Raw genomic sequence first — 72,089 nt, 5'->3', positions numbered from 1 at the left:
ATTTTAGCTCTTCTATGATTTTTTTGGTGGCTTTCATGATATCCAAATGCAGTTTTGATTTTCTATGTCACATATTCTAACATAAAGCTAATATTCCTTGAGTTTTGGGGCACCTAATACCCTATTTTTCATAGTAGACAACGATGGTTGATTTTTTCAATTATAGAAGAAAACGAAACATTCTAGTACATCAAGTATATCTTTTTCAATATTGTTAGTTTCTTGTGACAACTACATGCATTTTGTAGGTAGTAACCATATCTAGTCATAAGGATCAAATTTGGCTAGATATTGAATAGTTTCTATGGGATTCTACAACTCATAATGTTGAACCCAGTTTTTTCATGTTTGTTGTATTTAGCACTTCATCTTTGTCCCCAAGATTTCCCTTGGTAAGAGATGTATTATTCTTTTGACATGCTCCATGGCTCCTTATGAACCTAAAGGACAATAGGGAACTAAGAAAACATGCATATATTATTTGTATTGAGCGTGGCTATAGAAACTTTGATGATAGGTTTGCAGAATGGTAAAAATTCAACTTTTTTGTACCTATTTCTTTTGGCAAAACAAAAAATAGTGAGTGAGAAGCAATCATATGTTCTAATCACCAACCCATTGAAGTTAACTAGGGAATTTATCTCAAGTCCTACAAAAAGCCCTAATCTTATTTTTATGCAACAAAACGTAAGAAATGACTGTTTTGATGAAAATGTACTGTTCCATCAACTTTGGAGGCTTGGTGTGACCAAAAGATGATAAATTTTATACGTTTCTTATTTTTTCCATGTGTACTAGGCCTTGAACTATAACCTCACGAAAGGATTTTACAAAATGAGTGGATCTACTATGGTTTTGGAGGTTTGTTTTAAAACCCTGAAAGGACACTTTTATGTCCTATTAGGTTACCAACCTAGTGTTAAAGCTTTTATAGACAACTTTGGTGTCTACAGCAGCAGGGTTGAACACCATGACAAGCTGCAGATGGTATTGGATCGATATGATGAATGTGGAGGACAACTAAATCCAAAGAAATGTCATCTAGCACAGCCAAGGATGAAGTTATTGGGCCATATGGTGTCAGAAAATGGCATTGAGGTTGATCCAGACAAGGTTAAGTCTATTATTCTTCTTGCATCACCTAAGAGTACAAAGCAATTGTCAACCTTTATACACAAAGTGAAGTACATGGCGCAGTTTATTCCATTTTTTTTACATCTCCTTTATCCATTATAACAAGTGGCAAAGCATGATCCATTGCAATGGGATGACAAGTGTGAAAAAGTGTTTCAAGAGGTGAAAGAGATGTTAGGGGGGTTGTCAGCCATGCAGGCTCCTGTTTGGAAGCGAGTGTTTTATGTAAATCCATCAGTAGGGGATGATGCCATTGGAGCCATGCTATTGCAAAAGGGGAAGGGCAACCATTATATGAGGCCAGTGTATTGTGCAAGTCGAGTGAAGTTGGTAGCAGAGAGAAAATTATCGGAAGTAGAGCTAGTGATGGCCAGTGTAATATTTGCCTGTCGTCGACAGTTTCTTCATTACTTGCTACCACGACCTTTTGTTTTCTCAACAAGTTAAGCTTTTTTGCCACAATTAATAAATGGCACTAACATGTCAAATGTGGTCAAGAAATGGGTAATTGAGCTGCAAGAGTTTGAGTTCTCTTTTTTAGTGGAAGACAGTACAAGAGCTACCCTAGCTGATTTGTTGACTTACAAGGAGAATCCCCTTCTTGTTAAGGAAGAGGTGGTGAGAAGGTTAGTTGAAGAAGTGCCACAGGTCAGCAATGCACATGTGTTGTTCTTTGATGGCTCATACAGAAAGAGCCATGATGCAGCTTGAGGGGGTATAGCACTTTATGATCCAAAGGGGAAGCTAGTATGCATAGTAACAATGAGGTTGAATATGCTACATTGGAAGCCGGATTGCACATTTGTTTGAAGCATGGGATTAGAAGGTTGAGCATAAAGGGTGATGCCTTACTAGTTGTGAAGCAAGTGTTGGGTGTGTGGAAGAGCAAGAACACCCCATTGAAGGAAATGTGTTTCAGATTAAAGGCCTGCTAAAAACGTTTGAAGCATGGAGCATGAAACACATTGAACATGCTCTAAATGGAGAGGCACATGAAGCAGCTCAAAGCATGATTGGGGAGCTATTTGTGTTGAGGACCAATTTACCTCTTTATCATGGCCGGGAAAGTTTGGCTCAAGAAGAGGAGTTTTTGCTCATTCCGAAGGATATTCAGAAGTCTAAGAAGTATGGTTTTGTGCATAGAGCATCCAAGTAAAAATTGATTTGAGATGTCTTATCTATGAAAGGGGATGATCTCATGTTGATAAGTGTACCTTGGTGGGAGGAGATTTGTAAAGTCTTGGAAGAGAATCATGAAGGCACATGTGGTGGACATTTTGCTCTAAAGATGACCTTGCATAAGATCTTGCAAGAGGGGTATGTATGGCTTAGTTTGCACAAGGATGTTCACCATTGGTGTAGGTCTTGCAATAGGTGTCAAGCATTTGGGAAGAGAGTGTTGAAGCAAGAGCTACAAAAATCCATTATGACATTTGATATGTTTGAAAAGTGGGGGATTGATGCAATAGGCACGTTATGTATCACAAGCAGGGGCAAAAGCTATATTTTGACTAGAGTGGACTATCTCTCTAGATGGGCCAAGGCTATAGCAGTAAAACAAAGGATGTGGAAAAATTTGTGTACGATGAATTTGCAAGTTTGGGGTGCCACTAGAGCTACTTTCGGATAAGGGGCCAGGATTTAGACCTAAACTGTTAGATTTTTTATGTGGCACAAAGATGAAGATTAGGCACCAACGTACCACTCCTTATTATTCACAATAATGTAATGGATTAAATGAAAGATTCAATGGTGAGTTGGTACAAATTCTTTTGAAAGTGATAGAGCACTAAGGAAAGAATTGGGATTTGGAATTGCCTAGTGCATTATGGGCTTACCGTACTTCGGTAAAGACAGGTATAGGGTTTACTCCATTTCATTTGGTATATGGAAAGGAAGCACTATTGCCTATGGAAGTAGAGTTTCTTGCGGTCAAGATGTTAGAAAAGTTACTTGGGCAGTCCAGTGATCCATTCAAAGAGAGGCTCTTACAATTACAAGAGGTTCAACTGGATAGGATGAGCGCATTGGAACATTATGGATAGATGCAAGATAAGGCTTTGAAAAAGATAAATGAAACGGTCAAACATAAGGGTATCAAGAAACATTACTTGGTTTTGCACTACAACAGTAAGCTAGACAAGACATTCCAATATAAGTTTCAAATTAAGTGGGAAGGCCCTTTCAAGGTAGTTTAGTGTTTTTAGAATAGTACATATCAACTGGCTAACCTGGATGGGATTCTATATAGTCAAGGGTAAATGGATTGTGTCTTAAATTATATCATGCTAGATTAATTATGGTCAAGCAAGATGAGTTGTCTATAGATCCAGTAATGTCTGTGAGGGATGAGGAGACCTCTGATGTGGCGAGTCTCATAACTCTTTTTGCTGCTGCTGCTGCTAATCATGAATGATCTAGCAGGCTAGCGGATGGGCAAATTATGTCAAGAGTTTTTTGGAAGAAGATTGTGCATATGTACAGGCACATGCATGGTGCATCAAATAAATAATTTCCCATTTTCCAGAGCCAGGTGGTTACGTGGGGCCCACATGTATACAAGTAGGATAGCGTGTACATAGTACATCGATTTTCATCTAGTCTCAACGTGTTTTTCTACAATAATGAGGATTTGGTGGAGCGTAAAACTTGTCAAGGAAGCTATGAGGAGGCCGACACCATGAGGTAAGAAGGTGTGTCAGATGGCATCCAGTGGCGTCAGGAGGTCGAATGGGGTCAATACTTGCACGTGGTAAGCGAGGACACAACGGGAGTGTTTTCTTGTGATCAATTATGCAAAAAGTTCATTATGAGGACTATATTTGGGGGCCACTTCACATGAATTTGGGATGCATTATTGGAAAAAGTTGAGTGACAGGTGTGCGGATGGATGTAGAAGGGTAACAAAAACGCATTGCGGAGTCATTTTTTGGCCTTTTCGGGGTCCGTTTGAGGTCAATCAAAAGTCCAAGGGTGCCCAAGGGATAGAGTGAAGTGTGAAAACTGAAAAAAATGAGGGAAACAAAAAAAAAAGTGAAAAGAGGAGAAGGAACAACCGCAACTCAATTTTTGTTGATTTCTGAGCCTGTTTTAGCCATAAAGTGGTCATCCGAGGTCGAATTTGAGCACTTTGATATTGTAGACTGGTTTTTGGCCGTTTTGGACGCAATGGAACTGTTCATTTTGCCAAATTCCTCACTTTTTTCTAGCTTTCTTGGTTGTGTAAGTTTCTCCTGTGAGCGAAGCCTCTACTCAAATTTGTATTTGTATCTGTCATATTTTATCCATATTGTGTGAGCTATTTTCCCCATTGGTGTTAGCCCAAGCTCAATTGTATATAAACATAAGAATTATTTCTCTTTTGAGCAGAGTTTTTTTTTTCATGTCTCTGTGTTGAGTGGGAAAATGGATAGTCTCTCTTCTCTCACTCCATTTGTGTGTTCCTTGTCTCGGCCAGGTGGGTTGTGTAAGCCGAGTGGTTACCCATAGTGTGTGTGTGTATTATCCCAAGAGTGTGTGTCGAGTGATTATAGAGGCATTGTGTGTGTTTCCATCCCGCTCATAGCGGCTAGTGAATAAATCCTTTGCAAAGGCTCTATCAGCTAAATAGAGAAAGTCCGTGGGTATCCGCAAGTCATGAAAAATTGGAAAAGTTATTTTTGTTGAGTTATAGGGTTGTCTTCATTAGGCCTTGTTTGAATTGTTTTCGTATTTTTTGAAGGGCTGTATAAAAGAACATGAGTCTGGAATTAATTAAGGAACATTGTTTGTATGTGTAAAATAGTGTGGTAGTAATTAGCAAACAAGTTAAAAATTGCGAGTGTGCGATGGAAAGTGGGGGCTGGCTCACGTTGCCAGTTAGGGATGGGTGGTCTCGATTAGTCAAGAAACTCTCCAATACCTTATATTAAGAGAATCGAAATTAGAGACTCATTGTGCCAAGAGTCAAGATGCTCTAAATATACATGCCCTTGAAAGCTATGGATCAGATTAGTTGGGTACTTTTCACAACATTACTAGTTAGTTTAGACTATGTCTCATATCATATTTTGGGTTTATGAATGGAGGCCATGCCTCTTAAACATGAGGAAAAATGCGTTTTTTATGGGCTCTAAATATGTGAATTGGATTTCAACTTTATCTTATAGAAAATAGTTTCCATTTGAATCCTTGATTTATCGACCTGGCATGCGGCGTATGACCCTTACAACCACAATCACTATGGATAGAGGACTTCCTCTCTTCCGCTGCTCGTATCTCTACTTCATGGAAATAGAGTGGGGTGTTGTCAACGAAACTTGAGAATAAAGAAAGGCCATCTATCAAGTTATCCCAATCTTCCGAGGTTGGGGAGCTCACAAAGATTCATTATTTTCACTCACATCTTCTAGTGCCAAAGATTGCTCATTAGTCATATCAAACACTCTCTTTTCACCCTTCTTGCCATACACACAAATTGTGCCCTTGCCCCAATCTTGCACAACACCAACAACTCTCAACCAAGGTTGTCCCAAAATGGGAGGAAAAACTACCAAGCTAGATGGCATAACATGAAAGTTTACTATAACCTTCACACTGAATACTTCAACTTCCAAATTCTTAATCAACTCCAAACACTTCACTTTGGCATGATTTGCTAGTCGAATTCTGAATCTTGAGCTTACGCATGTAATGAGACCTAGTCTCTCGACACATGACTGTGTGATCATAGAAACTTGAGCACCTCCATCAATGTAGGCCTTTCCCATGCCCACACCATTGTGCCAAGTGTTCACTACAGGACAAATGTCGGGTAACTCTCCCACAGTGCGTATCAAGCAACCATGCTAGCCTTGGGACAAGTGTTCCCCTTTCCTATTTGAGAGAGAGGACTTGATAAATGCATAATCAATTAAACAAATTAGCTAAATTATCATTGGACCCCTTGAGAGGCCAACCAATAGGCTTTAGGCATACCATGAGGACAACATGAAGAGGAACTTAACAAGTGTCCTAGTTACTTCTTTAGACAATTCTTGACTTGTGTGAGGGTGTGCATATTCTCTCTCTAGCTCATACAATGAGGACTCATCGTCCCCCCCCCCTCGGAGTAGGGATCATGTTGACTTTTGGGAACACCTTGGACCCTTCAAGCTTGGGGAAGGTTCTCACTTCAATCTCAATTCTATGAAGCCTCGAGAAGGTTCTCACATCAAGCTCAGCCCTAGCACCTCAAGCACCTTAGTCATCAAGCACGACAAGCACCTCAACAACCTTAGTCAGCAAGCAGAACAAGCACCTCAATCACATTAGTCAAAAAGCACGACAAGCACCTAAATCTTGGGCCGGGTTCCCACCTTAAGCACAACCCTAGCTTTCCTAAGGTCAAAGGACTTTTTAGCATTGACCTTTGGAGGTCTTTAATAAAGCTAACCCTAAGGTGTTTAAGATCTATTAGGTGTCCCCCTTTCCCCTTTGAGAGAGAGGAATTGATAAATACATAATCAATTAAATAAATTAGCTAAATTATCATTGGACCCCTTGAGAGGCCAACTAATATGCTTTAGGCACAACATGAAGAGTAACTTGACAAGTGTCCGTTGACAAGTGTTTGAGTTACTTTATTAGACAATGCTTGACTTGTGTGAGGGTGTGTCTGTTCTCTCTCTAGATTTTACAATGAGGGCTCTCCCCCCCTTGAGTAGGGATCACTTTGACTTTAAGGAACACCTTGAACCCTTCAATCTTGGGGAAGGTTCTCACTTAAAGATCAAATCTATCAAGCCCGGAGAAGGTTTCCACATCAAGCTTAGCCCTAGCACCTCAAGAACGACAAACACCTCAATCACATTAGTCATAAAGCACGACAAGCACCTCAAGCACCTTAGTCAGCAAGCACGACAAGCACCTTAATCACCTAGGTCAGCAAGCATGACAAGCACCTCAATCTTGGGCCGGATTCCCACCTCAAGCACAATCCTATCTTGCCTAAGGTCAAAGGAATTTTTAACACTAACCTTTGGAGGAATTTAATGAAGCTAACCCTAAGGTCTTTAAGCTCCATTAGGTAGCATTTCAGTAGCATTGCTCTTTGACATACCATCTCTCATTTGGACCCCTTTAACTTGTCCCCATGTTGAGATAGATCCATAAGCACATGTCTATATTCTAACCCTTGTTTCTGTTTATTCTTCCACATTAATTGATCAATTTAATATGATAAAATCATTTGGATCGGTTAAATATTAGATTTAATGAAATTACCTCTTTCTTGAAATCATAGTCGTCCTCGACTATGAGGTAGAAGAGAGAAAGCCTTAGTCATTAGTCGATGTTTCTTAGTGTGGGTAGAGGATCCCTTTTCACCCTACAACATCATTCCAAGATGGATGACTAATCCATTTGGTGCTTGGGAGATGTAGCTGCCGCAAGCTCGTCTGCTCTGTAGTCCATTTCGTTCTCCCAAAGTAGAGTGACAAATTCTACTTGGTGTTTGAGAGACTTCATCATCAAAAACATGATTCTAAGCATGCATACTATTAAAATTTGTGCACAATAAAAAGAGAATTAGTCTTATAAGACAAAAACATTGGTCATTTAAAAGAAACATGTACATTTTCCTACTCTAATGTAGTATTGAAAGCATTGACAAGGTTCATACTATCCTTAAGCTACATTCCTTGTATCCATTTAGCATCTTCAAAAGGATAAATTTTGAGCTTAATAAGATAATTTCGGATAATATTACCATGTTGTAGTACCTCATCTTCATGCTAAAGGATAGATTCGGTTTGTAGCACCTCTATTTGGTCTTCAATTTTTGGAGGGTCTTCAATAATTGGTTCACTTGGTGGCTCTCCTTTGTAGGCCTTAAGTAGGCTCACATGAAAAGCCTTATGTATGAGCCAATGGTTGGGTAGATTGAGCTGATAAGCCATCTCATTGATTGGCTTCAAGATTTGAAAAGGACCATAGTATCTTTTTGCTAGTTAAGCATAATACTTTTGATGGCCCATAGGATGTTTTCATGTTGTTTTCCTAAATAGAGCCTTGGAAACTTAAGTACAAACCAATCATTTTATTTCAACGTTAAGTCCCTTCTATGCTTGGTAGCATCAGTTTTTTTCACCTTTGTTGAGAGATGGATATAGTCTCCTTAATCTTTTGAAGAGATTCGTGTAGGTCACAACTATACTCATCATCAACAAAGATCTTCCCATGTACTTTAAGTAGCAAGGTACTTTTAGGTCTTCCCTCTATGATTTCAAAAAGTGATTTTCTCGTAGAAGTAGACAGTATTATTGCAAACATACTCTAAAAGGGGTAATTACTTCTCCCATTGTGAGTGTTGATCTACTTCTATAACATAAGTCTTTAGTAGATCGAGTATCGTAAGATTGGCTATCTCACTTTGTCCATCCATTTGTGGGTGATAGGCAGAAGAGAAATTAAATATTGTACCTAGATTTTCAAAGAGACCTTTCCAAAAATTACTGGTCATTTGAGGATCTCTATCTGACACGATGGATGTTGGTAATCCATGGTGTTTGAAAATATAAGATATGAAGAGAGTTTCCATTTGGTGTGTATTAATAGTCTTTTTGATAGGAATAAAGTGTGCTTGCTTGCTAACCTACCGACTATTGTCCATATTCTTGTATTCCCATGGATAGATTTGGGTAATCCAAAGCTAAAATGCATGGATATACTCTCCCATGGTGAATTAGAGATTGACAATGGATGGAGTAATCCAGATTGCTTCCCTCTATCATACTTAGTCTGTTGGCATACCACACATTTTGAAACATACTCTTGTATGTCCACTTTCATGGTAGGCCAATAGAAGTACGTCTCTACTCCTTGAAGACTAGTTTGAATGCATGTATGCCCCGCATAGGGAGGAGCATGGGATTCATACATGACTTTCTCACGAAAGGAGTGGGTAACACATAGTCTATTTCCATGAAGAAGATAACCATCCTAAAAGGTGAATGTCCCTTCTTTCTTCCCCAATGCAAGGGCTGAAATAATGTTTTTAAAGTTAGGGTCAGTAGCATACTCATATATCATAGAAGATAGATCATTGTGAGTTTCTATAGACAGTACATTAACTCTTGGTCATCATGAAAGTGCATCGGCCACTTGATTGTGCTTACCAACAATGTGAGCAATATGAAAATAAAAGTATGAAAGAAAATTTTCCCATCTCATTTGTTTGTTGGAAAGCTTGGTTTGTGTCATGAAGTACTTGAGACTTTGGTGGTCCATTCACAAAATAAATGGAGTCCCCAAAAGATGCACTGCTTTCATGTGTCTAGGACATGTTGAAGAGCTATAATTTATTTTATGTATATTCCCAAGACCCGTTCATCGGCACTAAGTCTTCGGATCTCATATTCTATGGTATGCCATTCTTGGAGCAAAACTGCTAGGAAATTACCACAAGCATCACATTGGACCTCAAATGGATTTGAGAGATCCGGAAGCATAAGGACTAGTTGGGAGGTAAACTTCTCTTTGAGCTTGTCAAAATAATTTTTCTCTTTAAAGGTCCATGAGTACTTAACATTCTTCTTTGTTAAGTCATGCAATGGTCCCACTATTTGAGATGATTTTTCTATGAAGTGTCTATAGTATGCACACATACCAATAAAGATCTTAGCTCTTGTAGATTGTGTTTGGTGGACACAATGGGCTGACACATAAAAGGAAAATAAACACCAAAATTTGTTGTACTCACTCATTTTTTTCAAAAGAAGAGATGTAATTCTGCTAATGAGGATTCTTAATTGTAATATATTATATCGTTCCCTCTTAGCCTCTTTCAGCCTATAAACCATGTGAGTCAAAACTCTTAGTTTTGTAAAACACAATCATTATCTTGGAAGAATTGGACATTGATGACTGTGAGAGCTCTTTGCTGCTACAAACTGTAATCCAGATTCCAAATAGGACATTGTGTTCCTTGTCTTTTGCTCTACAATCTAAGTGTAATCATTCTCAATTCTGTTGTGGTTCATGACGTCTTGTTGGTGAGCTAAATGCATTGATTTGAGGTCTTAAATGGTTGTTTTTTGATGTTTTGACCTTGGAAGAGTGTTTCTATGTTTAATGGGGACCTTTTCGTGTAGTTTTGTTTCAATTTTTTGTACATTTTTTGGGATGGATCGTGATTTATGTACCTTCCCAGATGGCTGCAAAACTTGGTAGAAATGTGCCTTAGGTGTTGTAATACCTCTCTTTCCGTTTTGTTGCATTCCAAATTTGTTTGAATGCTGAAAAGACGTGATGACCTAAAGCGGTGAGACAAGACGTAGACTGGTTTTTTGACTAGGAAGTGGTTGATTTTCTTTTGTAGTAGCATGAATAGTCCTCTAAGTTCACTTTGATGAGATTGACACTCTCATTAATTCTCCGTGCCCCATCCTGAGTCGCTTCCTTGCATGACATTATGTTAGTAACAAAAAGCTATGCTACAGATGTCTATTGGCAACCCGTTAACATTGGTTCCACTTCCGGGGAAGTCGATCCTTAGGTGGTGAGTGACTTAGTTGTACAAAAAATCCCTTCCAAATATTTTGACACCCATTTCGTTTACACAGAGATAGTAAGGTAGCTAGATGTAGGTTTATTGCTTAGTAGAGACTAGAGTCCAGAACTAGCTAGTGCTACCACTTATGGGCAAAGAAAGCTGTGAGTGAAGTACAAAAGATTATTTTGTTCTTTGATTTTTCCATGCTTGGAAAGTACTCTTTCACCATACACTTCATTGTTGTTTCTGTATTGTTAAATTTATTTATGTTTGTGTATCTATTTTAGTTTATATGAGTGGGTTAAGTAAAAAATTCCACCATCAATTGGGGCCAAAAGAATCAGGGTATAAACTGTCCAAAACCTTATTTTGGTGGTGAAGAACATAACTCTGAAAATTTGTAAAATTGATGGTTAGAGCTTCAAAGCTAAACTAAACTCTAAAAAACTTGGCAAAAGGGGATATACAAGTTTGTTGGAGGCAAGCTATGCAGATTTCTTCCAATTTTCCTTTCCAACATGGATCACCATTCATGTACCTTTCAGGCCAAGTGAGCAGAAATTGTTTCCTTCGATTAGAACTGACTCATAAACATCACAATCTTGAGTTTGGCTACAAATAGGGTGCTAAAAGAAGATCCAAATCAAGAAATTGGGTTAAGCAGAGCAAAAGCTATAAAAAAGTGAGAAAATTGGAGAAACTGAACTTTTACTTGTTGAAATTCAAAAAGGGGTGAGAACTGGGTCCAACTAAAAGCAGGTAACCAGCAGGACAAAAATCATGACTAGATGATGTCAAACATGGATCGCGATCCATGTACCTGGTAGACATTTGTAAGGGAAATTTGACAAGTGCACTCCTGAGAACTAAGGGAACAAATTTTCCAAAAAAATCCACAACAAAAAAGTGAAGAAACCTGATCAAAATACCAAAAAAGGAGTTGTCTGCAAAAAACCGCAAAGCAGACACAAAATCTTGCTTTTGGCCTGCAAAAAGTGGGTCAAAAATAAAAATATTTGGAAAAGTGTACCTTTATGAAAATTTTAGCTGATATTTCACAAGTAAAAAAGTGATAAGATTTGTAGTACTTTCTCCTAAACCACTCTTATCAAAAAAGGTCAAAAGGTGGTCAAAAGGGCATAAAATAGATTAAGGGAGAAACCACTGAAATAGACACTAAACTTGACTTTTGGTTAACCTAAAAAAGTCCAAATGCTACAACATCCCTAAAACTGACATTAGGGAGCCAAAGGAAATCTGTGTATTAAGTTTTAGTTCAATCTAGCACTGAGGTACATGGATTGGATGCATGTTCCTCCGACACAAATTGATCCAAAACTTGCATCACAGCTAGGGAACATCCCACGGACTCTAGTGATCATTTCAAAACTAAATATGGATCCCCAAATTCAAACCAAAAGTCCATAACTGTAAAGCACTAAACCTAATTCTAAAATCCAAAAATTCATTTTCAAAATTTTTAGTACCAAATGACCTACTAATCATGCTAATTTTTTTGGTCCCAAGAAAAGTCAGTTTGGCCTCCTAGCATGGATTGTGATCCATGTTCCTCTCAGTCAGCATAAGAGCAAAATTTGACCACAAAAAGAGGTAGTCCCCAAGAACTTGGTGGTTTTTTCATATTTTTTGACAGGTTTTGCAAGTGCTAGAAAATACAACCCACCAAGTAAGACCGAAACGGGGAATTCAAATTAGATAACGAGGTAACCTGGTTTGGTTTTTGCAACATCAAATTTTCATGTATTTGCGATTAGGAAGATTGTACCAGAATAGGAATCCCAGCATCATAGACCAAATGAGAAATCACTCAATTGAAGGTAGTGTGAATCAAAGACCAATGCATTCTTTAGAAGACATTGTAGAGGAAATCTTTTCTGACACCTCTTTAAAAATATCATACGCCCTAATGAATGAGGAATTCAGCAAGTTGAATCCTAAGGAAGCAACTTCCATGGGGGCAGGTCCTTTACAACCTGCATCTGACATAAAATTGTTGTATTTAAAGTTTCAATTTGAAAATGTGCTTAAGGCCAAAATCTATAAGGATGGGATGGACTACTACTACTGTGTTAACTTCAAAAACAAGCCAAGAAAGTTCAAGGCCCGTGTAGATGTACATTATGACGGAGACAAATACTTTGACAGAGAGGGAGTGATGTACCTAGTGGTTCACATCCCCTTATTGTGGACAAATAGGGATGATTGGCACCAAGGACAAGGTTGATGAAGAGGTAGCAGATGAACCACCCAAAATGGACAAGCAAAACGCAGTGCTCAGATGCACCAACGAGATAGAGCGGCTTAATAAGGATAACACTTTACGTGGGGCTATATAAATGTAATAATGGAGAACAAACACTCTATTATAGATGTGATAAACCCCGCATCAAGGAATTGATTGACTGCAAAAAACTATACATTTTTACTTACATAGAGGGTAGAAGTATCCAGGTGGTCATAACGGATAAGTATGGACAAAAATACTCTCCTATGGACGCGAAGGAGCTAGAGCGAGATACATATTTTAGGGGATCACTCCAGCAATACTATGTAAATTCAGAAGAAGATAAACACTATGACTACTCACACGAGACCAGAAACTAGGAATGTAATTCTAGTAAGAACTAGAGTGGAAGATTCTTTTAGACATCAAAAATTTTAGAACACAGGGATTGTGGGATCAATCGGGTCTAGGGATTCTATGAACACACAAAGGGGTAGTGCATCACCTGACCAGACTTACACAACGAGAATCCCTCCGACTATTACATGAGATCGACTTAATGAATGTATGGTGGATAGGATACCAATTATAGTGCCAAGTGGAGAATATGAACCTAAAGAGACCACACCAGGAGGACAACGAATGGTGAGGATTGTTGCGGAGTCTAGACGCATGCGACCATCTCAAGGGAAAAAATGTGTACCCAAAAAGCATCGTGGATCAAGAGATCGCGTTTCAATCTGCAAACAAGTGTTGAGGGCGGAACAAGTAACTGATTTCCTTACTCAATTTGAAGGTTTTGGGTTGAATCTAGAAGGAACAGCTTTGACCTGGTTTCAAGCTTTAAACAGCTTGCAATTTTCAAGTATTGAGCAACTTCTTCGAGAATTCGTTGAGGAATTCTCAAAGAGCGGAAGTAATCATAATATCGTCTCCCAGATCTATGCATGTAGACAAAAGGAGAAGGAAAAGATGAAGGAAGCCTCACTTTGATTTAAACAATACATAAAAAGATGCTCTTCTAGAGAACTACCTCAGGATGAGAGACTATAAGTCCTTTTCATAGAAGGATTGCAAAATGACACTCTCAAAAATTACTTGCACTAAAAGGCATGTGTTACTTTTGAGCAAGTCACAAAAGAGGCATTGTATCTCGTAGACAATTGCAAGGCATATGGAGAGGTGACAGAAGACACAGACCAAGGGATGAGTAGCACCTCTTCAACCACTAGTGAGTCCACAATGAAACTGGGTGGGCAAAACCCAACTGTGCCGGATGTTGATCAAATGATCGAGGGAGTGATCAAAAGGAAGAACCAAGGAAACATGACAAACCCACCACAACAACCCACCAAAAAATGTGACACTTGTGGAGGAGATCATCCAACTCAGTGGTGAAACCTTCAACAAAGTCCAGGAGTAAACATACCGCGTGTACTAAAGTGGTGTGCTACTAAACAAAAATGGACAAACCATGAGACCCACGAATTTTTCTAGAATAGAAACTATGTTAAAGATAGAAAATATGGGCCGCATGGAGGGCAACAATTACCAAACCCTCCAAGATACCAAGTAGGAAAAAATAATGTAGTCCAAGGGCAGGAAAAACCTCAACCTGTGTTGGGGCATCAACCTCCTTTACTCTAGGAAAATAGGGCCATGGTAAGGATTTCACAACCTATAGAAGCACCTTTTGATCAGAGTATGCTCCAGGTAGTTTCATACCGAGAAGATCTAGACAATACCTATGAGAGATGATTTGACGGAAATGCCTATGCTTTTGAGGGAAAAATTCCATGGATGGTTCCTGAGGAGATGCCAGATCCATCATACATAGCACAACCAACAAAAAACCATTACTTGGTCGTTGAAAATATGCTTATGTTAGTGGAAACCTAGAACTACAGACCTAGGGGATATTCTCCTAGAACAGGACAATCGATGGGGGCTCCACAAGCTTCTCCACCACCAGCAGGATCATGCTATGAATGCGGTGTCATGTAGCTCTCCTTCCATGATGGAAAAAAGAGCAAAGAAATGCAAGCTAAGATTCTTTGAAGCCTACATGTTTATTGAGCAGTGATGATCAGGTCTTGTTAATAGGCCAAGTAAAAGGATTAATGTATGCTAGATGCAGCTTTAAAGGTCCAACAGATGCCTTAATGATTTTAAAAAGGAGTATGCTTGAAGTCAGCACATATGGGAGTTTATGATTTAGAACTGTAGTACTTGAAGTGTGGAATTGGAGCTGATCTCTTCAGATAGCTGATTTTGGTGTTAGAATTTAGAGCTACTGGTTATGTCATCAGTTTAGTTAGTGAGATTGGAACAGAGTACTGACTGGACTAAAATACATAAGTGAATTGTAATGCTATACTAAGACGAGAGACATAACTGAAAGACTAGAAAGAGTATTTGCAGATTCAGATTAATAGCTCAAGGATAACGAGTACAGTGTATAATGGGTTTAAACTCAGATGAATACAGAAGCAATGATTACAGGGTGAACTAGAGGCGAGAGCTTGTAAACCCAAAAGTGCTTAGAAAGCTAAGGCCAAACTACAAGCAGTTAAGAAGCCCAATTACAATGTAGCGGGTCCTATTTATAGATCCGTGGAGTTACTGTAGTAACTACCTATGATAATTACTGCCGGTGTGATTGCCTCCCGCTGGTCTGTCTTCTAAAGGATAGTTTCTGCCTACTACGACTATCTTTGCCTTCTTCATCCTTCCCTCCTTTCTTGAATTTTGGTATAACTCCAAAATTTCTAAAAAAATTCCGCCGCCTAATGTTAGTTTCGTGTTGAGGAAACCATATGGTGTTCTAGTTGGCCAAAACCCTAAACCCTAAACCCTTCTGGTTGTTGATTTGGCCGATGTTCCTCATGGTTTACTCCTTTGGTATTGCTAGCTTTATACCATACTTCATGATTGTTGAGTGCTTGACACCCCTATAATTGTAATTCCCAGGGTGCCTAGCTGGGAAAATCCAATGTCTGATTCTGAGATGGAACTACCCAGTATCCTTCCACTGAACCCGCTTCCTCTTGCCCTTTTTTTGTGTTGGTGCCTCAAAAGTCCCAGTGCCATCATTTTCCTTCTGGATAAGTCTGTAAACGGCCTCCTGCTCAAGATGATCCTGCCTTTCAGGGGTCATTTCAATTTCATAATGCGTGAGAGGATTGTAGGTTTTGGTGTCGGAATGATAAATGCATGTCAGTTGTTGCTATAGATTCACATGTGTGGTATTTTGATAGTGGTGCTACAAAGAACATTACCTCACATCGTGAATTGTTCACCTCTCTCAAGTCTGTCCCTCATGGAAATTCTATCACTTGTGCCAACAATGCCTCTTATCCAGTTTAGGGAGTTGGAAAGATTGTGCTTACTACTGCTAATGGTAGTTCTTTCACATTTGTTGATGCACTTTATGTACCTGGGATCAAGAAGAATATTTTGTATGTATCCACACTTGCTAGACTTGTACTTGTAGTCAAATTTGTGGATGACAGATGTACAGTTCATGCTTTGTCAAACGGGCTTCGGCCAATTTATGAGACAATGCAAGGCTATGTGGATCCATCCCTGCAAAAGAAGCTGATTCGTCTTGATTCTAGATTCAAAGAGAATCTTAGCCATTTCTCTGTATTGGGGGTACAGTCTTGGTTTAGCGGTGATATCTTTTTCAGGGATCTTGGAAGACTCTAGTGTTAGTTAAAGAAACTGACTTGTGATCTTCGTCAAACCACGGAGCTGGATCTTCCACTATCCCATACAGAGTTTGACCCTCTGCATTTCTCCCTGCAGTTCCATGACATCATTTAGTTTGAGAGAGACATTGATCAGTGTTTGCCAGGTTTCTTTCCATTCCACAGTGGCTCACTCATACCAATCATGGAGGTCATTAGTGATATTGAAGTAGGTGAGTTTATCCATTAGTTTTGGATACTGAGGATACAAAGCTGGGGTAGTTCAGCCTCTTTAGTAGGCAATGCATACAATAGAACTGGAGAGTCAGACACAAACTCTAGATAATTGAGAATAGCTTGGTTCTCTGTTCAAGGGGGGAAACCTTGATTTCAGTGTTATTGTGGAGGACTCAAGATTTTCAAGAGTTTTTCACAATAAAAAGTTCAAGATAGAGTTTAAGCAATGAGATTTAACCGAGTTTGGGAGCCAAAAAAATACTTAGTTTCTTGGTTTCAACCTATAAATTCATTTCTAGTTGTCAAACTACACTAGAATATCCCCAATTTCATGAGAAGACCTTTGGAAGGCCAAAATTATGCTCGTAGTCAGCATGTCCTCAAGTATAAGAGTATGTCTATAACTTGTAAGTGTCTTGAAAACTAAGTCCTTGCCAAGGGCATTCCATTGTTTTGTAACACTAAGTACTAACACTTGGATTTTACAAACATAAAAAAGGTCATGTTTGCAAAAGGATATAATAATTTTACAATTTTTTAAAGAAACATCTTGAAATTTTACTAAAATTTATGACTTAAAACTTACCATAATTCTCTCCACATGGCTTTGATTTTGACATGGAGAAAAATTCAATGTTTTCTTTCCCTCATAACCAACCTATAGAAGTAATGTGTAAGAAAAGTATGTCTATCTTGACAACTAAATTGTCAAAACTTTGGTAGGAAAACAGGACACTTTAGTGTCTCATGACACTTGTGTCCAATTACAAGACCAATCTCGCGCATGCCACTGCTTCTATCCACCTCCTCCCTTTATCCTCCCCTTTGTTGCGCATGTCAGGTCATTGGACAACCATGCCTCTCTCTCTCTCTCTCTCTCTCTCTCTCTCTCTCTCTCTCTATTGTCCCTCAGACAGCCCCTCAGTTGCATGGAGCCTGCAGCTTTGCTTGGTTTCCAAAGGTTGCTCACCAGTATTCGGGATTTGGGAAAAATGTGACTTACAATCTTGCCGCTTTGAAATTCTTTCTGAGAGGAAAAGGAAAACGAAAAAACCCTCTTAGATTTTGAGAAAAATAGTGTAAAAATAGTAAATTTTTGCTCTATATTTAATACTTCCTCTTGGAAAATACATAGAAAGTAGTCGTGAATGTTTGTGAAAATGATTTTAAAGAAAGGTCTCAAGATAATAAAATTTTCTCTATTTCTCAATACTTCCTCTTGGAAAATCCATAAAAAGGACTCATGTTTGGTTGTGAAAATGATTTTTCCCTGAACACTACTGCTCACTCATCAACACCTTGTCTTCAGGCTGCTCCCTTTATCTCCCCTTTCTATGCTACCCTGTGGCCATTCCTACACATGTCCGTGCTTCTATAACCTCCTCTTCTTTGTACGTTGCTCAATGCCTAGCCCTACGCATGTCTGTGCTTTTGCCTCCTCTTCTTTCTATGTTGCCCAATGCCCAACCTCGTGCCTGTTTGTACTACTCCATGATTGAGGCTATGAACCCCTATACATTTTTCTGCATGATCAAACCCTTGTGTATCCACGTGCTTGTTGTACTTATTGTCTCTCTCTCTCTCTCTCTCTCTCTCTCTCTCTCTCTCTCTCTCTCTAACACACACACACACACACAGAGGTGTTGAGCCCTCGATGGGAGGGCCTTTTCTCCATCCCTCTCTCTCTCTCTCTCTCTCTCTCTCTCTCTCTCTCTCTCTCTCTCTCTCTCTTCTTGTTCTTTGTATCATTCTCTTCACTTATGTGCAGTGTTCGAGAAAAGTGCGCCTGAACGTAGCCTTGAGCTGGTTGGAAAATCAAATCATCAGATTGAAGAGAGGGTGAGAAGGATATACGATAGGAAAATTTAACAAAATAGAGGTAAGTTGTAAAAAAAATGGAATTATTTTGGAAAATTTATCTTTGAACCTTAGAGGGAATTTTCTATGTTTTTGAAATAGATTTTTTTCGAGCACTACTTCAATGTGAGGGTCGGTCTCCCTCCTAATGAGCACTACCCATGGTTGCCCCCAGCAGCCTAGGCAATTTTCGCGACCCCAGTGTTCGGGAAAAATGTGTCTCAGCTTAATATCATGTCATTTTCAATTTCAAAAATGTCGATTGAGTGCAAGAGGAAAGGGAGAAATTCCACCCCAAAATAGAGAAAAATAGTGTAAAACCCCCAAAAAATAACCTTATTGTCTAAAATCTCCTTTTGACAAAATCAAGGAAAGGAATTTGGTATATTTGAAGAAATAATTTTCCCCAGAGAGTGCCCGAACCCCTAAGCCTAGCCATCTCTCCTAATGCAGCACATTACCAAATGCCCATATCAATGACATGATCATCCCTAATGTTGCTACTACAACCTCCTCCTCCCTTGCTGCAGATGCAAGCAATCAAGAATATGAGGGGAGTTTGGCTGGGGGAGGAGCACACAACATGGGATCCAGCTCTTAAAGAATCTTATTTCTGCTTTAATCTCTCTCTCTCTCTCTCTCTCTCTCTCTCTCTCTCTCTCCAAGTGTCTCTAGGTGTGCCTGTAGGTTGAAGAGTCATAAAAACTTTGAAGACTATTGTATACGGCCCTTTACACAACTTAGCTGATTGTTCAATTTAACGACATCTACGCAATGATAGGCAAGCACATACCGAATGAAGGATGCTGATGAATATTGCGGAGGTGGGTGCTTCTGTGGTTGCACATAAAGGAGCAGCGTCGGCAGGATGACCATGTCAATATATTAGTGTATAAGTGCACAAAGCTAATTCACTAATATATTGACATGGTCATCCTGCCGATGCTGCTCCTTTATGTGCAACCACATCGAGAAGCACCCACCTCCGCAATATCCATCATCATCCTTCATTCGGCATGTGCTTGCCTATCGTTGCATATATGTCGTTAAATTGAACAACCAGCCGAGTTGTGTAGAGGGCCATATACAATAGTCTTCAAAGTTTTATGACTCTTCAACTAGCATGCACACTTAGAGACACTTGGAGAGAGAGAGAGAGGGAGAGAGAGAGAGAGAGAGAGAGAGAGAGAGAGCAAAAGAATAAGAAATCGTTCACGCCGCATGAGCTGGAGAAATTCGAGAGCTACAAGCATGCGTCCCTCACACAGTGACCCAAGACATGCAATCCTCCAACCCTCATTTATTACCACTGTCAGCATCCATGAAAGGGTACATGTATCTCCCACCTGCCTCATTATTGCTCACAAGCCAATCTCCACTATCAGCTTCAATGGGTTGATTTGAAATTGTTCATCTTGGGGAGGGGATGATAGAGAGAGAGTTATTAACAAAGTCCTTGAACGACCCGTAAATGTACTTTGAATTCTTTTGCCATATCAGTGTCTTGTGTCATGCCACATGCCTTCAAGGTTCAAATGCACTTCATTGCATTTAGAAAGGTGTCATCGCCTATATCTGCTAAAAATAGCTGAGAGCTTTGCAACCCTGACCCTGTTGGACATATCTTGAAAACTCGATGCACTCCATGTGACAACATTACGGATAGGAAGCTTGTCGATGGACTATTGTGCTCTGTCAAGTCCATTGCACTTACATACTGACTAATGTGTTGCCTAAGTATGTGTTCTTTTCAAACATCCTGCTATCATAAATATTAGCATGTATCATATTACCTTGGTACAGATCCTTCTTCTTAGCACAATCTTTTAGTGAGCTCACAAAAGAAAGACTTATTTTCTTCCCTTGCATGTTTTCCTCTTCAAGATGCAAGCGTATGCGATTGCATCTGGAGAGACACATTGCTTTGCATCCACCAAAAATAGCCCACAGCTTCGTGGCCTTGCCGAAGTTCGACATATCCCGTAATTAGTGCATTCCAAGAGATGACATCCTCGATAGAAATCTCCTCAAGCATTTTTTGTTCTTTATGAAGTGCACCACGTTTGGCATACATGTCGACCAAGGTAGTGTCAAGCACGATGTTTTCTTTCAGCAACCCCAGCCTTGACAATATCATCGTGAATACTTTTTCCCATACCAGCATCTTGTGTCATGCCACATTCTTTCAAGGTGCAAGTATACTTGATTGCATTTGGATAGATGCCCTCTTTGCATCTGCTAAAAACAACCTAGAGCTTCATGACCTTGTCCTTGCTAGACATATCCTGCAATCAATGTACTCCTTGTGACAACATTGCAAACATGATGCGAGTTGTTGCACTCTATCGAGTGCACCGCACGTGACTTACATATTGACTAATGTGTTGCCTAAGTATGTGTTCTTTTCAAGCAACCCCTAAACAAACTCTTAGCATGTATACTATTGCCTTGGTACAAATCCTTCTTCTTGGCAATATCTTTAAGTGAGCTCACAAAAGAAAGACTTAATCTCTTCCCTTGCATGTTTTCCTTCAAGATGCAAGCGTAATGTGATTGCATATGGAGAGACATCCTCGCTTCGCATCCGTTGAAAAAAATCTAGAGCTTCTTGGCCATGTGACTACCACAAAACTCTTCATACTCTTTCTCTACTTCAAAATCCTGATTAAAAAGCGAACTGCAAGTCGAGTCAATGCACTCTGTAGCCACCTATTTTCCTCCTTCAGAGCGTCTTTGCCCCATGCCTATTACCACAGGGACTGCAAGATGTCCACACACACACACACACACACACACACACACACACACACACACACACACACAAAGAAAGAGAGAATTGCAAGCATCTGTTCCCACTCTGCGATCTGCATAAAAGCCTCCCCCCACGTTGCTCGTGCCCTCAAGCCTTGACTTTGCTGCAATTTTTGGAGCATTGTAACCTCGCATGCCAGCTTAGGTATATGTTCTACCTCAAAATATTGACCCCATCAATTGCATCCACCTCATCCACACAAGGCACACAGGCCAAAGAATCCAACCACAAGAGAGATATTAGGATCGAGGATGAGATTGGAGGGCCTCCCGCCTTTGTCCTGCAAAGAGAGAGAGAGAGAGAGAGAGAGAGAGAGAGAGAGAGAGAGAGAAATATGTCATGAGTCCCAAGGCCTCAAACACCTTCAAAGGTGGAGGGAGCTAGCGGGGGATGAGGGTAGGGAAGAGGAAGAAGAAACATTCATATGAGAAAGAAATAGTTCCTCATTTATCATCACTCTTCTTGCTTAGCATACCATGATAGCATAGTTATGAAGATGAAGAATATGTCAAGCTTAAGAATTGAAGCATGGCTCTTGGTTGGATTTGCGTTCCATAGCCAAGAGTGTTGGTGTAGGCTCTCAACTTCTCAACAAGCTTGGAGAAGGAGATGGAGCTCTTGCACCTTGCCAAGTGAGAATAAGCATGTGAGTGTGTGAGAGAGAGAGTGTATCCCCCAAGCACACCCCTAGCTGCTTTGGTAGACCCCCCCTTGTAGCTCATGCTGGAAATTGATTGGACCCTTCCAAACCTAGTCAATCACATGCATAGTGTATATCAAGCAACCATGCTAGCATTAGGACAAGTATCAGAGCTTTCCCCTTTGAGAGAGAGAACTTGATAAATGCATAAAAAATTAATTTAATTAGATAAATTATCATTGGACCCCTATAGAGGTCAACCAATAGGCTTTAGGAACCTTATGAGGGCAACATGGAGAGGAACTTGACATCTATCCTTGTTGCTTTTGTAGACTAGACTTGCCTTGTGTGAGGGTGTGTGTGTTCTCTCTCATGCTCCTACAAGTAGGGTTCGCCCCCCCATGTGTACGGATCCTGATTGACTTTTGGAACACCTTAAGTCCCTCAAGCACCTTAGTGATGGAGCACCTTAGCACCTTAGTCATTAAGCACCTCAAGATCCTTAAGAACCTTAGTCAGCAAGCACGACAAGCACCTCAATCTTGGGCTAGGTTCCCACCTCAAGCATAGCCCTAGCTTGTCTAAGTTTTAAGTACTTTTAACACTTGGAGGTCTTTAATGAAGCTAACCCTAACGTCTTTAAGCTCCATTCTAGCATTGCTCTTTGACATACCATCTCTCATTTGGACCGTTTGACTTTGGCCCCATGTTGAGATAGATCCATAAGCACATGTCTATATTCCAACCCTTGTTCTCGTTTATTCTCCCACATTACATGATCAGTTGAATATGATAAAATCATTTGGGTTGGTTAGATATTAGATTTTTGGACATTACCTCTCTCTTGAAATCATAGTCGTCCTCGGCTATGAGGTAGAAGAGATAACACCTTAGTCATTAGTCGATGTTTCTTAGCAGGTAGAGGATCCCTTTTTACCGTACGACATCATTCCAAGTTGGATGACTAATCCATTTGGTGCTTGGGAGATGTAGCTATGTCTACTCTTTAGTCCATATCATAATTCCAAAATACAGTGACAGTTTCTAATTTGTGTTTGAGAGATGTCCTCAACACAAACATGATTCTAAGCATGCATACTATTTAAATTGGTGAACCATAAAAAGAGAATTAGTCTTATATGAGAAAAAAACATTGATCATTTAAAGGAAACATTTCATTTGCTTACTCTAATGTAGCATTGTAAGCATTGACAAGGTTCATAGTATCCTTAAGATGTACTCCTTGCATCCATCTAGCATCTTAAAAAAAATAATTTTTTAGCTTAATAAGATACCTTCGGATAATTTCACCATGTCGTAGTACCTTTTCCTCATGCCAAAGGATAGCTTCGGGTTGTAGCACATCTTCTTGATCTTTGATCTCTGGTGGGTCTTCAATAACTGGTTCTCTTGGTGGCTCTCTTTTGTAGGGCTTGAGTAGACTCACATGAAAAGCATTGTGTATGAGCCAAAGGTTGGGCAACTTGAGTTGGTAGGCCATCTCATTGATAGGCTTCAAGATTTGGAAAGAACCATAGTATCTTTTTGCTAGCTTAGCATAATACTTTTGATGGCCCTAGGATTTTTCTTGTTCTTTGCCTCAATCGAGCCTTGGGGAACTTGAGTAAGACCCAATCATTTTCCTTGAACATTAAGGTCCTTCTCTGCAATCAATAACAACCTTTTGCCTTTGTTGAGAGATGTATATAGCCTCCTTAATATTTGGAAAGATTCTTGTAGGTCATGGCTATACTCATCAACAACAACGAAGCTCTTCCCATGTACTTTAAGTAGCAAGGGACTTTTAGGTCTTCTCTCTATGATCTCAAAAGGTGCTTTTTATGTAGTAGTATGGACAATATTATTGTACGGTAAGTACTTCTCCCATTATGAGTGTTGATCTACCTTTGTATCATAAGTCTTTAGTAGATTGAGAATCATAAGATTGTCTATCTCACTTTGGTCATCCGTTTGTGGGTGATAGGTTGAAGAGAAATTTAATCTTGTACCTAGATTTTCCAAGAAACCTTTCCAAACATTACTAGTCATTCTAGGATCTCTATCTGACATGATGGATGTTGGCAATCCATGGTGTTTGAAATCCAGGATATGAAGAGAGTTGCCATTTGGTGTGCCTTAACAGTTTTTGGACGGGAATAAAGTGTGCTTGCTTGCTAACCTGTCTACTATTTTCCTTTTTCCCATATTCCCATGGATAGACTTGGGTAATCCAAAGATAAAATCCATGGATATACTCTCCCATGGTGAACTAGGGATTGGAAATTGCTAGAGTAATCTAGGTTATTTCCCTCTATCATACTTGGTCTTTTGGCATATCACACATTTTGAAACATACTCTTTATGTCTACTTTCATGGTAGGCCAATAGAAGTACGTTTCTACTCCTCGAAGAAAAGGTTGAATGCCTCGATGCCCCGCATAGGGAGGAGCATGGGATTCATACATGAGGTTCTCACAAAGGGAGTGGGTAACACATAACCTAGTACCATCGAGAAAATAACCATCCTGCAAGGTGAATGATTCTTCTTTCTTCCCCAATGCAAAGGCTAACATTATATCTTTGATGTTAGGACCAGTAGCATACTCATCTATCATAGAGGATAGATAATTGTGAGTTGCTATAGATATCGCATTGACTCTTGGTCTTCGTGAAAGTGCATGGGCCACTTGATTATGCTTACCAACAATTAGGGCAATATGAAAATAAAATTGCGAAAGAAAATTTTCCCACCTCATTTGTTTGTTGAAAAGCTTGGTTTGCGTCATGAAGTACTTGAGAGTTTGGTGATCCACTTGCAAAATAAATGGAGTCCCCAATAGATAGTGCTTCCATGTGTGTAAGACATGTAAAATAGCTAAAAGTTATTTTTCATATCTGTCTTCATATCTGTCCAAGACCCGTTTGTCCGTATTGATCCTTCGCCTCTCATATGCTATGGCATGCCATTCTTGAAGCAATACTGCTTCAAGGCAATCACCACAAGCATCACATTGGACCTCAAATGGTCTTGAGAGATCCACAAGCATAAGGACGGGTTGGGAGGTAAGTTTCTCTTTGAGCTTGTCAAAAGCAGTTTGCTCTTTAGCAATTCATGATTACTTCACGTTCTTCTTTGCCAAGTCATGTAATGGTCCTGCTATTTGAGAGAATTTTGCTATGAAGCGTCTATAGTATGTACACATACCAACAAAGCTTCAAAGATCATGTAGATTCCTTGGATTAGGCCATGCTTTTGTTACCTCTAGCTTTGATGGATCCATATAGATACCATCGTGAGAGATAATATGACCTAAGAATTGAATCTCTTGAAGGAAAAATTCACTCTTCTTTTGATTGATAAAAAGCTTGTTCTCCCTCAAAGCTTGAAAAATTACTTGGAGATGTTGCTTGTATTCCTCCAAGGACTTGAAGTACATGATGATATCATCAAATAACACTCCAGTGAATTTGTGGTAGGGTCTAAATACTTTCTCCATCAAATGATTAAACGTGGCTGGAGAATTTGTTAAACCAAAAGGCATGACAAGATATTCATAAAGACCAAACGTTGTACGAAAAGCGGTCTTTACAATATCTTCATTCACTATCCTTATTTGATGATTTCCACTTTTAATATCAATCCTACTTAAGTAGGTCGAGCCTTGTAGCTTATCAAACACATCTTCGACCCGCGGTATAGGAAATCTATTTTTGATAATGATATGGTTTAACACTGAATAATACACACACATGCGGTATGTACTATCTTTCTTTTGCACTAAAAGGACTGGAGAACAAAAGGGATCAAAGCTAGGCCTCACCATTCCTTTGTCTACCAATTCGTGTATTTGCCTCATGATCTCTTATGGTTGAGCTTGGGAAAATCAATAAGGAGGCTTGCTAGGCGATGAGCTTCGTGGTAGGAGCTCATTTCGATGATCATCATCCCCTTGTTTTGGAGGTAATTCCAAAGGGATATCATCGATAAAAACATCTTGGAGTCCATTTAGAAAATTAGACAAGTCTAACTCTTCTTGATTCCTACCATCTTCATTTGATAAAACATTAGGACTTTTTATAGATTGTTTGACAAAAATCATGTACGCAAAAACTGAGCTTTTTCTTGATTTGTCAAAAGCGGGAGAATCTACAAGGACTATGGTATGACCAGACTCATTAGCATCTATGTACATGTTATTTTCCCTATACTTGAAATACAACCTTCTTTCAGGGAGCTTTACATTAACACCCATACGATCAAACCATGGTGCCCCTACGATGATATCATCATGATTGAGAGGAGAGATGAAGAATATTCTTTGTCAACATAGCCTTGGACATGAAGTCTCAATTTATCGATCAAGGGAGTAACTGCAGCTCCTTGATGCTTGAAGGCTCCATCGGATGCACATCTCCCATCTCATGATCTTGAATGCCTACCTTGGTGGCCAACTCTGTGGATGTGAAATTGTGAGTAGAGCCAGGGTCAAATAGGATGAAGGCATCATTCGCCATTACCTTTCCCCAAGCATAGGAGAGAGGTGATCCTTTGCAATGAGCATCCTCTTTTGGAGCTTCGATCGTGGAAGCTCTAGGAGTCTCATTACCGGAATTTATTTTGGGGCAAGAATAGTAGCCATGTCCTTGCTCCTCACTAGAAGCATTTCTGGTCCTTACAAAAAGCTTCTATCTCTTTAGAAGAGAGTTATTTTTACCTTTGTAAACTCCCTTCTCCTTGGACCAATTGTTGTTGTTGTTGTTGGAATTGTCTTGGGAAGAGTTTTGGGAATTTCTCTTCCCCTTTGCATCGCTTTGATCTTTGTTTTCCATGGGCTTGGCATTCCTTTTAGCCCCTTGTTGAAAATTGATGTGCGAAGAAACCATAGTGTGGTTGATTACTTCGATGATAGAACCAAGTCATTGGGAGTTGACACACTCTGCCATTTCTTCAGGTAATCTCACACATAACTGTTTCTTTTGCTTAGCAAAGTCTATCTTTTGAAAGACAGTAGCCTTGAAATGTAAATCCCAAAACTTTTCCACATATTTGTGTAAAGACTCGTTAGAGAGCATCTTCATACTCCACCATTTGGTAAGCACTTTGTCCTTTGCATCACTTACAAGGAATTTCTTCATGATGGAAACTCGTAGAGTTTTCCATGTCTTTGGGGCTTCGCTGTTGCCACGAAGGCTAGCCCACAATTGATGAGAATAGTTTTCAAAGTGCATAGCTACATGCCATAGCTTGGAGGACTCTATGAAGCCCTCGTCTCCAAAGGCCGCATCAAATTATTGGATGAAGGCCAATACTTTGTTAGTAGAACCAAGGGTGCCATCATAGGTAAGAAAAGAGATATTGTTTCCTCTCTCTTTAAACTTCTTAAGCTTTTGGGACCTTCTCCACGTAGGGTAAGATTTGTGATGTCCTCTCCTCTTATATTCTCTAGGAGAACAACCTGTTGTTTTGACCGGAAGAGGAGGAAGGTGAAGAAGAAGGAGAAGAAGGTGACCTCTTTCTTGCCTTTTTCTTTCTTTGTTTCCTCTCTTTCCTTTTGGAGTGACAAGGAGAAGGACTATGGGTTGACCTTTCCTCTTGGGAGGAGCTCGCGATCGTCTAGATCTCCATCTTCGTGGATCCACATCTTCAGAGGAACTTAGTGATTCACTTCTTTCTTGTTCTTTGGATTCCTCCTCTCTTATGGGAGAGAGTCTTCTTCTGGGAATCTCATCAAGAGGCCTCCTAAGCTTTCTCTTCTATTGGAGAGGAAGGGAAATCCCATAAGCACAAAGTTGTTGAGTAACTTCGGCTTGCAAAGAAGGGTTGCCCATAGCTTGTTGCAACCTAGTAACAAGACAATTAAGAAACATGGGGTCATCATCATTAGCACCTTCATGTGAAAAATCAAAGTTGTCAATATTCATTCCACTCTCTTGCTTATTGTCAGCCATACTAATTAAACTTATGTATAAACTTTTTAGACACTGTTGATTGCAGAGACTAGTGGAGAGGGTCTAACATTGCTTGGTTGGTTATGGTTCCTGTTGAGTTTGCTAGTAGGTCAATAATGGTTCAAACAAATGAAAGCCCCGAGAGAGTCCATTATTAAGACTATAGTCCCAATGGTGTATGTCAAACAAAATCCTTTTCAACTACCATAATAGATCCCTATCCCACTTACCCTTTTGCAATGAACAGGTCCAACCTTTTATGGACAACTTAAAGACCTCTCTTCTTAAGTAAGAAAAGACAAACCAATATCTCTAATACGAATGTAATGAAAATGGCCTATGAACTTTGAGAATAGTGGAATTAAGAGAACTAGAGTGAGCATTTTTATGAGACTACTTTGCGAACATAGAGGGTGAACTTAATTAGCGGGAGCAACATAAGCAAAATACTTAATTATCTTGGCATGAACAATAATTTTTCAAGAGAGAGAGAGAATTAGGGAACTTGACAACAATTGAGGATCGTATTTATGTGGAGTCAGTCCCCCCTCCCATCGTCTTCAGTATAATAAATTCTCCCATAAAGAGAGACTTGATACAATACAATCTTTGGTTTCCTTCAGACCAAGGTGATGCAATGAAGATGGAAAACTTCATGCATCACAAGCATAGAATAACCTTTGCAAAATAATTAACCATCCCCGGCCTCGGTCCCAAGGCCTCAAACACCTTCTAAGGTGGAGAGAGCTAGCATGGAATGAGGGTAGGGAAGAGGAAGAAAAAACATTCATATGAGAAAAAAATTGTTCCTCACTTATCATCACTCTTCTTGCTTAGCATAGCATAATAGAATAGTAATGAAGATGCCAAGATTAAGCATTTAAGCATAGCTCTTGGTTGAATTTGCATTCCATAGCCAAGAGTGTTGGTATAGGCTTTCAACTTCTCAACAAGCTTGCAGAAGGAGATGGAGCCCTTGCACTTTGCTAAGTGAGAATGAGCATGTGAGTTGTTTGAGAGAGAGTAAACCCCCCAAGCACACCCCCAGCTTACTTTGGTCGACCCCCCCTTGTAGCTCATGTTGGAAATTAATTGGACCCTTCCAAGCCTAGCCAATCACATGCATAGTGTAAATCAAGCAACCATACTAGCATTAGGACAAGTGCCTCTCTTTACCCTTTGAGAGAGAGGACTTGATAAATGCATAAAAATTAATTTAAATAAGCTAAATTATCATTGGACCCCTTTAGAGGTCAACCAATATGTTTCAGGCACCTTATGAGGGCAACATGGAGAGGAACTTGACGTATGTCCTTGTTGCTTCTTTAGACTAGGCTTTCCTCGTGTGAGCCTGTGTGTGTTCTCTCTCATGCTCTTACAAGTAGGGCTCGCCCCCCCATGTGTGGGGATCCTTTTTGACTTTTGGAACACCTTAAGCCCCTCAAGAACCTTATTCATGGATGATCTTAGCACCTTAGTCATTAAGCACCTCAAGCACCTTAATCACCTTAGTCGGCAAGCACAACAAGCACCTCAAGCACCTTAATCACCTTAGTCGGCAAGCACAACAAGCACCTCAAGCACCTTAGTCATCAAGCACGACAAGAACCTCAAGCACCTTAGTCAGCAAGCACCTCAAGCTTGGGCCGGGTTCCCACCTCAAGCACAACCCTAGCTTGCCTAAGGTCTAAGGATTTTTAGCACTAACGTTTGGAGGTCTTTAACGAAGCTAATTCTAAGGTCTTTAAGCGCATTTCTCTTTGACATATTATCTCTCATTTTGACCCTTTGACTTTGGTCCCGTGTTGAGCTGGATCCATATGCACATGTCTATATTCTAACCCTTGTTCTTGTTATTCTCCCACATTAAATGATCAGTTTAATATGAGAAAATCATTTGGGTTGGGTAGATATTAGATTTTATGACAGATCTTTTCAGAGGAAAAATGTCAGATAGAGAACTATTTATGGCTAGTCTAGCACATGCATTACCAAAGAGAATCTGAATACATCTGATAAAATATCTTCCAAATCCAATTTCATGAAGAGACTGAAAAAAGAAGTCCCATTCAATTCTGTCATAAGCTTTGTCAAAGTCAATTTTGAAGAAGATGAACTCTATATCACCGTCCTGAGCAAATTCAATGGCCTCCCACAAAGGGACAATGGAATGTAAGATAAATATGCTCTTAATGAATCCTCTCTACTCTATAAATATCATCTGATACATTATGGGACTTAGTCTTCTAGCTAGGGCCAGGGAGAATACCTTGTACACAGAAGTCAGACAAGATATAGGTCTCCAGTTCCCTAAGTCCTCTTTCCCCCCCCTCTTATGTATGAGCTTGATTATGCGTGTGTTCATGGAAGTGAAAAAAGCTCCTACCTTAAGTGTTTCCTTCCATATGGACAAGAGATGGAGCAGGAGAAAACCTTTGTACATTTTAAAAAAATCATTTTAAAGACCATCCTAGCCAATAGATTTTCCATTTTTAAGAGCATCAATGGAGTCCAGAATCTACCCCACTATTAAGGGCTGATCCATCACTTTAGCTATATGCAGAGACAGACTTTGTTTTTCTAGCTCTTGCTATACTTGTTCTAGCAGTTGTGAGGTCAGCCCCTCTTTTAGAGGGAGAGGAAAATATATCAACAAAAAATCTGTGATAGTCTTAAGGTTTTTCTTATTATTTTTTGAAATCACTCCATCCTTTTTCTTTAGCAAAGGAGCAAAATCTTTTATTTTTTTCTTCTTACGAAGGTTGAACATGTGTTTGTCTGGTTTATTGATTTTTCTTGCCCATGACTCTCTTGTCCAAAGGATGGAAGACCTTGCAGCCAGGAACTCTTCCTCTCTGAGATTGTTTTTAAGCTCACATAAAGTGGGGGAAGGAGGATTGTTGGAGTCAGAGAGAGCCTCAAGCTCTTCAATATGTTTTTTAATCATCATCCTTCATTTCTGCCTAATGGCTCTAGCCTTCCTTTTATACTCAGTAAGAAATCTCTGAGTGCCTCTAACAGCTACATCCCATCCTTTGAAAGCTGAACTACTACTGTTAAAAATTGATTCAAAAATGTTCTTTAACAATTTCAAGTGATAAAAGAGTCTGGTCAATGACATACATTTCTCTTTTGAAGCTCAAAACAAATGGTATATGATCAGACATAAAGATAGTGTTATCTTTATCACAACTTACCTGCTAGTAGTCCTACAACAATTTGGAGCTCAAATAAACCCTATCGAATCTTGTTGATCTATAGAACTCACCTGTTTTCTTTTTGTTCCAAGTGAGGCAAGTGCCTTCAGAAATGTCAACGAGACTGAGCTTTGAAAGAGACAGCTCCTAGTTTGATTTTTTCTATCCCTTTGATAGTGAGTCCTAGTTTCTTCCACCTATCAAGAGAGGAATCCACCATATTAAAGTCTCCTGCACATATGCAAGGGCTAGTAGGTTTAGAGAGTTCCTCCCAAGTTTTTGCTCTCTCCACTATTGAAGTTCAAGCATACACAGAGATGAGGGTGTAATTGAAGGGACTGCTACGAGAAACATCCACCGAGCTACCTCTCTTAGAGTTGAGGACTTGATGGATGAGAGGCTTGTACTTATTTGCCACACCTACTGCTTCTCCTCTCCTACCATAATTATGATTAGTGTAGTACCACCTGAATTCTGCACCCAACCTTTGCAGGTTAGGGAAAATTTTAGAACCAAAAACCTTTAATTCTTGCAAAAAAATGAAGTCAGGTTTGAGGCTAGAGTCTACCAGCCAGTTTTTTATCACATGGACTCTGGTAGGATCAGTAAGCCCTTTGCAGTTGAATGTGACAACTTTGACATAGGGACAATTCATTTTTTATTGTTTTTGGATGGTTTTGCCAAAACCACTGATGATCTAGTTGGATCCTTGGAAATCTCTTTCTTCCTTTTGGATCTAGGTTGAGGAGCCATGGGTGCTCTTTCCTCCTCAGCCTATGTCATTATTATGTCCAAGGATTTTTCAGGATCATTTTTGAATTGGGCCTTCACCAGGTTTGTTAGGTAAAGGTGGTGTGCCTCACCGTGCTTTGCCCGTGTCCGCCGGATAGTGTCCGGCTGCCCACATTTATCTCCTTATTCTTTGTACATACAAAGAAGAAGGAGCTCTCACTCACATTCTCACATGGTGCTCACATAGTGAGATTTGGGAGCTCCACCCACATCCTGTGTCCTTCTCTCTGTCCCTCTTTCTCTCCTTCTCACTCTCCGCACACGCACTGCATCCACGCACTCACAATTGGTATCAGAGCTATGGTGACCGTGGAGAGCACGGCGGCTTTGAGAGCTTCAAGGTGATAGCTTGCTTGCTCTTGGCGGTGGAGAGATTGAGAAAGCTTGGAAGCTTTGTGAGAATGCAATGGGAGCTTGTGAGCTCAATTGAGAGTGATGTATGCTCTTGTGGAAGCTCAGAAAGGAGTGTGGAAGACTGTGTGTAAATGAAGGCGTTGTCCTAAAACTGTGTGCGCAGCAACACTGTTTTCAGATTCGTTTTTCTCCTTGTAGAATGCAGATCTGAGAATTCTGTCTCTCATGCCCTTCGTTTCGACGTGGTCTACAACTTTGCAGAAGAAATGTTTAGCAAATTCCTCACTGTTTTGCTGATATTCAGCTCAGACTGAATGTATACAAAAATTCCAGATTGTCTGTTGTTGCATTGTGTGCCAGTTTGATGCACTTTTGGAAGCACGAGAGATGCTTGAAATTGAGTGCATAAATTCTGAGTTGAAGATGCAATTTGAGCTTGTGCAAAGCTTGTGGTTTGAGGCTTTTTTGGTAGATTTGGGCAACAAAGTACGGAGACGTTTACACACCATCGAAGCGGTATCTTGAGAGACGTATTTTTTTGGAGCACACAGGTGGAGCTTCTTTCACTGGTTTTCACAGGATACTTTGGCAGTGACTTTGTGCTTGGATTCATGGTCTTTGCGGATGGTTTGCATATGGTTATGGCGCATGGTTGATGCCCATTATACATGCATTTTGGCGAGCACTTTCAAGTGCAGGTGAGCTCTCTTGAGAGCATTGTTTTCGCATTGATCAATTTACCGGATTGCAACTCTTTTGGCGCTTTCTTATGCGTGGTCACTCCGTTGATGTACGTTGAGTGCGGATTGCCATTGTATGTGAAAATGTGGAGCCATTTTGGCATTTCTGCTCATTGGCATTGAGTAGTGTTATGGTTTATGGTAGAGATTGTACTTGAGTTTTTGCTCAGTTTTTAGGGGAAACTCTATCGGATTTTTCCCAGATTCTCGCCATAGTTTGTGATCGAGTGTTTACTCTCACTTTGACAGGTTTTGTCAGTTTGGACACATTTTTGTGTTTTTGTATCCACTCTCACAAGAGTGAGGAGTTGTGTATCTTTCTTTGCTTGAGACAGTGGTTTGCTCTCGGGTGGGAGAGTCTTGTGATCTCGAGCATTGTTTGCCATACTTTTGGCATGGAGATGCTTCAGGTTAGAGGCGGTTCTCGTTCACGATCGTGACTGACATGTTGGCATTGTGGCCACAAGGGACATATTAGGCGTTGTTGCTTCAGGCGTATGAGGCAACGGAAGAGGCAGATGCATGGTGCTAGTGTGACAGATGCTAGAGAGTATGCATGTGACGGGCATGTCAATTTTGAGTCTAGCTTGCCTTCAGACTACTTCGTGTCTTGGGATAGCACATTGTCTACGCGTTTTCTACTAGACGAGCATGCAGTTTTTCACGTGACGCCACGTCGTGATTTGTTTTTCTCCTTCTCTAGTGGGAGACTTGGCTGTGTGTAGTTTGCTGATGGTTCATCATATGACATAGAGGGTGCTGGAGATGTATGTATGTCTTTACCTAGCGGTGCATTGCTTACGCTACGAGATGTACGTTATGCACCAGGATTCAGTCAAAGTCTCATTTCAGTGCGCCAGTTGCAGAGTAGTGGACATTTTGTACTGCTTGGAGAGCGGTCATTTCAGATGCATAGGGGATCACTAGTGATAGCCAGAGGTGCTAGGAGTGGTCTGGTATACCCTTTGCATATTTCTGACACACGAGGCGGTGTAGTCTCTGTGTATTTGCAGACATGTTTGGAACGAGAGACGAGACGTGTCTCTTTTGCAGATGTGCTGCATGGAGAGCACGTTGTGCATTTGTCTTGTGGTGATATCCATGCAAACAGTGGTATCTTTGGGGATGCACATCTTTGTCAGTCATCAGTTGAGGTGACATCGATTGAGCTAGAGATCGATGCATTGTTCTATGATGCATCTGATACGTTTGAGGGCGACAGTGTCCTTCAGACAGCTGTGTGTGATTGCAGTGGTGCCAATTTTTCAGTTTTGCAGTCATTCTCAACGGACATGCCTTTGTCAGATGATGCTGACATGGTGATGCATAGTCAGTTGGTTCCTGATGAGGATGCATATGGCACTGAGGTTGCTGACAGGGATAGGTTGGCACACATAGTGCATGTTTCGTCGGCTTTCAGGTCTCTCATGTCTGACCTTTTGGTTTCGAGACCTGATCTTGCTTATGCGGTTGGTGCATTTGCAGTGGGAGTTGTCAGTTGTGCAATGACTGACACTGGCATTATGCATTGTGGAGCCATGCAGGTCGTCACTCGATACCTGCATCAGGAGTGTCATTGTAGCTCTAGCTGTAGTGGTATGCATGTTGCATCTACACTAGAGCGGTTACAGAGTGAGCCAGTGGGCATAGGTTGAGAGCCATATTCTCTCACCTCTTGTATATACTAGTTGTAGGCTAGTCTTCTCGCCACTTATCGGCACACAGCCTTTAGTGGGAGAATGTTAGGTAAAGGCGGTGTGCCTCACCGTGCTTTGCCCGTGTCCGCCTGCTAGTGTCCGGCTGCCCACATTTATCTCCTTATTCTTTGTATGTCTTATTCTTTATACATACAAAGAATAAGGAGCTCTCACTCACATTCTCACATGGTGCTCACACAGTGAGATTTGGGAGCTCCACCCACATCCTGTGTCCTGCTCTCTGTCCCTCTCTCTCTCTCCTTCTCACTCTCTGCACACGCACCGCATCCGCGCACTCACAAGGTTGTCCTGTTTGTGTAATTGGGATTCAAACAGGTTGATATCTTCTATGCTTTTATCCTTATACTGAGTACTTGGCACCGAGATGTCTTCAAAGTCAGAAGAGCTCTCTCAGGACAAACCCTTTCTTAGCTTGAAGGGCTTTCAGGGGGGGAAGGTATTTTTTGTCTAGCCATGGATTTTTGGATATCTGCCTCATTAGAGGTAGAGGCTTTCTTCCTAGCTTTCTCCTCATTGATGAGAATGGTTGCATTCCCCTCTTAATTGTGGGCCTCTTCTTCTCGGCAATCATATTTTAAAGGGTGAAGAACGTCTTGTAATAGGCGGCTAAAGCCAATCCTGTTTCCGTTGGAAGAGGGTTTAGGGTTCTTATTATTCCTAGCATTGTCTCTCTTTTGAACTGGCTGAAAGGAGTCTTTAGGGTCATGAGTGGTTCTTCTTGAGTTGGTGAAGGCTTGAGCTCACGATAGTCCTTGATATGTGTCCTTGCTTCAGACAATGGAAACAAGAGGGATCATTATTTCCAAATCCACGATCAAGTCAAATTCAATGAGGATTGTGGGTCCCATTTGGGGTTCATACTAGTTCTTGATCTCTGCCCCATAACCCTTCCAATACTGGCACCAATGTTCTTAAGCCAAGGATAATACTCCACTGGTAAGTTCGAGAAGTCCACCCAGACAAGGGCTTTAGTAGGTTTAGGACCCCTAGGGTTGAAGCCTTGATACCAATTGAAAATTGATAGTGGAGAGTTTTTGATCAGCCACTACCCCTGGCTTATGATTTGGAGAGCTACATTAGAGTCTTCACAACAAAAGAGAGAATAGTTGTTTGGCAAATATTGAATATGATTGACTTTGATGTTCCTATTTTCCCAATTGTGAGACATCCAATTCCTCAACGTTTCAACAGATAGTCTAAACTCCATGCATCAAGCCAATTACTACTCTATCTTGTAACTGAGTGTACCAGAGTTCGAGTTCTTTTGTGGGGATAATCACGGTACTTTCAATGTCTTGCTCATGATCTGATTCAGAGAGGTCCGCCCCCTCCTCTCTGAGATCCGCTTTTGGTTGGGGTTGAGGGAAGGTATAAGTTTCTTCCCTATTCTCCCCATTTTCTTGTGTCTCTTCTCCCTTTTCATGGAGTTGTTGTATGTGTCTTGAGAATTCCCAAATATCGTCAGGACAATTCAAGGGGTTGAAACCAAAGAGAGGTTTAGGGTTAGAGAGCATCATGTTACCTAGAAATGCTCGAGGGGTGCACTATGTAATCATGTTAATGTATAACGTGAGTTCGATAGGAGGGGTTTTAAAATGCAAAAAATATTAGTCAATTTAATAGAGATACATTAAAATAAGGGATTTTTATATTCAATTTTGGAAAAAAAATCTAAAATAAGGGGTCATTTTATTCATTTAGACATGTTAGAAGAGGGTTTTTTTGTAATACCCCGCGAACACACGTTATACAGGGGGGGTACTGAACGGTGAAAGCCCTGAGGGGAAATCATGATGCGACACGGAGGGGCGCACATTTGGATTGCTTCCAAGATATAGGAAGTGGCTCATTCCAGTTATGGTGGCGTAGGTCAAGTGCTGAGGATGGAGATCATTCGCTTCCCTGAGGCCAACATGCTCCTGGCTCTTCTCAGAAGAAATGGGGGGACCTCCCAAAGATGTGACTTGAAAGAGAGGGTTGGAGGATACTAAAGCTGGTTGTACTTGAGTAAGAGGGTAGGCCTGCACAGGGTGGACAAGGCCATTGTGCAGGGCTTCTTGTAATTCCATGGATATCCTTGTCCCCCCCCCCCCCCCCCCCCCCCAAAAGGGGGAGGGGGTGATCTCGACTGAGTGAGCGCACGACAACTTCAATGCATGCAAAGAAGGGAAAGGGAAAAACGGTAGTGCCACCCGTGAGAGGCGTATGGCTCATGCAAAAAAGGGGCCTCGTTTACAGAGTTGCCCTGCTCCCATCGTCCCCCCAAACTTGTCCTAGAGGTTATTTTCTTGTTGTTGATTTGGCATGTTATACGTGGTCTGTAGGTCGTGTGTGCCGCTTGACATTCTACGTGTTGAGTTGGCAAGAATCCAACGGATGCATGGAAGGATTCCGCTGAGTAAAGTCCAACATATGGAGGGCCCAGATCTACAACCTCAGACCTTGGACATTGACCGTTTAAGGTGGTACTTTTACTATACTAAATAATAAAGTTTAAGGCTTGCTTTATTAGAAAGCCAAAAAGGACCAAGACACCAAGTAAAATAAGAAGGAATCAATAAAGATGGCATCTCGGCGTGGCAGCTTTGACAGTTTAGCTGTTGGATTCTTGTTTGGTGTGTCAGCTCCCGTTTCTGTTCAAAACTAAAAAAAGTTATGAAAAGAGGAGAGTCAAGACTCAAGCCGACTTAGCCGAGAGCTCCTGGAGTCCTGGACTTTGTCTAATGGACTTTGTCATGCTCGCGTTATCCCCTGCCTCTCTCTCTCGGGCCGGGGCCCTCTCCGATAACTGTAATATATACCTTGAATCCTTGATAAGCGGTCAAACTAAAATAAAATCTGCTCGTGGCCCCATGAGCAGTCCATGCCAACTTGACTTGGGATTCTAGTGTTCTACTGGCTTTGGGATTCTAGTGCTCATTGATTGAAGCTTTCGTGTATATATTCCAGATTCGGAGTCCAGACATCACTTGCTACAAACGCAGAGAGAGAGAGAGCGATAGAGAGAGGTTTCCTTAAATTGCTGGGTTGCTCCAGCGCCTAGCTGCACTAGATTTTGTCCATGAGGCCTCATTTTCAGTATGTGCTGTTGGACCCTTTGGGCCTGCTGCTCGTACCTGCACACGATGAATATCCACTGCAATTATATGGCGGCAGGCCCGTCGACCCACCCATCCCTCCAAAGCTCATGAGACGCATGCTACTGAGTGGCATCTGGCAGAGATATGAGCGCGGCCAGATTCCGACCTTAGAGGAGGCTGCTGTGGCTCTGGCTGATCTACCCTTCGTGAAAACATCCTTGGCCCAAATATATAGTACAGATGATTATGCGCTGGCCAAAACAATCGCAACCTCAACATCACACGCTCGGAGCCCGTATAGTTTGCGAGAGCTTCCTGATATGGCAAAGCTGCTGGATTATTTGCGAGACCAGCTCAAATTAAAGCTTGTTTGCACGACCAACGCTACCCGTGAGGAGATCTGCATGTTGCAGAGCCGACTCCCGACCGTCTTTGCCCGGTTCGACACTATAATTATCTCTGGCGCAGAAGGCGTCGGCAAGACCTGTCAGCAATTCATGCAAGTCGCGTTGCAAAAGGCGGGCATCCGCCATGCGCATCACTGTTTGTATTTGGATGCCTGTGACATGCAAAGCGTCGTTGCGGCCCGATCTGTTCGCATGCATGCTGCTCTTATTCAGCCTCATCAACTCATTGCCCGCATCAATCCTTCTGCAAGACACATCAACTTGGAGGAATTGGCTGACCTAGAGACTGTTACCCCAGTAATTCCACAACGACAAGTGAGAGCTCTAGAGGCAGAAACAAACTTAAAAACCTCATGTGCAAGTTTCACGACAGCAATTTACATCCGTTTTAACTCTTGCAAATTCACCCCATGCAAACTGCCCAGCAGGGTCATGAGCCTGTCACTTTTAATAGGAAAAGGAATGTCAGATAATGCCAATCATGATCATCAGTACAGTGCTGGGAGTCCTCCTCGAGCACTCGGTAGTTAGATCCTTTCCTCTGTAAGATAGTCATGAATGTTGCTTGACTCTAGCCCCTGCATCAAAGTGTTATTAACGATGAAATTGCTACAGATCACCAATTAGATCCTTCGCATCCAGCCAGAAGTGCATACCAGTTGCCATCTCTCACCTCTGAAGGAGTGCGGATATGGGACAATTTTGCACAGTTTTTAATTGCAGACGTTCTGAATGACTCCTTGTTCTTACCAATGCAATCACCTCCTGCTAATGGATTGATATGCTTCATAAATAAAATGAAATCATCTGTGGATAAGATTGGGCTGGCTTATCATGAAGAAACATTGGGAGGTGCACGCCTGGCCTCAAGCACACCAACATTAATGGACGCATCTACATTCAAATACATACCAGACGACCTCGACACCACATCCATTGGGCTGTCAATATTGTATAAGTTCGGCAAGGTGAGCATGGAAACAATCCACAAAGTGCTGGACAAGATGCTGGACCACTTGAGCATAGACGATCGATGGTGTTTTGCAAGTATACTTCGACCATGAGCGGCCACGGATCGACCCAGTGGTGGTCGCGAATGCAGTCTACCTCTTCCATCTTGCAAATAGGGGGAAAGAGGTGGAGCCAAGCGAGAGGTTTGTGCAAAGCGTGCTTCTGCACAGAGCGTATGAAGACGGGACGCTATATTACAATGCAGGGGAAGCCTTTCTGCTGCATGTGGCAAGGCTTGTGCATGGGTTCAAGGAGCACTTTACGCGGAGCGGGATGAGAGGGCTATTGGTAGCTCGGCTGCAAGAGCACAGAGCAGCAGGATGGTGGAGAAGGATCGGGGGGGATGCGCTTGCGTTAGCCATGTTCCTGTGGGCATGCAGGCTGACTGGGCTACAGGAAGCGAGCGAGGCCGAGCGGCAAGAGCTTTTGGGGCTGCGGAGGGAGGATGGGTGGTGGGATTGCCATGCATATTATCGCTATGGAGGCAACCTGCAGAGCTGGATCGGAAACGAGGCCCTCACTACTTCTTACTCGCTAGCCGCTCTAATGTGATGGTACCAGCTGAATTTAAATCAGTAAGTGGGATCATTACTGAGAGAAAGAGTTTGGAAATTCTCCTTCTCTTGTACCTCCGTTCCTCCATGCTATTGTGGGGACGCCATCATATGTGCTCTGTGCTGCCATACTCCACGCCATTGCGCACAGGCTGCCAAGGTTGTGACCACTACAAGTTTTAGACATTTTAATACCTATGAAAACTGAATGTAAATACCACTTCTTCTCTAGAGTATGAATAACTCTTTTACACTTAAAAAATTGTCATTTGGATGTAGATATTATGGCTTTTACACATGGGATTTTTTCTACATCTTTTTTTCTAGTGGAAAAATTACCTATGCTTTTATAATTTTTTTCTTTAGAATTAGCAACTCTCTACTGGACACCATGTCACGATCAAGTGTGAATAATGCTTTTTTGACTCAAAAAATCGTCATTTGTATGTAATTATTATGGCTTTACACATGGGATGTTTTCTACATCCTTTTTTTCATTGGAAAAAATACCTATGCTTTTTTCAGCGACAAATACGAAATTTTTAAGTTAGATTAGCAACTTTCTTACTTGCAAATATTTACACCTTGCACTCTAAGTGTGAATAACGCTTTTCACACTCAAAAAATTGTAATTTGGATGTAAATATTATGGCTTTTACACATGGGATTTTCTACATCTCTTTTTTCTTGTGGAACCATTACCTATGCTTTTTCTAGCTATGAAAAAGGAATTTCTAGCTGACAGAATAAGAAAGTTTCTTATAACTTGTAAATATATAGTTACACCTTAAACAAGCCCGGCATTTGGTTTTTTTCAATGAGTATATTTTCTTTTCTTTCAATAGCATTTCAAGGGTAAATTTTTTCAATTCAATTATACACAGTATAAATTAGAAAGTTTCTTATTACTTGTAAATACTTACACCTAATTAAACAAGCCCATTTGTTTTTTTTTTGCAATGAGTATATATTTTTTCTTTCAGTAGCATTTCAAGGGTAAATTTTTTAAATACAATTATACACCGTGTAAATTTTATTCACACATTCAAACCCTTCAAATATTTTCATATGCAAAATTTTGTCGCTTTTATTTGAACCCCACACTTAAATAATCATAAACGATTGAAAACAGGGTTTGGTGGTACAAAAAAAGGACCAAATTTTTTTCCACCTTATTGGTGCAAATGAAAAGTGGGGACCGACATTAGGAAAAATATGAACCCCAAAATGGCTCTTTAGCTTAAGGGATGATTAAGCATGGACCAATAGGAAGAGAGTGGTGGCTACAGCTATAGCCTCAAAAAAGTAGGGTAGGAGGGGGCCTGGTGGTCTATCTGTTCCCCTCATTATAGCTTTGTCCCCTAGAAAGAGAGAGAGAAAGGGGCCCCCCAATAGGGGGGGGGAGAGGGTGTTTTCCCTCCATTTTCATGGGCATTCATAAAGTAACCCTAAAATTTCAGGTTTTAAGAAAAAACTCTTAATCTCACTTTTCACTCCCCAAAAGCTCTCCTAACCAAAGACATGGTCAAAAAGTTATTTTCTTTCACCAAAATCTGTTTTTCTCAGCCATTATCTTCCATTCTACCTCCTCTCTCTCTCTCTCTCTCTCTCTCTCTCTCTCTCTCTACTAGCTTTCCATAGCTACAACACATATGAAAGCTTTCCATAGCTGCAACATATATGAAAGCTTTCCATAGCTTCTCACAATCTAAACGCACACACTCTCTCTCTCTCTCTCTCTCTCTCTACGTGCTTCCCTATTTTCATCTACACCTCCAATGTCCTCTCTCCCCAAGATCTCCATGGTTGTAGCACTTGTGCAGACTTTTCCAAGCACCTGTTCTACCCTTTCTTCTACCACTTCATAGCCCATCATCTACAAGCTATCTATGAATGTGGCTACAACATCGGGGTACACTTCTCCAACCCTCTCTTTTACCCTTTCAGGTACACCTTCTTAGCTTATCATCTCCAAGCTTCCCATGGCTGAGCACCTACAAAAACTCTTATATCAACCAGCTCTTGGCTCCTTGTCATGGTTGCAGTATTGCACTTCAAGGTTCTCCGTTGAAGGTTTAATCATCTGCATCTCTCTCTCTCTCTCCAAAAACATTAACTTCCTCCTCCTCCATCTTTAGCTCATTCAAAACCACCACCAAACCTTCTTATTGTAGCCCCTTTCTCTCTATAGCAATGTCAGACACTACTACTCAGAGAAAGCCAAAAGATGAGGTAGAAAGGGTTGTCTTACACAACACCAGAGATTCTAATGGGGAGTGGGTGCCTCAAGTGTTCAACAAAGGCGCTTGGGTCTTCATGCAACATGTAGCCTTCGGGCCTCATCATGTTGGAGATCGTGGCAACTTGGATCAACATTGGAAAGGGAGGCTACTTGGGCTCAAAGACCATAGGATTAATGGGATGGTGTTTGTTGTTCAACATGTGTGTTTTATGCCTAACATGCGTTTGGGGCACACTAATCCAAGACTTTTTCCGCCTAACTGTAGTTGCTACTCTTTGTTGTTGCAATAGACATATGCGTTGACTTGATCTATGTGTTCAAGTATGCTAGTATGTTTTTTTGGGCCATTTGATGTCTATGTAGATATACTCCCATAAAACTCGGTGAGCAACAATAATTAAGAAGTCTTTGTGGAACCTTTAAAGATTTTCATGCTGGCATTGGTGCCATGATGCTTCCAAGTGTGCAACTATCGAATCTACTGCAAAGCATAATCTTCTTCTGCTCGTAGATATACGTAGTGCCCACCTTTGAGCATGGCTATGGTAGGATCAGTGGAATTGACATGCTATCGCTTCTTAGCGTGGAGTGGCTGCAGCCTGATGTTTGTCATCCATCTTATCCATAAAAGAGAAGATGGTTTCTAACATTCTTTCCTAGGTGCATGCTTTAGAACAAAATTTTTGTCAATAGAATCGTCTTCTTGAGGCAATAAAAATATGACACTCATCCTCTCTAGCCTTTGTTGCTTCACAATTTGACACTCGTCAAGCTTGAAAACAGACACTAACTTAGTTCTCAACACTACAAGAGAAGAAAGGCAATAAGTAAAGGTCATTCAACGATAATGAAAGAGAAATTTCATATGATTCTTTCCTCACCATTAGTGCATAAAAGAAAACCATTGCTTGTTGAAGCCTCTTCAAATCAAGAAAAATATTATTTGACATAGAGCAAAGAAACCCCTTGTAAATATTATCAGCACAATTCCTTGCATTGATAGCTTCCTTAACACTTCATGGAGATTGTACGAAGATAGATGAGGGCATTGTCTCCGTGATGTGCAGATAATGACCTAGACATGAGAAAATATCTTCATTGGAGGGCAATCTTGCAAGTTTCACCTTGTGTGGCATTGGGAATACATTCTTAGTAACTCCTCGTTCCCTCAAAGCGTCCTTGAGGAGGCCATGTAGTGTAGTGTAACCCTTTGTACTAATGCCAACTTCAACACATGCCTTCTGAACATCAACATCACTCACGAGATTAGAAAACTTACACATCACCTCCTTGGTTACAACATCATTAATATGTGTTCCTTTTGGTGCACGCAAGACTGCTATGACATCTACCTTCTTAAGGAAACTACTAAGAAAATGGACGAGATCCTCTTGGCTTTGGTTACCACATATCTCTTGGATGAAATTCATGCAATAGGAATAAAAAACAAAACAATCACCATAGAAGAGACTTCATACATGTAGGAAATATGATAGTGTATTCCAAAATGCATCTTGTAGCTATAACTCTTCTCTTCCGAGCACAATGTTAGCATGAGAATTTGGTCCTAAAGCTTGATCACTTAATTCTTGGATTAAGACTAGGGAGATGTGAAGAGGCTCATGCTCTTTCCTATTTAAAGAGATCCTTGTATTGTATTGAGAGCATAGCACAATGTCAATATCATGTGAATGAGTGGTTACAACCTCCACTATTTCGTGTCTAGTCTCTCTTCTCTCTTGTCATCTCCCTCACGCCATCTCTCTCTACTCTTTCCCCCACAAACACACAATCTTTGGCAGCAAGAGTATCTACGGCTAAGAAGCTCCTCTTATGATCCCTTGCACCTAAAGGTGTCTCTAATTTCAAACGCCAATATGGTACCCTCAAGCTTTGCAATCTTACCATCCGTCTCTTCTACATGTTGCTGAAGAGTTTGTGCTTCTTTCTCCACATGAATGATCCCCTGTTGCACACTTGCACTGCTATGAAAGATAACTTGGTGTTGATGCATCCACCATTGCACACTATGAGCTCTCATAGTGGACAACCGCTTGCAGTAGCCAAGCAGACCTTGCTCCCCTCGACCTATATATTGCAAGAAGGTAGGGAGACTATTGAATGTTGGATACACATTAACCAAAGGGTCATTGGGGTAGAGGAAACCATCCACCCAAAGGTACACATCAGTGTGACTTGCACTGCGACATTGCTGTGTTGTATGCAAGTCATAACGCTTGGAGGGTGTGAACCCTTTTGAAAACCGGATATAAAAGCTTTTCGTTTTTGACCGTGACAATCGTGTTGTGGATGGGAGGTTTTTAATGTCATTTAGATCTATATCATGGAGAGACGTGTTTCTATAACATAGAATGAAAGAGGAAGAGAGGGGCCAAGGCAGAGATAATGGATTGTGTATTATGTATCTTAGGCCTATTGTAGAAAGGATTAAAGAGTTAACATTAGGAGATGAGCTGCGGGATGAGAGGAGGAGAGAAATATTAATGGTCGATTGTGCTGAAAGTAAGGGAGAGGAACAAAGGATAAGTGGTGTAAAGTAAGAGAGAGAAAGGGGGAGAGATAAACCTAGTGTATTGAGAAAATAGCTATGAAAATTGTTTTTTATGTATATATATGTGTTGGAGGGTAGTTTTAAGTAACAATGAGGTCTATTTGAGAGTTTTGAAAAAAAGTGATTTTTTGGGTTAAGATTATGGACGTTTTGATGATGTGGCGGGGATGGAGAGAAGTAGTTGTATGTGGGTAGGAAGGAGGTGGGGTGGGGGTAGGGAGTTGGATATTTGGAGGGAAATTAAAAAAGAGTCAAAAAATATATTCTCAAGCTGTTGTATTGAGAAAATGACCAAGAAACTTTATTTATATATCGAAAAAGCCTATAAGGGCCTTTAAAAAAGCCTATAAAGCTAGCCTCAATCATTGCCCTTGTCCCCTTAACCACACACATTTTTATCCTTAAACCCTTAAAATTAGGAATCCTTACAAGGCCCTTTTGGGGTTCATATTTCTCCTAATAGGTAAACATTTTGTAGTTTGTGTCAAAACTTGTCAAATTATTTTTTAAATTTCTTCTTTCCAAGATGTATCCCATGATATATAATATGATAACTGATTTCTTTTGGGACTTTGATAAATTGCATTGCAAAAACTTGTCAAAGGTACTGTCGCAAAAAATGTTGATGCAAGGGGTTGAGAAAATGGTGGGCTTGTGGTGAAAAAATTTTCATGCAGTGAAAATGCCAGGACAACCTCAGACAGCTAGAGATTGAGACTGGCAAATTTAGAAGAGTACCATTAGAGAACACGATATTCTAGTTGTGTCATATAGAGTCCCACATAGAGTTATAGCACATTTTTCATTGTCTGATATACTATGAGATACGAGGCCTCTTATATTGTTTATTTAGAGAAGGATTTGGATCGTTGTCTAGAGTCATGAGATATGAGGATCAGAGATGCCTCGGGTTGTTTTTGCTAGATTTGTGCAGACATAGGGAGAGTCTCATGAGGAGATCATGTAGTGGGAGACGTTGACATAGGAAGATCACTGACTTTTTTAGAGTAATTAAGGACTCAATATCTAGATGAGCATGCTTCACAGAAAACTTAGGAGCCCACTTATACTAAGGGTATATTAATTGATAGATCCATTGAGCTCACGAGAGCTAAACGTGCATGTCTACGAGGGTGACCACGACATCAAGGGAGGATTCATCAGAGAATTAGGACTATTCTAGCATGACATGGGAGATTCCTAGTACACCTATTTACAAAGCTGAACATTGAAGCTCTTCAACGACCAATGCAATACTTTCTTAGACAACACCCTATGCCAAGCATCCTCGGCTATTGATGAGGATGATGATGAGGATTTTAGTTTTTCACTTTACTTCACTTCTATTCTTTGTACCTTGACATTGTAATAGATCCACCAAGATTGTATTAGTTTTGTCTAATAGGTCATTTTGTCCTTTTGAAGATTTTTAATACAACATTTCATCTCATTCCATTTCATCTCTCTCTCTCTCTCTCTCTCTCTCTCTCTCTCTCTCTCTCTCACACACACACACACACACACACACACACACACACACACACACACACACACAATAATTACTAACCGTGCATTGTCCTCTCTATGCCATAAAAGCTTGGCCATTTTCTACCCAACTTTTTTTTTTGTCCCAACCCTCTCAAACTTGCGTTGTAGTTGAGCAATCACAAATATTTTATTGATATCTAGTTGATCTCTACATTACAAGAAGATAGATTAGAGCAAGTGAATAGTTTTAAAAAAATTTAAACAACATATAGATATGTACAACCAAAGTATGTGGACTCGAGGCATGTACATCTCTAGGAGATGCTTTATGCACCGACAAAAAATGATGCCACCTCCAATGGACACAACTTGCTCGTTTGTGTCAATGTTGCAGGTGACACAATAAGAGTTGACACACATCCAAAACAATCCCTCATGGTCAGAACTCGGTCACGTCGTGGACCCCGATCAAGAGGGTGTTGGGGTCCGAGAAGGTCTTGAGGTCATAGAGGTATTCATGTGGACTCACTGGGAAGGGACACTACGTGCATAAATTAACAAAAAAATGATTAGATCAATGTTTACGGGGATATTATAATTCTATAATAAAATACCAAACTAATATCGTGTGTCTCGGTCCTGTTGTGTGACATCCCAGTACTAGCGGTTGAGCAATGGTAGCTTGCTATGGAAGAGGGATCCTGCTATTTTCACGAGTTTATCACATTTTGGTGAGACAAAATGATATACTTATATGCACAATATATATACATACATAAATACTTTATATAAAAAGAGAATTAACATGTGTGTTGCTCTTGCTAAAGGGTCTTGAGAAGAGCCCTCGTCTGGCGTATAGGTCTGAAGACCTCACATAGTCAGTGTATGGTAGCCTCCAACTCCTCATTGGGGAGCTCCTTGTACTCTATTATGTTCTCTGTTATCTAATCCCTTGGAACATCGACATCTTGTAACATGCTCTTCAACGCCAGTATCGTAACCCCACTCAACCTAAGGTCGGAGCCATCAAAATGATTCAATTGAAAATTCTAGTTTTTAATCAAAAGTAAACGATCCACAAAGCTTCTCTAAAGATGTTTTGTCTCTTATCAAAGAAAAAGCTAGAGAGAGACTTTACACTTCCAGAAATCTTTACTTCTTTCCTTGCTTCAATGATTGATTCTAGCATGAATGATGGGTTTTTTCACTTTTCGTGAAGAGAGGAATGAGAGAGAGCAGCAAAAATGTGTAGAGGGAGAAAGAGAGAGAGAGAGAGAGAGAGAGAGAGAGAGAGAGAGAGAGAGAGAGAGAGAGAGAGAAGAGGAGAATGAAACCCAATCTCCACCAACCCTCTCAAGGACCCCCCACACCATTGCCAATATGGTGTTATCTTTTGATTGCATAAATGGAATTTCATCGCGGCGGTAACTCCTCATGAAGAGGCACCTCCAGGGCTATTTTGATTCATCATTGGATCCATCTGGATATGGGATTATTGATGGTCAATAAGGGGTGGATCTGGGTTTTCACTCTTGCCATGAGGTCTCGCCCAGATAGGGATTGCATGCTTCTGGCTGCGTGTACCCGCATCTCTTGATATTCTAATGAACAATGTCTTTGGATGCACTCTCCATGACTCTCACATGGACGGAGATCACTAGACTCATACGCCAGGATCTAATTTAGCTAAATATCAGGAGCACATGGATACAACCAACAGAGGAGTTGGGCATCAAGGTGGATTTCTATAGAGATCATATTCTCCAATGAACAGAGGATGGATATGTGATCAGACCTACATTTCCCTGCGTTGGAAGCTAGGAAGGAATTCCCAAAGAAGAGATCAACACTTAAGCAAACTAGGAAAATTTTGGGTGATGGCCTCACTCTAACACATGTAGCACACATGCAAGAGCTGGTGCCAGAGATCAAGGTGGCAAGGGAGAAAGGGAAAATTTCTTTCTATAGTAGAGGGAGAGTAGTGGTGTTGGAAAAATGCACCGCATGATGGTGCGAGACCTATGGGACCAACCTTAAAATGGCAGCATGGAATTGTAATGGATCAATGAAGCTAGATGTAGACGCTTATGTAAAGAGGATCTTGGAGACCTCTAGGGCCACTCACATATGTATTGACAGAGACACTACAGGATGCAACAATAGAGGCATTACCCACACACTGAGCTTGGGCAGATAACATTCTGGAAGTAAACCACAAATTAGTGGGCTCTAATTTGTGGTTTTTTGCAAAGCCTTTGATACAATGCCTAGAGCTAGATTAATGTGTAGACTATAGGAGATGAGGGTACCCAAAGAGTTTATCTGGGGTATCATGGATTTATACAACTCAATGGTGGGAAATGTATGCCCTCTGAAGGGGATTTTTGATTTGGTCACACTCTACTACTGGGGTGAAACAAAGTTGCCTGCTATTTCCTACACTATTTGGCATGTATGTGGATGAGGTTGCTAACTACATTGAGAGGCTTGGTAATAGAAGAGCATAGTTGGCAGGGACATGGATCCCACTATTGCTATATGATAATGATATTGTGTTTATTTATGAATCCTCAGAGGGGATGCAATGTCATTTAGATACTTTGTACACATTTTCCCACAATAGTGGATTTTCTGTTAACCTGGGGAAAACCAAGGTTATGGAGTTTAACACCACACCATAGAGAATCGGGAGATCAACACCCACTTTTACATATGGACAGGAGATAGTGGAGTATACAGATGCATACACCTATCTTGAGGTAGCCTTTAGTGGACCGGTGTTTTCATTGAGAAGAGCAGTGAAAACTAGATTGACGAGAGCTTATGCAGCCTTGGAAGGATTGGAGAATATGTGTTCATAGGTTTAATTTTAGGAACCTTGAACAAAATTGTGCCTTTTTGACACTCTAGTAGCTTTAGCTATGCTTTTATGGGGCCTAGATCTACATGTTGGCTCCATTCTTCAGTGGCTTGACATGTCAGCAGTTTGTGGTATCCACCCTTCTTGAAGGAAATGAATCGTCCGTGATTACATCATATCTACAAAAAAACTCAAGTTAGCTCAAAAATTTCCGAGGGACAGTCAATTTTCTTATTCCAAATTTGAGCTCTTGATATCTTGGGTCGTTGGTTTCCCAGAAAAACTATCATTCAATAAGGAGTCTCATTCTAGATTAGAGCTCTTGATAACTTGGGTCATTGGCTTCCAAGAAAACCCTCATCCAATAATGAGTATTCAATGGTTGGCACATCACAATGTACATAAATGCTCACATATGCATGTTACAAGACATAGAAACATAAAGTCGTCGATGAACACTCCCCCCGCAAATAACCATCCAAGTCCGAGCCATGAGTTGCTCAATGAATCCCTCATCACTCCTTCTTCATAATCTAAAAAGGGTATGGTCAAGAGATATAGAGGCCTTTTACAACCAAACACCCCCCATACCACAGCCTGCGAAGGTTTTTTAGCATACAACCAAACGTTACCTAGACATCTCATATGCGTCGTTCAAAGATTTTCTAGCATACAATGAAATGCTCCTCAGACATCTTGTCTACGTCATTCCAAGGTTTTCATGCTTACAATGAAACACTCCCCATACATCACTCTACGTTGTTCCAAGGTTCAAACAATACCAAAAGAACATTTCTCACTACTCCACCTAGGAGTAAATCACTAAGCATTGAAATCAATATTAAAACCAGTGTCAAATAATTCAAATCGGCACCAAGACAAGTTTAAAACAATTGCCATCCATTTCAAAACAGGATCACCAAACAAGTTCTGAAACAAAATCCAAAAAAATGCTAATTCAAGTTGAAAACGAATTCTTGACGTCAGTCAAGCTCAAAAGTCGATAGGTCTTCTGTCTTGAAATTTGCACCAAAATTAGGGTTAGATTTCTTCCAGAAATTTGTAGCCAACCGTAGCATGGTCCATAAGCTCTTGAATAGTTGAAACAAGCCTCACTACACAATGTTCCTATTGCAGTGATGGTAGCCCCAAGACATAGCAATTGCACTCAATCGTTATTATTTCAGAAAAGCACACATCTGAAGCTTTGATACCATTGTCACAGGGATGGGCACCACGTCCGAACGGAAAAGAACAGACTGAACAACTTTACAAACTTCAAATAACAACAAAATTGAAAAAAATAGACACACAAGATAGGGAGTGGTGGAGCTCCACCCCAAGAGAGCACTTGCTCCAAATGTTGGCAGGCACTCCTTTTGGTATTTCTTTATATTTCTTGAACTCAGTACATTGGCGATACCTCTTCCTCTCCATCTCCACATGGGAACATGCTAGAGAACAAGCCCTTGGATCATATTTAAAGGCCCTTGGTTTGTCAAAAGCAATTACATGGAAAGCTTCAAGTTCTAAAAGAATCTGGTCCCAAAAACAACCACCACAATTCATGGAAAATACGCTATGTGACATTATCAGCACAAAATGCAAAAAATTTACAGGCTACCCATCATCACAAACCATGGGCATCTACACAATCGCCACATTATCATGTTTTTATGCAGGGTTATGTGTGTGTAGTTCTAATTTGTTTTATTGTCTTTCTCTCCTTTGGGACCCATCGGACGGGGTCCCATAAGTTGGTGGGAACTCCTCTTTAAAAATAGACCACTTGGTAAGAATTTGTAATTTGCTTTGTGCCCCTTCTACTTCTTCTACTGCTTCTTCTTAGGGTTTAGGCCCCTTAGCCAGGATCTGCATGTTGACTTTGTTCTTCAGTGGCTTGACACTTCAACAATTTTTGAAAGAGAGATATTCTTGGATAGCCCTTGAGTCATCTCGATAGCTAGCACTACAAAGGGCCACATCATACTGGTACGGTCAGATGACATAAATGATATGGTTCCAGCTACGTGGCATCAGCATGAATAGAGTGCCTCTGATCAAGAACTCCTTGGATGAACCCTCCCTATCTCTCACACTAACAGAGATCACTAGACTCATACGTAAGGATCTCATTCACCTAGATAGCAAGAGCACATGGATATATCCAATCCAAGAGTTGGATACAAAGATGGTTTTGTATAAAAATAATCTTCTCCAACTAGAAAAAAAAGGATATTTGATCAGACCGGCCTATACGGACACTCATTTATCCTATAGGATACAATGTGCTATTGGTTAAATGCGTACATCATCGCATCAACTAGAGATTAAGATTGGAAAATTTTGGAGAGTACTAGTAGAGGCCAGGATATGTTAGTTGTGTCATATAGAGCCAAAGACAAAGTTACATCACATCTATCATTGTTCAATATACTATGAGATACAAGGCTTCTTTCATTGTTCAGAGAGGGCTTTGGACCATTGGCTAGAATCATGAGATATTAGGATCAGAGGTGCCTTGATTTGTTTTTTCTAGAACTACACAGAGACATGAGGACTCTCTTGAGGAGATCAGACAATGGGAGACATTCACAGAGAGAGATTACTGACCTCTTTAGAGAAAGGACTCAGTAGCTAGACAAGCATGCTTCACAACAAAATTCAGAGCACACTTATACCAGAGGTATATTAGTTAATAGAGCCATTGATCTTGGGAGAGCTAGACTCGCACTTCTACAAGGGCGACCACGACATTTCCAAAGGCTCCATCAAAGGATCGAATACTTTTTTAGCATGGCACGGGAGACCCTCAGTACGAATATTTACAAAGGTAGATATTGACAAATCTCTTGAGCGAGATCAATGCATTACTTTCTCGGACAACGTTTGATGTCAGGCATGCTTAGGTACTGATGATGTTTTTAGTCTTTCACTTTAGTTCGCTTAATTTATATTTACTTTGGTGCCGAAAGTCCTCACAATGGCATGGCTCAAGAAACATCCTCTCTCTCTCTCTCTCTCTCTCTCTCTCTCTCAGTGCAGCCGTTTTTTGACCTAGTAGACAGCAGTCCACTCTTTTGATCATAACTTCTTCATCCGAACTCCGATTTGGGTGATCTATAGCCTCAATCGAAGAGCACGAAGTCCTCTACGCATTGATGTAAAGACAGAAATTTTCAAAGTTATGGAAGGCATTTCTGTAGCATCATTTCCGAAGTGAACAGGTTCAACAAAATTGATTCTCATCTCCTATTTTACATACAATGTCTTCCGGCACTCGCAAGGGTTCTTCTTCTTCAACAAGGTCCACAACCATTGTGGAAAATGATCCAAAATCTCCTAAGTGTGGAGATAGCAACACAATCACCCAACCAACGACATCGGAAACCATGATCATGGCGTACTTGGTATCATTGCAAGAGACCGTAAACAAACAAGCACTTGCAATGGAGAATGGCACACTAAGGGTACTTGTGGTTGAGAATGAGAATCTCAAGAGGACACTTGAGATGCAAACAACACGTTTGATGCAACTTGAAGAGGAAGTCAAGGAATGTAAACGCTCTCTTGTGGACTTGAATGCTTTGAAGGAGCGGATGAGCAAAGTAGAGCATGACCATGTATTGAAAGAGGAGAAATTTGACACTATGAGCCGGGATGTATGCGACATGAAAAATGTATGCACAAACAAGTCTTGGACTGATGTATGTGGTAGCAATGTGGTTTCTAATTCCTCACTCATGCAAGCTATGGTTCAAACAAAGAATGTTGAGAATGTGGATGTGGAAGAGTTGAAGGAACGGGAGCGACGTTCCAAGAACATTGTTATTCGTGGAATTCCCGAAGAGAAGTTAGAGACACCTCCTTCTCTTGCCATTGTTATTGAAGATTTCTTCAAAACCCACTTTGGCATGTCCGGAGTTATGGTCTATGGAGCACATAGAGTGGGGAAGCAAGGAGCTCCTTGCTCGGGAGAATGGCCAATTGTATGCACCATGCCGGATGAGACCAAGCGAAAGATTATCCTTGATAATAGTTGGATCTATTTGAGGGATACAAAATGTTTTGTATGTGAAGATCGCACTATTAAGCAACAAAATATGCGTCGCAAGGCATATGAGGAAAAGAATAATAAAAACAAGGAGATCTCTCGTGAAGAAAATGTGCCCCAGGAGGAGGCAAGTCTCTCAAGCAAATAGGGATGCGTGACCCATGAGACCGAGTTACAATTGAAAATATGCTTTTGGAATTGTAATGGATACCCATGGAATGCGGGGGTTGGCATTGATGAACTAACAAGCAAAGCCGATGTTGTACTTCTTGTTGAAACTTGGGAGCATGATACACAAAGGATTAACGGCTTGGAGGATTACAATGTACATTCATTGATGTGGTCAAAGAATCTCAAGCAACGAAGAGGACAAGGAGGGTTAGCATGTATGGTTAAGAAAGGATTGGAAGATTTTGTATCAATTGTGAAAGATGACAAGTACAAACGTTATGTATGGCTGAAAATTATGACACCAAAAAGAGCACCCATTTTTGTAGCCGGTTGCTACATTCCTCATCATGATTCTCCCTTTTATGCTTGCATGGATATAGATCAACCATTTTCTGATGTGGAAGAGGACATTGCTTATTTCAAAGGTAAAGGTGATGTTATTGTATTTGGGGATATGAATGCTCGCACAAAAACATTGCAACATGATACTCAACAATTTGATATGCCATACATTTCAAGGGAGTTGGAGGAAGTTCACTTGTATGATCATACTTCAATGGATGAGAAAGAGCCGGATCACTATGGAAAGTTACTTTTACACATGTGTAATAGCACGGGTATGCTCATTGCCAATGGTGTATCTTTGTGGAGTGGAACCAATGGATTTACGTGTAGAAGACATAATGGGGATAGTGTGATTGAATATATGCTACTCTCTGAAGCCATCATGTATCGTATAAAGAGTTTTATGTTTGGTCAATGGACCCCGGAATCCGACCATCGCACTTTATGTATTGACCTTTCATGTGGAGAAGCAACTAAGCATGATAATCTTAGCCAAAGGAAAGAGAAGTTATCACTATGTATGGATTTCAAACGGGCACCAATGTACATTGAAATGGTTGAGCAAAAATTATGGATGACAAAGCTTCAATGTGATGCACCATTCGAAACTAAATGGGAAGCTTTCAAGAAAGCTATTTGTTCTTGTGCGGAAGAATGCTTTGCCATAAAGCATCTCCATGGTATCAACAAAGATAGATCACGCAAAAGGTGGTTTGATAAAGAATGTCAAGATGCTCGAAAGTCCTTGATAAAGCTTGATGCAACTATGGACAAAGACAACTATCAAAGTCATTTGCATACATACAAGGCATTGATTCAAAAGAAGAGAAGAAGATGGGAAGTAAAGCAACAAGAATTTCAAGTCCAAGAAAAGGCACATGCATGTGGAAGATTTTGGAGAAACTTGAGAGGCAAGCGGGTTGAGAATTTTGGTAACTTGAGTCTAGTGAATATGTACACACATTGTAGGCAATTATATGAGCAAGAAAATACTGAAAAAATGCCATTTTATGGTTCACTCCCATGTATGCCGTCTTTTTTTACTATTGAGGATGTATGCGGTGGGCTTGAAAAGTTGGCCACTCGCAAAGCGGGAGATCTTCAAGGTATCAAGCCGGAGATGATCAAATGGACGGGAGATTTTACCCATGAGTGGATGTGTGATATGTTCAACCTTGCACTTCAACATGGTATGCTTTATGATTGGAGTACTAATTGGGTTAAGCCTTTGCATAAAGGAGGGGATGTAAAGAATGTAAGCAACTACCGGACTATAATGATTGGGTCTCTTATGGCAAAGTTGTTTGGGTGCATAATGGAGATGAAATTGAGTGATTGGGCTGAAGATAATGACAAGCGTGCAAAGGGACAAGCGGGTTTTCGTCGATGCCATAGCACCATTGATCATCTTGTCACTCTTCGTGTTCTCATGGAGGAAAGTCGGTTGAAAGGTAAGCGATTGTATTGTTGTTTTGTGGACTTTAAGAAAGCCTTTGATATGATTCCACGTAACAATTTGTGGAGAAGGATGGAAGAACTCCAAGTGCCAAGTGAGTTTATGCTTGCGGTTTCTCGAATCTATGAGAAGGTGATTTGTCAATTGCGCATGGGAAGAGAAATTTCAGAAATTTTTGTAAGCACTATTGGGGTTAAACAAAGATGTCCATTGTCACCAACTCTCTTTGGTCTATGCATCGATCAATTGGAAAAAATGGTACTTGACTTTATGCAAGAAGAAGGCATTGAAGAGGTCACTATTTGCAATGCGGTAATCATGCTTTTGTTGTATGCGGATGATGTAGTGCTTCTAGCACACACTTTAGAAGATGCACAAAAGCTTATGGTTGTCCTTGAGAACTTTTGCTTGCATAGTGGGCTGATTGTAAATGAATCCAAAACAAAGGTTATGCTTGTGAAAACTAACCATAAGGAGAAGCCATGCATTATGTACAACAACGAGACACTTGAAGTTGTGGAGAGCTTTAAGTACCTTGGCCTTGAGGTTACATCCAATCACAAGTGGCATGAATGTGCTATGCGTCGCTTGGAAGCGGGAAAGAGAGCATATTATGCATTTGAGAACATGTGTAATGCGGGAAACATCAAGTGTTGGGTTCTCAAGAAGTATCTTTTTGATGCATTGGTGACACCGGTTCTTCTTTATGGAGTTGAAGTGTGGGGCGGGAGCATCTCAAAGTCTACTTGGAAAGAGTTTGAGAATGTCCAAAAGCGTTTTCTTACAAACTTTCTCCAAGTTAAGACACAAACACCATATATGCTCCTACTTCTTGAGTCGGGATCTCTTCCAATTGAGGTTATGGGCATGGAAAGGGTTGTGGAGTACATGATAAAGATGCGTCAAAACCCCTCACATCGACTTCCTACAATTGCATGGGAAGCAAGCAAAAAAGTTCAAAAGACACATAAAAGCAAGATCTTGAGCACGGGATGGATGCAAGACATAAAGAAGTGGTTTCGGAGGTGGGATGCATTACACTTGCTACATGATGCTTCAATTGACTCTCAAGTGAATGAAGCTTTTCTACAACGCCAATGTATTACGGCTTGGGAGAAATCCGGTGGGTCACGCTTCATACATTACACCACCTATATTGCCCCCAACTACAAAACCATGTTCTTTGCTGAGAGAGGAAACCATACTCACACTTACATGCTTGAGCCTATTCCCTTGTCCGCAATACGCACTATCGCAGCAATTCGGCTTAGCTCCCATTTCCTTCGATGTGAGATAGGGCGTTGGGGCAATGGAGAAGAGTCAAATCGATTGTGCACATTATGCTCACTACAAGTTCGAGAGTCTGAGTACCACACACTACTAGAGTGCTCAGCTTTTGATCACATCCGAACTTGCTTCTCTCACATTTTCAGCCATAACTTAGACCTACACACTTTCCTCTCCCAGCCAAAGTGTGGGCTCTCCATTGCGACTCTCATCACTACAATTTTGGAGCATCGAGAGTCACTCATTAGCCATACACATACTGCATCACATGTAACTTTGGTCCCATAGGTCATATTTGACCTCCGAGGAGGATAATAAAATCTATCTCTATCTCTCTCTCTCTCTCTCTCTCTCTCTCTCTCTCTCTCTCTCTCTCTCTCTCTCTCTCTCTCTCTCTCTCTCTCTCTCTCTCTCTCTTTCCCTCGATGGCCTACTTGCCATCACAAGACTTGGAAGCTCTTTTCTTTCATACACAAGCGTCGAAAGGCTTTGGGCCTTAGGACAAGGAACTTTTTGAATTATGGCAAGTGCACATGGACCTCAAGCCCGCATCCCAAAACGGTTCAGAAAGGGTTCAAGAGGGTTTGGCGAGGATTTGGGCACATGAACGGTGAGCCGATTTTCTGCAGTTGTAGAAGTTTGGCATCCACTTTCAAATTCTTAAAGCGTCTTGAAGCGGAAAAAGTTGCTACTTGGAAATCAATTTTGTTTGATGGAAAGCTTGTTGGAGTACCTTCCAATTGAAAGGGCTTGAAAATTGGGCAACAACCATGGATGTGGAACATCAATACAATCACGGATCCAAGAACGACTTGGAATTTGGGTTCAATTATTTGCACGTTCAGGAATGGCTTGATTTTTGAGACAATATTACCTCTTTTAATTGAGTTTGTGGATGTAATTAGCAAGGCTAATTATCGACGTCTGTGGTGCATACTACAACTATGAGGTTCTTGATTCAAGAAATTGTTTGTTTCTGGTTTCAATTGGACACGTGGAAGCATCATATTGTTAAGGTACTTCTTACCTATTGCATCATGGATCCCATGTTCGATTCTCTGGATATGGACTTACCTGAACATCATCGTTTTGACTTTGAACTTTCCCTGAGAAAATCAACTCCTCCTCTCTGGAGTGTATTGGAGATTCTGAAGGATATCACTAATTTATCGGAACCAAAGGATAATGTCACATGATGTGATTTTCAAAAGTTAGATGATTGATTTTCAAAGCTATCCATTTGGGTTCAACTACTCGCTACTCAGGTAGAGCAACTTAATTACAGAGTTGGTTTCCCATTTTATTTTATAGGATGCAGTCACTACCCAAGGGGACAAGGTCAAAGAATCCTTGATCAACATGGCCAAAAGGATACTTTTAGATGCAGAGTTTAAGCAAATCAAGTTAGATAAATTATGCTATAACTGAATGGGAAAAAAAAAGTGTCCCTATGTCATTTAGTGGTTAGCTATTTTCTCTATTCTTTATATAGGATACAATAGACATATAGATATAGCCTATATAGTTTAGAACTTGCAAAGGTTTTTTTTTTCTATTAGAAAGGTTTACTGATTTCTACACATGGTGATTCTCCTTATGTCAGTCTCATTTAGGTGAATATTTGTGCACCCAAAACATAGCTAGCATAATCATTTCTAGAAATACGTATACTAAAGAAAGGCTTCTAGGATCACGGCTCCATAAAATTATGTATATGCATTCGATGCATAATTAAAACTACATCTTGCAAGAGTACATGAAAAGTAAGTATATGAATTACATTTAAAACACACTTCTGCCATAAGCCACTACACCTTCTGGTTCTAACGGAAGAGATTCTAGAAAACTAGTAAGTACACTAAACTTGGGGTTTTGATTTTTTATTTTTTTTCCTACCAACTTGATAAGAAAATGTTGATTCTTACAGAGTGTTTGGAAATAGATGACACTTGAGAGGTAAGTTGTAGATTTTATCTCTATCAATATTGGGAAATCTCATGATTCTCAATAAGTTGTACAATTCAGCAAGGCCGATTCTCTATGAAATTTTGACAAGGTTTATTCTTCTTTGCTTTGACATATGTATGTCAACAAGAACACCTATTAGCTATAAGAACTTAGGATACATTCTGTCTCATTTTTTGATGCTTTTAAGAAACTTTTCACAATGTCTCTCTGATTTTCTCTTGGAGGTCGGTATGACTTAATCCACGATGGCATGTAGGGTACATCCCGATAGCTCTCCATTTCTCAACATCATATACGGGTACGAGCTAGATTCAAGAGATGACAACTGCTCTCTAAGATTCAACAATGTTAACTGGTTAACGTTTTAACTGCAAAAGATTTCTCTATTGTACAAATCAAAGTGCTTTGTCATCCTGCATGTGAAGCAAGGCTTCTCTTATGTGCCAAGGTATTATCAATTGACTTCAGATCAACGATAACGACACAAATATTTGGTATTAAGTGGATATAAGCTCACAGTTGAGTCTGGAAACACTACACTGTGATGTATCCATGCTCGTGTACTTGTGCAAGGCACGTACCGCAGTAGCTCACAAGGTTGAGACTGTTATTGAAGCCAAGGACTTACCAATCCATTTTTCTGATATGCATGCATGGCATGAAAATATGATGGTAGTACGTCTACTTCATCATTGTATATGCTTCTACAAAATCAGTAACTACTCTATTGAAGAAGATTTGAGACTGATAGATAGGCTTACAATCATTGTACATGTATACAATGTGTGAGTACTTTACATCACCGGCTCTGTGAACAAGGTGCTGATAGCCGTTTTTCGGCTCTCTGTAATTTCCATAGTGAGTTATCTCACCCTATCAAATCACTCAAACACTGTGGTTACCCTCACCCTTTCACTGTATATAGGTGCATGTGAGTTAGGAGACTTTTCCCATATCTCCTTACTGAAATAAAAAACCCTCAATTAGCTAGTCATTTGGCTAGTTGAGCCAAAAATATATATATATATAAAAAATATAAGTATATTATGGCCCATGTGTATGTAAATATTTCTTTGTATATAGGGCCTAAATAAAAGATTATTTCATAATTATTTTGGTATTTATTTAAATATTTCTACCTAGGTGTGTGTTATTTATGCTCTGTACATTGCCTCACCATTACCACAATTTTTCTTGCCATTTTTCATACTCTTTATTCCATATAGAAATATTTTCATGTAAGCTTCTCTTATATTTGATGTAACTCCACCCCAACAAAAATCCAAAAAAACTAGTTTTATTTATGTGTATATTTTTTCACTATTGTGATTTTTCCCTTCCTACATCTATTTTGTTTTTTTTCAAAAAAATTAGAACACCAAAAATATTTATCTTTTTATGGTAGCCTCATAATGAGAGAGATTTCTTTTGACCCCTTTATATTTTTTCCACTTATATTATTTATATTTGACATGTACATATTTTTTTAGACCCCTCAATATTTGATTTTCTTAGTTGTACTATTCACTTATATCATGATCTCAACAATATCTTCAATTATAGACCTACCAAATAAGGTCAAGGGTAGGTGGCATGCATACATGCACTATGGAGGGCTCACTCTTGGAGGTATTCAAAAGAATCATCCAAAGAAGGACCCCACAAGGACTTTGTGCAGCGGAAAAAAACAGTCGGTTTTGCTGAATTTTCAAAGTTCACTTGCTCTCCGAATTTGAAAAGGTGATACAAACAAAAGTTGTAGCTCGTGGGCTGAACTTTTGCCTCAAATTTTTTCATATTTTTTTGAGCTACGAGCTGTGAGCTATGATTTTATTAGTGGACCCCAATTTTCCCATGCTATGCAGCCACACTCTCTCTTCCACTTTATCATTTTCCTCTTCAACACACACTTCTCCACTCATCATCCCCACCTCTCTCACCACTCCTCTCTGCACCCTACTCACCTTCTCCTCAACCTTGAAGAATAAGAGAAACCATGGTGAACTCATACCTCCCACACACAATTCCATTCCAAAATTGACCACCTAGTCTCATTTTTCCTCCTCCAAATTACCCATATCTATCAAAAAAACCACAAAATTCAGCCTCTTCACTTAAAAGACAGGATCATGGTGGTTGATTACTCAGCTTTAATTACCTTGTCTCTCAAGGAAGGTCAAGAGCGGAGAAAAAATGTATCGTCAAAGCTAGTGGACCGTCAACAAGCGTCAAAATTGGCCCTACTCAAGACACTTGGAGCATCAACCTTGTAAGAAATCCACCTATTCTTACCTCTTAAGAGTTTTTCTTCCTTATTTGTATCCTACATGGATACTCCCATTGTAAATATCCAATTCCATTTGTAAATTAATACTAACTCTACTAACACTAACACACTATGAAAAGTCCTATCACCTCCATTTCTCTCCTCGCTCTTTCCCCACCAACTTCTTGATAATTCCAAGCAAAATAAATTAGGTAAATTGATGAAAATCGAATCCAACCATGGTTAGAGGAGTAACCTTAGCCTTCAAAATTGCTATAAAAGGAGGGTGTAGCTAGCACAAAAAGGGGGAGCCATAAGCAAGAGCACTATGCTATAGCTTGAGAAGCCAAGCTCAACCTCTCTAGAAGGAGCTCTTAAGTGGAAGCTCATTGTCTTATGCATGTGCATGTGTTGTAATAGGGGATTAGCAAGGGAACTCTATGCCATTGTAAGAGAGAGAGTGATCATTCAATTGAGAGTAGGAAATCTATCATTTCTCCTACTAGTGTAAGCCCAACATTTGTTGAATCAAGGAGGGTGGATTTGGACTAAGCTTGGATACTTTGTCTCCCTTCCAACGTGAAGTAATGGACAACAATGATGCATTCGTGTCTTGGTGTTTTTTGTTAAGTTCTTGATAGCTTGTCTCTGGTGTTGTCATCAATCTAGCCATAAATCCCACATACTGTAAGAGGGCGACAGGGTGGAGAGGACTCCCTTGGCCTTAAGACAGTGATTGGGGTGGCTTTTCTTGTGATGTGTTGTGGTGAAATTTACGCAAGCTATGTTGAACAAATACTAATCTCACTTTGATTTGTCATGACAGATTTGTAAGAAGGTATTAATGCAACAAGCACCCCCTCCCCCTTTCTCTCTCTTTCTTAAATATATAGTTGTGTTTGCTTGATCATTGCCGATACGTTTCAAAGAAGCCCGAGCTCTCTCTCTCTCTCTCTCTCTCTCTCTCTCTCTCTCTCTCTCTCTCTCTCTCTCTCTCTCTCTCTCTCTCTCTCTCTCTACGCGTCCTAGTTCGCATCCAAAACTAGGTGGTGCCCCAAATTTGTGTAGGGTTAGGTTGCGGGTTTGTGTGTGTGTTTGTTGTTTTTTCCAACCCCAACCCAATTGAGCAGCATGGGAGCCTAGAAGAGTGCTTGGAGGCCACTCTTGTTGTTGCCCGCCCCAGACCGCCTCAGTGCAGCCAATCCCACCGAAAAATTTTATAGGTAGCAAGTAGGCATTGCCTAGCTATCAAACAAACTTACTCGTGGGAAGACATGAATACATTAAGAGAGCCTCTGTGTAGGTTATCTCTTCTGTAAACACCTAAGAAAATCTAGTATGACTATTTTTCTTCGGGGGTGTTTGACATCTTTCTCCTTGGTTCTTAGAGGAATCATATTTTGTCATGACTTAGTTGTGCATAAGATTCCCACTTCATAAGGTTTTTTGCTTAGTTGAAACATTGCTTATGTCTCTCGGAGTGGTTTTGTCAGGAGTATGACTCCACCAATACACAATCACTCCATAGGTGTTGAGAGTCAAAATTTGGGCTCAACACAAATGTACTTTCAAGGAAGCAAGTCTGCAATCTACCAAGGGTAGTGGACAAATTCAACTTTCTTAGTTGAATCCAAACACTTTTGACCACAGTGAATCATGTCACATCCGCCTCTTTGTTATGTTTCACCCTCTTCCTTGAGGACACCAGCTACATGATGAAGTTGGATATTCACACCTTCTTCACTTATCTCCCCAACATTGACTGCCCTCCACATGGACACACTTGTGAGATTTCGGTGTTCATGGAGGATCACATCATAGAATATGCGGTATCTATCCCCCCACATGCAGGGATCTAGGTGCCTTGCGATATCTTCCACTAAATCCACAAAGGTGATTGTCCATTCTCCAAGCCATTGAGACGATTCCAAGAAACTAGCTTGGTTCCAATAAATTTTCACTGATGTAGTCCATTTCTTGGATGATTAGGACCCAAGGGTGCTAGCACTGAAGAAGCGCAAATTGGGGGTGGAGAACCTTCTTGACTGACTTCCTATCAGCGAGGACCCCGATTTGGTAGAGGTCTTTGGAATTGGAGCTGATCTCTTTAGATAGTTGATTCCAGTTTTTAAATTTATAGCTACTAGTGATTCATTACTTCAATCAGTAGAACTAGAGAAAAATTAGAAACTGAGCTAGAACAATTATGTGAACTGGAATACATCTACTGAGAATTAGACAAGCTGAATGAATGGATTCAAATTCAGATTCAGCTTCATAGAAGATGGATACAAAGCATATCTGGCTGAAGTGTACTTGACTACTGTATTAGAAATTACAGAGCAAGAGTACAAGTGGAATAATGTAGCCTAGGAACAACTTCAGAACTACAATCACACAGTAAGAGTAGGAAGTTAAAGGATAAAACAAACCAAAAGTACAGCCAACAATGTAATGGGTCCTATTTATAGCTCTTTGGAGTTATTGTGGTAATCGTCATGGATATTACTGAATGGTGTGCTGCTCGGCTTTCCAAGAGCTGGTTCCCACCTAGTGAAACTACCTCCGCCATCTACATCCTTCCCTCCTTTCTTGAATTTTGGTAAGACTCCAAAATTTTTGGAAAAAAAAATTCCACCATCTGATCCTTCGGAAACATGGCTTTATGCCATACTTCATGCTTTGTTGAGTGCTTGACACCCCCTATAGTTGTAATTTCATGGGTGTCAGCCAAAGAGATGTCCACACCTAGCTGAGAAATATCCGTCGTCTGATTCTGAAAATGTTTGGAAAAATCCACTGTCTAATTTTGAGACGGCTGGAAAATTCCTCCATCAAATACCAAGATGGAACTACCCGGTATCCTTCCACTGAACCCACTTCCTTTTGCCCTTAGGTCTGGATGGTGTCTCCAAAGTCCCAATGCCAGCATTTTCCTTCTGAATGAGTGTGTAAATGGCATCCTGCTCAAGCTTTGATCCCGCCTCTCTATGGTCATTTCTACTTCATAAGGCATGAGAGGATGATAAGTTTTGGTGTCGTGATCTTAGAGTGTGAATTTTCCTTTTGTGAGATGAGTTCTGGTCAATTTGTGAGAATGCGAGGCTGTATGGATCCATTCTTCTAGAAGAGGCTGATTAGTTCTGATCCTAGCTTCAAAAAGAATCTTAGCCATCTCCCTCTACTGGGGTCCTAGACCTGGTTTAGCCGTAATGTCCTTTTCAGGTACTTTAGAGGACTCAACAGTGAGTTGCAGCAGTTGGTTGGTGATCTTAGTGAGACCTCTGAGCTGAATTTTCCACTGTTCCATACACAGTTTGATCCTCTGCACCTCATCTCTCAGCTCTTGAAAATCATTTAGTTGGAGAGCGTCATTGAAAAGTGTTTGCCAGGTCTTCCATTCTACAGTCAATCGCTCATACCAATCTTGAAGATCATCAATAGTCTTGAAGTATGTGAGCCAATCTACTGGTTCTGTGTGTTGAGGATAGAGTGTTGGAAAAAATCTTGGAAACTCTGCCTCTCTTGCTGGTAAAGCATACAAGAGAACTAGGGAATCAAACACAAAGTCTAAGAAATTAAGGACAGCCTGGTTCTCTTGCTGCATCATCTTTTTGGTTACCTTAACTTGCTGAAACAATCTTCGGGAGAGCAGTTGCCTGTTCTTCTATGGATATTCGAGTTTGAGGTCCCTTGCTGGTGGCAATCTAATCTTCAAGAATAGCTTGCACCCTTTGATCCAGAACTCCCCTAGCGATCTGCATTTGTACTAAGACTTTTTTAATTGACTCCTGACATCCTTCATGCATCTATATGTTGGCTTGTTCCCCAAAAGAAGTTCTAATTCCATAGGTAGGAAACAACAATCTGCAGTAGAATGTCGTTGCCAATGTGGATTAGATACTCTCTCTTCAGCAGCAGTCAGTATCCATTCTGGCACCCTTTCTAACAATTGTATTGTACTAGGATGCTCAGGAAGGTAACAGACCTCCTGATCATGGAAAGCAGTTGATTTCCAATGCTCAACCATTTCCCTGGCGCCGACATACAGTCACTGAAATCGCTCTAGATCAGAGATAAGATCATCATCCTCCAAATACCGCCTGGTTATAGGAGCCTATTGATGTCTTAATTTCTTATTCAGCATGATGAGCTGTAATGAATGTTTCTCATCACCTGCTAAACCCTCAGTCAGAGCTTTGCCTTTCCCTTTAGCATCCCTATTGTGTTATGACTGGTGTGCTGTTGATTTTCCAGTGTTGCTGGGTTGTTGCTTTCCCAACTGCTGATCGTTTGACTGCTGCCCTTCAGGCTAGTCTGGTTGGTTTTCCTGAGACTAATCATTTCCTCCTATTGTCCCTGCACCATCAGTATCAGGTTCTGAAGGTGGAGATGGAGGAGAGTCATCATCATCATCATTATGCTCTGCTTCTTATCATCATCCTCCTTATCATCATTATGTTGTGCTTCTTATCATCATCCTCCTTATCATCATCCTTCTGGTGTTCAATATAATCAAGGATATCTTGACTTTCCAGATCACTGTTATATTCAAAAGTTTTATCTTGCAAATCACTCTCCATCATCTCCATAAGATCCCTCAAGTTATCCATGTCGAAAACAACATTCCCTTCTGGATTCAAGATCTTGGCCATATTATTATAGATATACCTTCTGTTAATGTGGCCTTCAGTAAGGAGTTGAACTCAACTCTCTTCATTCTGAGCATAGTTTCAAACCTATCAGCAGTTCTTTCAGCTTCTGCCTTTTCTTCCCGTATGGTCCGTATCTCAGACTCCACCTTGTCAAGCTTACTTTGTAACTGCTGAATAGTCCTAGCTGAGTGAGCTTCAAGGATAACGTGGCATAGGTTCTGGGTTGCTCTCCCTTGCTCCAAATTTTCAATCTGCTCCTTAGCCTCCCTTAGTTCAGTCTTTACCTTAGTTAGTTCATCTTCTGACCCTGCAATATCATGCATTTGTCCCATGCAATTGACAATAGTGTTCCATGATGAATGAATAAGCACAGAACAACCATCCTTAACTATTGCTAGATCAGAGTCATTTCGATCATAGACCGTGACAAGAGCCAGGTAGGGTAATGCAGAATAATCAGATTTTTGCAAAATTAGGCGTCCCTTGAGAGGATGAGTCTGCATCTGCTGTAACCTATCTTTCTTTGTCAATAGCAAGGCTTCTTCACTGTATGGGATAGAAACTCTGCCACATGGACTTGGAGATGTTGGTCCTTTGTCCTTATCAGTCTGGTCTGATGGTGGCTGATCAGGACTGGACCTTTCATTGGTCTTGTCTAGTACTGGTGGTTGCTGAAATCTGGCCTGCTGGCTGTTTAACTTTACCAATGGTTTAGACAATATGATATTCAGTCTAGCTAGCTGAATTTTTTTCAGTAGACACTATTTTGATTTAACTTTCTATCTGCTTCAAGAGAGTCGTGCTTTTGGTTAGTGTCGTCCTTGGCCTCTTTGAACAGCGAGCTTCCTCTTGTATAGACTTTCTCTTTTGTCCATTCGAAACTAGTTGGCTTTCTGGGGCTTCTTCATCAGATGATAATTTCACATTCTAGGATACTGGGAATGGCTTCTGGCTCCAAGCCATTCTTACCTGATCCTGGGCGTCTGGAGAAGTCGCCCAATACAGAAACTGCCAATCATACCAAGCCTTGAATACACTTTGAGACTTCAACTTGACAGTTTGTTGAAGTACATTATGCGACAATATCTGACAAAGGTTGATATCGACTTTAGAATCCAATCTCTTTGCTAAAAGCATAGCAAAGAGTTTCTCTGACACATATGTCGGATTATTTTTTAGGCTCATAGCTTCAGCCACAAATCAGTAAGCAGCAGGAACCTCCAGACCTGGTACTAATGGAATCCCTTGAGCACTGGATTTTTGTCTCCTTTTGGCAGCATCATCTTCCTTTAAAACTGCACTGATCTGCTCTGCGGTTGCCACAGATGGCCTTGGCTCATTTGGCATTCGAAAAGCAAAAGCAATGTTCTTTGGAGTAACTGTCACTTTTCTGCCATAGACCACGGCACTTCCATCTTCAGCATTAAAAGAATCCAGGACTTTCCTGTTAGGAAATAAGACGTAGCTAAATAGATAATTGAGTAGATTACTTAATGGAGAGAGACAAATTTATATACACGAGATTATAGAGTAGAGAGAGAGAGAGAGAGAGAGAGAGTACACACGATATACGTGGTTCACCCAATGTGGGCTACGTCCACGGGAAAGCAGCTACTCAATGGCTTTAGTACTTCAAAACAAGAAGTAGTTTACAAAGGGATTATACCCTTAATGGAGCTCCCGCCTTGCTTCACTCTCACCACCTCACACTCACCTTGTTGCATCAACTTCACACTATGAAATGTGTGTAGAAATGGCCTCCTTTTATAAGCCAAAAGGGCTGCCCTCTCTTATGAGAGACAGCCATGTGTAGCCGCCCTTGTGCGAATAAGTCCAAATCGGACCCTCCAATCCGCCCATGTGTGGCCTCCCTTCAGAAGACAAGTCCGCTTTTGAATTCGGCCACCGGCCACCGGCCACTGACTTCCGACCACCGGCTATCGGCCATTGACTACCGGCCACCGGCCAACCGACCGGTTGTTTTCCGACCACTTTTCGGCCGCCGGCCGGCCATAATATTCCGGCGAAAAAGAATATTCCGGTGAAGAAAAAGTCTCAGGGGGCCTCCGCCCCCGAGCCTTTAAAGTTGCCCCTGATTCTTGTCTGTGAAAATTTTGGTTTCCGGTGAGTGATTTTCCTTCACGCACGATGGCTTCTCCTCATAATGGGGGCCTTACAAATGTGCGCTTTTACCACAGAAAATTACAAGGGTAAATCAGGCTCCATACTTAACAATCTCCCACTTGGAGACTGATCTCCAAACCAAACCTGTGACTGCTTTCCATTCTGGCTTCTTATCCTTGAATGCCGATTGAAGATGAGCAAAAGCTCAACTTCTCCTTGTTGACCACCTTTGTAAACATGTCTGCAGGATTTTCACTTGTATGCACCTTTCCTAGCTTTAGTTGTCCCTCTTCCAAAAGAGTGCTTATGAAGTGATATCTCACCTCAATGTGCTTTGTCCTTGAATGAAAGGTTGAGTTCTTCGCAAGATGGATAGCGCTTTGGCTATCACTGTACTAGACACAATTGTCTTGTTTGAATCCAAGCTCTTCTAAGAATCTGTGAAGCCACATAATTTCTTTGCTTGCCTCCGTCATTGCTACATACTCTGCTTCCGTGGTAGAAAGTGAAACCACTTTCTGCAGCTTTGAAGCCCAGCTTATTGTTGTGCCTCCAACCGTGAACACATAGCTAGTAGTGCTCCTTCGAGTATCTTTGTCACCTGCCATATCTGCATCAGCATACCCTTCTAGAAAAATATCAGTTCCTCCAAAATACAAAGCATTTGTTGTTGTCCCTTTTAGATACCTAAGTATCCACTTCACAGCTTGCCAATGCTCTTTACCTGGGTTGTCCATGAACCTACTCACAACTCCCACTGCATGTGCAATGTCTGGCCTTGTCCAGACCATAGCATACATTAGAGAACCTACCGCTGCAACATATGGAACTTTAGACATATAGGCTATCTCCTCTTGTGTCTTTGTACACATATCCTTCGTTAGTTTAAAATGACCAGCCAAAGGTGTAGAAACTGGTTTTGCATTTTTCATTGCAAACCTTTCTAGTACCTTCTTGATGTAATCTTCTTGAGATAGCTTTATTGTCTTCTTCGTTCTGTCCCTTGATATTTTCATACCAAGTACCCTCTTTGCAGCACCTAAATCTTTCATTGAAAAAGATTTGGACAGCTCCTCTTTTAGGTCTTTTATGTCCTGCATGTTAGCACTTGCAATCAACATGTCATCAACATACAACATTAGGATGATGAATTTCCCATCTCCCAAATTCTTTGTGTAGACGCAGTGATCCGAGTTGCATCTTGTGAATCCATGATCCAACATCCATCGATCAAACTTCAAGTACCATTGTCTTGATGCTTGCTTTAAACCATACAAGCTCTTCTTTAATCTGCAAACCATTTTCTCCTTACCTTTTACTTCATACCCCTTTGGTTGAAGCATGTAGATTTCCTCCTCTAAGTCACCGTGAGGGAATGCCGTATTTACATCCATTTGCTCGAGATTTAGATCATGAGCAGCCACAAGGCTTAAGACAAGCCTAATTGAGTTCATTTTTACAACAGGAGAAAATATTTCATTGAAGTCAATACCTTTCTTTTGAGAAAAACCTTTTACCACAAGCCTAGACTTGTACCTTTTCTTCCCACCTTCTTCTTCCTTTAGCTTGTACACCCATTTGTTTTGAAGTGCCCGCTTACCTTTAGGCAACTCAACCAACTCCCATGTTTGGTTGTGATGTAGTGAGTCCATCTCCACTTGCATGCTCTTCGTCCATTCTTCTTTGGATTCATGTTGCATAGCTTCTTCATATGATTCCGGCTCTCCAAAATCTGAGATCAAGAGATGGTTGAAGGAAGGAACAATCCTTTCTAGAGGTCTACTTGCTCTTGTAGATCTTCGGGGAATAGGTTGAGGCTCCTCATTTGGTTGGCGTTGTTGCACATTGTCACCGTTTGCAGTCCTTGAGTCTTCACCGTCCTCAAGCTCCATGTACTCATCACCTGTTTCTTTTGTTTGTTTTCTTTCCAAGTAATCTTTGTACATATTTTGTTCGTTAAAAATTACATCCCTACTCCTTAAGATTTTACCATCTTCAAGATTCCATAGGCGATACCCAAAGTCTCCTTCTCCATAGCCAATGAAGAAACACTTTTTGGACTTTGCATCTAAATTTGATCTTAGGATTCTATCTATGTGCATGAAAGCCTCACACCCAAACACTTTGAGAAATGCATAATTCACCGGTTTACCTGTCCATGCCTCTTCTAGAACTCCCCCATCCAATGCCGTTGAGGGGGACCGATTGATTAAGTACACAGACGTACTTACAGCTTCCGCCCAAAGCTCAAGCGGTAGGCCTGCATGTAGCCGCATGCTTCGTGCTCATTCCATGATTGTCCTGTTCATCCTTTCCGAAATCCCATTTTGTTGAGGTGTCCTTGGGGTTGTCCTTTGCCTCCGAATGCCATTGCTAGCACAAAAGGTTTCAAAAGCTTGGCTGCAATATTCGCCTCCATTGTCGGATCTGAGGCATTTAACCTTGGTACCTATTTCATTCTCCACAAAGGATTTCCACCTTTGAAATATGAAAAATACATCGGATTTATTCTTCATGACATAAACCCATGTTTTTCTAGTCGCATCGTCTATGAATGTTACATAGTACAATGAGCCACCAAGTGATGGTGTACTTGCAGGACCCCAAACATCAGAATGAACCAACTCAAGTTTTTTATTTTTTCTTTCATTTCCTGATTTTTGAAATTTTACCCTCTTTTGTTTACCATAAACACAATCTTTACAGAACTCTAAGTCCACTTCTTTCAAACCTGGTAGAAGCTTCTTTGTTTGAAGGATTTGCATTCCTTTGGCACTCATATGGCCAAGTCGGTAGTGCCACACCGCACTGTTAACTTCTGTAGTTGTTGCACAAGCTGAAGGTTGCGTGCTAACAGTACACAAGTAAAGTGTACCGACTTTTTCACCCTTGGCAACCACCAAAGATCCCTTTGAGATCTTCCACCGTTTGTTTCCGAATGCAATGTTGTGACCTTCATTATCCAATTGTCCTGTAGAGATCAAATTTTTGCGAAGAGAAGGAACATGCCTAACATCTTTAAGCTTCCATTCATTTCCGTCAGCAGTTTTGACAGAAACTGTACCTTTGCCGAAAATCTCACAAGCTTCATCATCTCCCAAGTATACATACCCAAAATTACCTTTGGTGTAGTCTTGGAAATGTTGCTTGTGTGGTGTCGCATGGAATGAAGCCCCGGAATCTACTATCCAGGAATTTGACACATTGTCTAATGAGAGAATTAGAGCATCTTGCTCTACTTTACCTGCCACATTGGCCTCCGATGTTGTCTTGTTGTCTTGAGACTCTATCTCCTTCTTCTTCTTGGACCAGCAATCCTTCTTGACGTGGCCTTTCTTGCCGCAGTTCCAACATTCAAGAACTGACTTTGTGCGTGACTTGCTCCGCCTTGAGCGATCACGACCTTTTTGGTTTTTGAACCTCTCCTTAAGCCTTCCTCTTGTTTCCACTGATAGTGCAGCACTTGATGATTCTCCCATGCTTCTCCTTCGCATTTCCTCGCTTAGGAGAACACCCACAACATCATCAAACTTAAGAGTATTTGTGCCAGAGATAGAATTACTTACAACCATCACAAGGCTATCCCAACTATCCGCTAGAGATGATAGTATAAGGAGAGCTCGCACTTCGTCATCGAAATTGATTTTCACTGATCGAAGTTGACTTATGTTTGTGTTAAATTCATTTAGGTGTTCTGCAACTGAACCATTCTCTGCCATCTTTAGATTGAACAAGCGCTTCATAAGAAATACCTTATTGGATGCCGATGGTTTCTCGTAGAAGTCATCAAGTGACTTCATCAAGTCTTCCGTGGTCTTCATCTCCGAAACATTGAAGGCCACCGTTGACGCCAAGCTTAACCGGATTGTTCCTAGTGCCTTTCGATCAAGGACAATCCATGCTTTATCTGCCATTGTTGCGGGCTTCTTCGCAAGACCGCCTAATGGCAAATAGAGGTCCTTCTGGTAGAGATAGTCTTCAATTTGCATCTTCCAATGTTGGTAGTTTTTGCCGTTGAACTTCTCCATCTTGAGCTTCCCTTCCTCCGCCATAGCTCCCACTCAATTCAAGGAATTATTTCCTTGAGATAATTTAGCTACGAGCAAATCTTGCTCTGATACCAGTTGTTAGGAAATAAGACGTAGCTAAATAGATAATTGAGATTACTTAATGGAGAGAGACAAATTTATATACACGAGATTATAGAGTAGAGAGAGAGAGAGAGTACACACGATATACGTGGTTCACCCAATGTGGGCTACGTCCACGGGAAAGCAGCTACTCAATGGCTTTAGTACTTCAAAACAAGAAGTAGTTTACAAAGGGATTATACCCTTAATGGAGCTCCCGCCTTGCTTCACTCTCACCACCTCACACTCACCTTGTTGCATCAACTTCACACTATGAAATGTGTGTAGAAATGGCCTCCTTTTATAAGCCAAAAGGGCTGCCCTCTCTTATGAGAGACAGCCATGTGTAGCCGCCCTTGTGCGAATAAGTCCAAATCGGACCCTCCAATCCGCCCATGTGTGGCCTCCCTTCAGAAGACAAGTCCGCTTTTGAATTCGGCCACCGGCCACCGGCCACTGACTTCCGACCACCGGCTATCGGCCATTGACTACCGGCCACCGGCCAACCGACCGGTTGTTTTCCGACCACTTTTCGGCCGCCGGC

The 72,089-nt window shown here is 40.8% G+C and overlaps 1 pseudogene; it reads left to right on the top strand.

Annotated features, from left to right (window-relative positions):
• The first annotated feature begins 37,913 nt into the window (after positions 1-37,913).
• Positions 37,914-40,019, top strand: LOC147433195 (uncharacterized; annotated as a pseudogene).
• Positions 40,020-72,089: the final 32,070 nt, after the last annotated feature.

Source organism: Adiantum capillus-veneris, chromosome 20 (assembly GCF_014529385.1).
Source record: "Adiantum capillus-veneris isolate H3 chromosome 20, ASM1452938v2, whole genome shotgun sequence".
Taxonomy (NCBI): domain Eukaryota; kingdom Viridiplantae; phylum Streptophyta; class Polypodiopsida; order Polypodiales; family Pteridaceae; genus Adiantum; species Adiantum capillus-veneris.
The sequence above is the reverse complement of the archived record's forward strand: the minus strand, read 5'-3'. Positions and strand labels throughout refer to the sequence as shown.